This window comes from Aristolochia californica, unplaced genomic scaffold, assembly GCF_029961685.1.
Source record: "Aristolochia californica isolate CCGP_79_NKW_82.1479 unplaced genomic scaffold, dmAriCali1.0.hap1 SCAF_11, whole genome shotgun sequence".
NCBI classification, from domain to species: Eukaryota; Viridiplantae; Streptophyta; class Magnoliopsida; order Piperales; family Aristolochiaceae; genus Aristolochia; species Aristolochia californica.
Window position 1 is genome coordinate 33,566,337 of NW_027181782.1, and position 53,197 is coordinate 33,619,533.

Sequence of the window (53,197 nt, forward strand, 5' to 3'; positions counted from 1 at the left end):
ATTTAATCGAATATGTTGAATTTATTGAAAAGAGAAAAACTCGATTGATTTAATGTAATATGAATACGTGAACCCTATTTAGAATAAATGAAAGTAGTAGATTCCGATAAGAATTAAATTATGATTATCTTAATTACACCGAAACTCTACCACTTAAAGATAAATCTTAGCATAATTAAATAAATCAACATAAATAGAAGGCTAACCTAACTAAAACACTTTTAAACTGAAACTCTTCTGTAAGACTTCCTTTTATAATAATTTTGACTCTGTAAGACATCTTATTATGAGAGTTATGTACGACTCTTCCATATTTGCTTTTGAACAGAATATGTTCAGGGCATTGTTGCAATGTTCACAAAACATCCCACTTCACCTTCCCTAGAGCAAAGAAAAATGAAGTTGGGTCAAGGCTCATCCCAAAATGACTAGCCTTACATACCCAATGCGATCATACTAGTACTAATGCATCGGATCCCATAAAAACTCCAAATTAAGAAACCCAATTTGACATGTTATAAGAGTAGGGGGCTTTCACCAAAATTATCCATGTGTGAGTACAATCTTAAGTATTGTTTGATAATAGAGAACCATTGAGAGAGAAGAAAAAAAAAAGAGAAAATCACTTTCTCTCTTAGTTAACAAATTTTCTCTCACACAATGATGGAATTTGAGAAGAAAATAAAAGAAATAGAAACTTGAGAGAAAATTTTAATTATCAAAAGTTTAAAATATTACTAATTTTCTTTTCTTTTTTATTTTCTAATTGTATCAAAATAAGAGAAACTATATTTCTTTTCCATTTTCTTTCTCATTTTCCCTGGACATCCAAACAGACAACATGTGATCGCCCTCGTTCAGTTGCCCCTAGTTGGAAGCCTACTAACGTTAGCTTCTGGGAAAACTAATAATGCCTACTTGAATGAACGCACTCCAACAGACAACATTCATGTGCGGCATTTAATCGAATATGTTGAATTTATTGAAAAGAGAAAAACTCGATTGATTTAATGTAATATGAATACGTGAACCCTATTTAGAATAAATGAAAGTAGTAGATTCCGATAACAATTAAACTACAATTGTCTTAATTACACCCAAACTCTAACACTTAAAGATAAATCCTAGCATAATTAAATAAATCAACATAAATAGAAGATTAACCTAACTAAAACACTTTTAAATTGAAACTCTTCTGTGAGACTTCCTTCCATAATAATTTTGGCTCTGTAAGACATCTTATTATGAGAGTTATGTAAGACTCTTCCATATTTGCTCTTGAACATAACATGTTCTGGGCATCATTGCAATGTTCACAAAACATCCCACCTCACCTTCCCTAGAGCAAGAAAAAATAAAGTTGGGTTAAGGCTTATCCCAAAATGACTAGCCTTACATACCAAATGCGATCATACCAGTACTAATACATCAGATCCGATTAAAACTCCAAAGTTAAGAAACCCAATTTGACATGTTATAAGAGCAGGGGGTTTTCACCAAAATTTTCCATGTGTGAGTACAATCTTAAGTGTTGTTTGATAATAGAGAACCATTGAGAGAGAAGAAAAAAAAATCATTTTCTCTCTTAGTTAACGAATTTTCTCTCACAAAATGATGGAATTTGAGAAGAAAAGAAAAACAAAAGAAACTTGAGAGAAAATTTAAATTATCAAAATTTTAAAATATTATTAATTTTATTTTCTTTTTTCTTTTCTAATTGTATCAAAATAAGAGAAATTATATTTCTTTTCCATTTTCTTTCTCATTTTCCATGGACATCCAAACAGACAGCACGTGATCGCCCTCGTTCAGTTGCCCCTAGTTGGAAGCCTACTAACATTAGCTTTTGGGAAAACTAATAACGCCTACTTCAATGAATGCACTCCAACAGATAGCATTTATGTGTGGCATTTAATCGAATATGTTGAATTTATGGAAAAGAGAAAAATTCTATTGATTTAATGTAATATGAATACGGGAACCCTATTTAGAATAAATGAAAGTAGTAGATTCCGATAACAATTAAACTATGATTGTCTTAATTACAGCCAAACTCTAGCACTTAAAGATAAATCCTAGCATAATTAAATAAATCAACATAAATAAAAGATTAACCTAACTAAAACACTTTTAAACTGAAACTCTTCTTTGAGACATCTTATTATGAGAGTTATGTACGACTCTTCCATATTTGCTCTTGAACAGAACATGTTCAGGGCATCATTGCAATGTTCACAAAACATCCCACCTCACCTTTCCTAGAGCAAGAAAAAATGAAATTAGGTCAAAGCTTATCCCAAAATAACTAGTCTTACATACCCAATTCAATCATACCAGTACTAATGCATCGGATCCGATTAAAACTCCAAAGTTAAGAAACCCAATTTGACATGTTATAAGAGTAGGGATCTCTCACCAAAATTTTCCACTTGTGAGTACAATCTTGAATTTATTAGACAGGAAAAATTATTATAATGGAGCAGAAGCGTTACGCTCCAGATTGGAGTTGAGGCAGGAAGGTACTTCCCGTGGGCCCAGAATCTGCGCAAATAAGCGGATAAGTTTACCTTTTTGTGAGACCCACAGTTTCGTTCTGGATACTGAAGCGGATAGAAAGTAATGAGCCCTAAGCTGTCAGCCGCAAGCGTAAGCCGTTAGCGGCTTTCCGTTTCCTTTTCCAAGTGGAAGTAATATTTCTAAATTAATAAATCCTCACTTTTATTGTTTTCTCTCTGAAGGAGGCGAAAGGCCTATAAAAACTCACACCTAGGGCTCTCTCTTCCCAGTCAGAAATTTCTGCTTTTTTTTTGTTTTGTTGTTTTGCCTCTCCTTCTCCCTCTCTCAATCGAGATCTCCCATCCGCCGTCCGGTTTCTATCCATCAGCGGAGATGGCATCGAAGAAGGTGATTCTGAAGAGCTCCGACGGCGAGGTCTTCGAGGTGGACGAGGCGGTCGCCACGGAGTCCCAGACAATCAAGCATATGATCGAGGACAACTGTGCGGATACCGGGATTCCGCTTCCGAACGTCACTAGCAAGATCTTGTCCAAGGTGATCGAATATAGCAAGAAGCACGTCGATATGCAGAAGCAAATCGAGGATAATAAGGCCGTTGACGATGAGCTTAAGAATTGGGATGCCGACTTTGTCAAGGTTGATCAAGCTACCTTGTTTGATCTTATTCTGGTAAGATTTTTGCCCCCCTTCTTTTTTTTGTTGGTTTTAGAGTTTTTCTTTTCTGGGTTGCGTTTGATGTTTTTTTTTTTTTTCGTGTGTGTTGGTTAATATTCGGAGTTTTTTATTGCTGTTCATTGTTCTGCTTGGATGCTGGTCGGTGTGAGGGCTGCGGGCGTTGTTTTGGTTGATTGTTGACTGCACGATTTACTGATGTTGCTGTAGTTGGGGTAATAAATATATTAGGGTTTGGAGGTGCCTTGTTAATGGCGATGTTACTTGATTAGGGTATAATTGCTTGCATGTCGTTGGGTTTTGATTTTGTGCCTTGATCAGAAATTGTTTCGTTGTTCTTTTACTGCTTTTTCTGTATCTTTGTTTTTATTATATTTAAATACATTGCTGGGATCTTGACATAATTTGTTCCTACGGTTGCGTGTTTGCTTGCGGGATGTTTTGATAGAATACTAAATTTAAGATGATATTGTCCTGATAACGTTTGATTATAATTTTATGTGTGATTCTAATTTGTATGTCTGCTTTCCATGCATATCACGTACATGTGATTAAGCAAGCCTTAATTTCTTCTTTGCTCAAGTTTCAATGTACCTCATGTGATACCATGTATAATTGTTAGCTAATAATTGTTTAAAGTCTTGTTGTTTATGACTCTGACGCCATGCCAAGGGCCTTATGCATGATATTTTTCTCTCTGATGATGATTAATAAGGCTTTGATTAGATTTGGAAAAAAAAAAAATCGGTTTAATGTACTTGGATTCTGTGCATTTCCTTAGGTTGAATCCAACCTTAAGTAGTGTCGTTTATGCTTTTAACATACAGTGTTAAGATTATTTTTTCGCAGACAAAGTTAAGGTTTTTTGTCGGTTAATTGTTTCTTTAATACACATGTTTTATGGTGTTAAGTGAGTTGGCTGTGCCTGTGCTTTAACTTCACTTTAGGTATTGTTGTTTGAGGGTGATTTGCTTCATCTAAGCCTGTGTATATGTGTATGAGGAAATATGAAGATTTTTTTGGTATGTTACAATTTTTAATAATTTAGCCACCATTGTGATTATCTTGTAATATCTTTACCTCCTAAGCATGCTAGATAACTTATTCACAATGATCTGTGCATGGTGGTTTAATGATGTTTACTGCGTACAACAGAATTGAATAGGTAAGTGGAGTAGCTGGTTTTTTTTTTTTTTTTTGCTTTTAGAGAGGGGGGTGGCACGATTCGAACTCGCAACCTGACGCACCTATTGTAAGAAGAATACCACTAGACCAAACGGAGCAAACGGCCATCGGTTAAGTGGAGTATCTGTTGAAATGCACAATTCGTCACTTCCCATGTGTGATTTATATTTGAAACAACAGATACATGTTTCACAGGAAATTAGACATGCTGATTATGCACTTGTGATGTTATTTGATGTTGGTAGTACCATGTCAATTGCCTGTTAATTGGTTTACATCCTTTACTGTAGATACATGAAAGAGCATGATGAGATAGACATTGAAAACGCACTCATTAGGTTTTTATTTTTTCTTCTTATGACAGTCGGGAATTAATCTTCTTCTGTTCTGCTTTTGGTAATATCTTTAAACAATGTAGTTGTCTTCATGTAGAAATAAATGCATAGACAGTATTCTATGATTAAGTGACCTCATTATACAAGCATCTTTTTATGGAATTATTATGATTATTCTTTCTTTGACTTTTCCTCTTATGTACGAGTTTTTTTGTAGAAAAATTGTTGAAGCACGTAATTAACATGCTATTCTCTGTTTTATTCTTCTTCTTTTTCCTGTTGGAAATGCAGGCTGCTAACTATTTGAACATCAAGAGTTTGCTGGATTTGACGTGTCAAACAGTGGCTGACATGATCAAAGGAAAGACCCCAGAGGAGATCCGCAAGACCTTCAACATAAAAAATGACTTCAGCCCAGAGGAAGAGGAAGAGGTCAAACGGGAGAATCAGTGGGCCTTCGAGTAATTTGATAAGGGGCATCAGTAGTGTTCAGTCCGTTGTTGACGGTTCCTGGTACCTTTGTTTTTAGTTTAGTTAGATATACTCTATGTATGTTATATAATGAATGTTTGACGATTGTTCGTGGTTCCTGTATGTGTGATATGGTAGCCCTTTTAATCTTTAGTCTCCTTCACTGTAATGGTGATACTGGAATTTTCGTTGTTGCATGAGATGCATGATGTGGTGGATGAAATGGCTTTGGATTCACTTACCGGCCCTAGTGCAGCGTGGTCAGTTACACAAGGGGCATGGTCCTTGCTTTCAGCAAGGTCTATCCACCCCTTGAGTTGCTTTGGCTAAGCACGTTGCAATCTCATAACTCTGCTAGAAAGTATTGCTTTGGCTGTTGCCTTGTGAAACAAAAATAAAAACAGCATGAAGTTGGTGCTCTTAACAGGTCGAAAGAAGGGCCTTGTTTTCTGCATCAATCATCCATAAACTATTACTGATGATGTTCAATCATCCGTAATTCACTTTTTTAAGTTATGTTGATAAGTATTGATTACTCATTTATGTTGCAAATGCAGTGATTTACTCATGATAGTTCATATGTTTAACAGTTGACATTTTATATGCTTGATCTTGTTATAGATTGGATAACAAATAAATGGTTCCACTCCTATTGAGGCATGTCTATATAGGCGATTTGTATCTACAGGGGGGAGGGGCATCCAATATCTGTTTCCTGGTTGGAATGTTGGAGGCATCCATTGGAACTTTTTCCTTGGTGCTTCATTTACTACTGGCTTTATTGGCCTTTGAGAGCCATAATTTTCTATGAACAGGAGAATAAAAGCATGCAAATACAGAGAGAAGCAAAAACTTCATTGAAGTATATGAAGAAATAACTAATATAGCAGAAGCAAGCAAGGAAAAAAACCTTACCTAGACTAAGAGATCAAGTTTGAGAGAATCAGATACCTGAATAGAAAAAGTAAAGAAATGAAAGAAAACAGGAATGCAGAAGTGTGGTACATGAAGAAGACTCTGGCCAATTTATTGATATCTTGATTTCATGGCTGAGACATAGGAGAGCTGAACTAAGGCTTCTAGCCACACCACTCTGAACTAGGTAGAGAGAATCCATAGTCGAACTTGCAAAGAAAACTCATGGTTTCTCTGGTTATTGAACAATTTACAAAAGAACATGCTTAACCCTTCACTTATCCATTTTTCGTCGGTTTTTGTAGACCTCACTGTCTCTGTCTGAAAGTGAAATTTAACAAGAGAGAAAGAAGATAGAAGTTGTAGTGAATGGAGGAGAAAAGAAAAAAAAAACACGAAGAATCCTTATTATCTGTCTATATGGATCATTCCCTCTTCACTGTACAGAGATAGGTAACATTCCCCCCTCCATGAATGAGACATTACAACTCTAGTAAAAATATATTTCTGGTTAAAGAGAAACTCTACAGGGTGATGAATTTTCTTTGATTCTTGTAAAGAGGCAATAAATCAAAGATTGGTTTTCCCCGATCTGAGACGATACACTGAACTCGAATGCCGACTCCGGAATCCGATCACATCCCATCTCAGCTCCTCCTTTCATTTACTTCAAAATTAAAGCAAATAGTGGCCTGAGCCTTTCTACCATGCCTCTCTTCCCCCCTTCCCTTTCATTGTTGTCTTGAACAAAGCAACTTGCAGAAGATGCCCAAGGAGGAGGCAAGGCAATCGCCTCAACAGGTTGGATGATCCTTTTAAAAACTTCTGGATTAAGCCAATAATCCCAAGCGGAGGAAAATCGCTAAGCCCTCGAAAACAAGTCGGAGGTACTAAGAGTCAGCATTAAGCCACCTCAATGCCAAGAAAATATGATGCTCTTCTCTAACCCTTGCCCCTTCTTTAGAAGATTGGAATTTTTTATGCTTTTCCTTAGAGAGTAATTTTTTTCCTAATTTTCCTTGGTCCTTTGTACGAATCAAATTAGACTCAGTATCAAATTTAAATATAGACCCATGAATTTTCCATACATAGTAAACAAAAGTATCTAGAATTAGACCTCCATTTCAATAAACGTATACTTGCTATATTTGATAAAGGAGAAAATACCTGAAACAATACATACTTAACTAAATGATTGTAAAAATCTTATTGATCGAATAAAAATAATATAACTTTAAAATATTATCTTGTTCTGATGACTTTTATAGTCACTAATACACTTTTTTTTATATGTTAATCACAAAAGCACACGCACCCTTTTTTTTGTCTCAATATCTTCATTTGAGATAATTTTGATGATAACAAACATTTAAGTTACTAATAATATGTATTAAGTATGTTGTATAATTAAATTAGCCCATAAAAGAAATTTCTTATAGCAGATTCATTGGACGCGCAAAAAAACTGTATTGACAACCCTTATAACATAAAGCGACAAACAACTCATGTCAGAAAGCACACTATATGAAGGCCTGACAATTGTTTTACCCAAATAAACCAGAGCAAGAGAACTATCGTGTGCAAACTACAAAATACAAGAAATTTCCTTTATGACCCCAAGCAGAAGAGTCGATTGCATTACATGAAGAAGTCAACCCCATTCAAAAAAAAATTACAAGGATTTGACCTTGAGAACTAGAAAAAAAATTAATTAAAAGAGACCATATATGAAGTAGAGAAGTAGGAATCCACCCCATGGAAGGAATTGACTACAAGTGTCTACTGAAACAAGCCAGGTATAAAAAGGAAATCAAGTCCCAATGTAGGAGTTGAATCCTTATGTAATACCTCCAAAAATTGTAAGTGCCATACCATTGTGTTCACAAATAATAATAATATTAAATATATTTTTTTAATTTTGGACATATCTTTGGTCTAGTTTTCCCATATGTCAAAAGATCATTTTCAAAACTTGCCCTAACCATTGAGTTATGTTGAATAGCAAATATTAAAGAGTCTTACATGACTATCATAGAAAGTAGTCTCACGGGAAGAAACTTCAAAGGAGGAAGAATGTTAGTATTATTAGACTTCTATTTATAGTAGAATTGTTTAATTGTTTTAGGACTTATCTTTTAAAGTTATACTTTGGGTGTAACTAAGATATGGGTAGCTTAATTTAACTCAGATTTTACGTATTCTCACTAATAAATAGAGATTTAGTGTGTTAAATTTAGAACATAGTCAATGAATTATTTTTTTCTCCTAACATTTCAACATGGTATTAGAGTTGGTTGCGTAAGTATGTGGGTTTTTTTTTTGTACCCATTTTTCCATTGCCATCAAACTTCGGAGATAAGTCTAGGTTCAATTGAATCCATTTCAACCTGTCAATCTGGTCTAAATCTAATTACAATATATAAAAATCTCTTCATAGGGTGGTTTGTCCTCCTTCACATGAATAAATAACCCTAATATTGGGTTATGGTGAGAAATAATTGAACAAACCCCAAGTCGTTTTTCCTCTAGCTTGAAGTTGCATAACATTACACATGAAATGTACAATTTAATATAGGGCACTCAACTTATTTAGAAATATTTAATTTTATTTTAATAATAAGATTTTACTTATAATAATCAAGATATTTTAAAATATGATCAATTATATTTTATTATCAATTATATTATAGGAATAAGAATTAATTTAAAAAAAGGGAAAAAAAAAGAATGCTACCTTTCAAATCCTGCTTAATGTCACAAGATAAAACACTCAGTAAAAGTAGTTCACTTTCCATGTAGGGTAGGAAAATAAAGGAGGGCCCTATCATCATTGTAAAAGAGGGAGGAAGCTACTGACTTGTTTGATTAGGAAGAAAGAGAATAAGAATCTCAAGGTACAAACACTTCTCTCTGCCTTTATCCTACTTACAAATAACTTAATTTGTATATAATTCTTTTACACATAATTTATTCCATATACCATTTTATCTAATTATTTATATGTTTTTTGTTACCGTTTATTTACCTATTTATTGAACAGTAAAATAGGTAATTAGGTAAATAAATAGTATAATAACCTTTTAAACTTGTAAAAGTGATAAAAATATTAACTTACATAATCATGTACACTATGCCTAAGAATAATTCTACACTAATGTATGATACATCTTTAAAAAATATTTTGAAATTCTTAAAAAAGGTAACTATAATCATCTAATACCTCTAACATCCCTACATTCAAACAAAACATTCTTGATTTACCCTTACATATAATTAAGCCTGACAATCAGCCAAGATTTGATTGATTCGAATCCTTTTTGCTAGTCTTGAACATGATCCCTTGTTTGAAAGGGACATAAATTTGAATTCAGACTTGTTGAAAATTTATCTGGGCATAAGGGGGTCTGACCTAGTTAATCCCCATGAGATTTCAAGTTTAATGTGGATGATAAATAATTACATATATTTTAGTTTTATCTCATTTTTAAAACCAATATTTTAAAATTTTCCATTTAATGTCAAACAAAGTTTTTTAATGATTTAAATACTTGTATTAATTATAAAATTAGTATACAATTACTTTAGCTATAATTTTATGTAATTTCACTAAAACATTAACAAGCAAAATATCATATATAGTTATGTCCTTGTATGTTTTATACAATATTATAATATTTTTATCATATTTTTATATAATCTTATAATAAAATTTTAGTAGTCAAATATAGTTATGTCTTTGGTATGTTTTGATGTATTTAATCATAAATACATAAAATGATTATTTTCTTTAAAAAAATTAATTCTAATGCAAAAAAAAAAAAAAGGAAACAATTAGGTCAAACCATTCAAGCCCTTGTTTCGATTGAACCGTGTTCCATCTGCTTGGATAGGTGAACTCCTTGCATTCAATTGTGATCAAACAAGAAATTTCTTTTATAAAGGGTTTCTTAAAATTTCTTTGAAGATGTTCAAAACACAACTTCAGTGCCAATAGTAGCCAAAGTGTTTTTCTTTGGCCTTGTGCTGACTAGCATCTTGCCTCTGATTACTACAGCAAGCCGTTATCAGTTGTCTCAAGCTTGGCTACTCGACGGGGATTTGGTGCCCCATCACGACCACCATTTACAAGCTTCTACCATTTCACTTCACGAAACATCCTTAATATTCACAAAAAATCGAAGTTTAAAGTGGTTGCAGCACCCACCGCTGCTACTTACAAATCCCCATCTTCATCTTCTTCGATCCCACCATTTCTGCAGTGTACCCCTCTTTGTCCCCCGCCGGCTCTCCGCTATGAAACTACTGAACGTCACCTGCTTCGTCGTGTTAATAGCAATTATCGCCTCGGGGACCACCCTCCATGCAGCTTTAACAGCCAAAGACCTGGAGGAAGCTGCCATTGATAGTATTCTCCATCGAGAAGACCAATGGCCGTCGTCGTCTCTCGCCGCAGGCCGGCGTTCGGTGTCTGGTTACCCTATGAGCTTGAACGCCACCTGCAAGAAGGACCCCAGCAACAAGGAGGGAAGCCCGGGGCCATACTGCTGCCTCAAGCAATGCGTGGACGTGAAGACTGACCATGGCAATTGTGGATCTTGCCACCACAAGTGCAAGAACAAGGAGGCCTGCAGTAAGGGACGATGCGTTCGGCTTCCTCCTTTTGCCGACTGCGAACAGCCTGGTCGTCTTCGGTGATTCAGGGCCATTAATCCTCTCGTTTCAAACTTCTTTCCTCGTAATTTCTTTTCTTTTTTTATAAAAAACTTATTGTAAATTAAGTCATTAGAAGTATCTCATACATTGCTGTGATTAATAATTTGAGCAAGGTAGTAGGGTTTGGAGATACCATGCTGTAACTACCTACACTATATGATCTATAAAATGTTGATTTGTACATGAACTCCACCTCCTTCTCAAGCAAGGTACTTAATTTAGAAATCAAAATGACTAGCCAATTTAGGAAACCTCTTTTTCAACTAATAAACTCAATATCTTTGTACTTATTAATCCATGTGGGATTATTCCTTAACACTCCCCCTCACGTGTAGGCCCTCTTTTGTGGCTCTGTGTAGATAATTTGGGTGCAAGCCCACATATGAGTACTTGCTCTGATACAATGTGAAGTTGAGTCCAAGGCTCATCCTAAAATGACTAGCCAACTTAAGAAGTCTATTTACCAACTATTAAACTTAAGATCTTTGTACTCACTAATCCATGTGGGACTATTCCTTAACAGGAAGTACTCTCACCTTTACAACTTTGAGGTTCAGAGCTCTCCAATTTACTAAAAACTCACACGACCAGCTCTACCCTGAATAGAAGAGTTTGAGCTTTGTCTCACCCTCCACTTAATGGTGGTGAAGTACACAATGAAGCAGTTGAACCAACCACTAATGGTCCTTGGATCCAACTTCTTCTCTTATGGATTATAAATTCTCACTTCAGATGGGCATCCCCAAACGTGCATATGTCGCAAACTCGGTTTCCAACCTTTCCATAATTCAAATGGCATTTTTGGAACAGCCTTGGTTGGAACTTGGTTTAATATATACACTGCCGTCTTAAGTACTTCAGGCCACAAGGATCTAGGAAGATTGGAGTTGCTAAGCATACTTCGCACCATGCCTAATAATGTTCGGTTTCTTCTTTCTACTACACCATTTTGGTCTGGAGAACCAGGCACGGTATATTGGGTAACAATCCATGTTCTTGAAGAAACTTTGCAAATGGCCCAGGTGCTTGTCCATTCTCTGTGTATCTACAATAGTATTCTCCACCTCTATCTGATCTCACGATCTTAATTTGCTTACCGCATTGTGTCTCTACTTCAGCCTTAAAGATCTTAAAGGCATCTAATACTTCATTCTTGTTATAAAGCATGTAGAGATACATGTATCGTGAGGAATCATCTATAAAAGAGATGAAATATTTCTGACCATGTGAGTCCATGTATGGACTACATATGTCAGTATGTATGATCTCTAATATGGTTGAACTCTTATTGACACATTTCTTTGACTTGTTAGTTTGCTTTCCCTTAATGCAGTCTACACAAGTCTCAAAATCAGTAAAATCCAGAGTATTAAATACTCCTTCATTCCCTAATCTTTTAATTCTATCTATAGATATATGACCTAATCTTTGGTGCCATAATGTAGAACAATCCTCATTAATAACACCTCTTTTATTACCAGTGTGAACATGCATTGAATCGTAAGTGGCATTGTTTTGTAAATTAATGTTATAAAGACCATCAGACAATGTATCATTCCCAATACAATTAGACTTATAATATAAACTGAAAGATGAGTCTGAAATGTTAAAAGAATATCCATAAGGTACAAGCCTTGAAACTGAAATCAAGTTTCTGGAGAAACTTGGAACATAAAAGGTCTTTTCTATTTTTAAAACAAAGCCAATACTTAAAGTTAAATAGCAAGTTCTTATAGCTTCCACATATGAGCTCATCTGATCTCCTGAGAAAATGTGATGCTCACTTTCCACTGGTTTCCTTAGGTTTTGCAAACCCTGCAAGGAATTCGAGATGTGGATTGTTGATCCAAAATCAATCCACCAAGTGTAATTATTGACATTAACCATATTAGATTTATAACAAACAAATGTGGTTGGTGTACCTTTGCCAGCAAGCCATTTTTGAAACTTGGTGCATTCCTTCTTCATGTGTCCCTTCTTTTTACAAAAGAAACACTTGGAATCTTTCTTAATACCAGCTTGGGGGGGGGGGAGTATTTTACCCTTCCCTTTTTGTTTGGTTTGATACTTGCCCTTTCCATGTGTTGCCCGCATGACACTTTCTCCTAGCTCCATCACCAATCTCCCTTCCTCTTCAACACACATGGTCAAAAGTTCATTAACTGACCATTTATCTTTATGTGTGTTGTACGAGATTTTGAAGGGTCCATATTGGTGCGAAAGGGAATTCAGGATGTAATGCACCATGAAAGATTCTAACATATCAACCTCGAGATTTTTTAATTGAGCCGCTATATCCCTCATTTGCATGATGTGCTCACGTACACCTCTCATACTGGTGTGCTTTAGGGATGAGAACTTCATGATTAGGATACTTGCTAATGCCTTATATGAAGTGACAAATTGAGCATCAATGGCTTTCAGCAAGTCTTTGACATTTTCATACTGCTCAACAGAACCATGAAGACCAGCAGCAATTTTAGTCTTAATGAACATTACACTGAGGCGATTAGATTGGTCCCATCGTTCATAAAGTGTAATTTCAACTGCAGTGTTGGTATCAGTAATTACTGGTGGTTCGTCTTTCCTAATAGTATAATCTATGTCCATCCACCCTAAATGAAGAAGTATTCAATCTTTTCAGACCTTATAGTTAGAACCCTTAAGATCAGGGATATCACAACGAATATCAGAAAAATGTGCAGGTTGTACAACTGCATAAAATTACAAATTATATGCTGATGTTAAAACTGAGGCTTGAATAAAATATCATGCTTAAAAATCAAATCAATTGACATAAAAAACATTGCCTGTGGGCTAAATATTTTTTAATTCAAGCAGATTCAATATTCTTTATGAGTAAACTTGATGATAAAACTATCAAATTATTTATGAATTCATAATTCCTATGGGTAAATTATGAATAATTTGATATTTTATCCTAATTAATATACTCAAATATAATAAAATTTCTTGTGGGATAAAATTTATTATATTAAGTATAATTAATTATAATTAATTTCTACTTTTTTTTATGATAAAACTATCAAATTATTTATGAATTCATAATCCTTGTGGGTAAATTATGAATAACTTGATATTTTATCCTAACTAATAAACTCAAATATAATAAAAATTCATATGGGATAAAAATTTATTATATCAAGTAAAATTAGTTTCAATTAATGTTTAATATTCTTTATGTGATCCTAATCATAATATATAATTTTTATTAAGTTAAATATGTTGTGGTTACTCTCTAATTAATAAAAATTATATGGATCACTAGACATTAAATCTCATAAATGTATGAGAATAGCATGAATTGCATAATTGTAACTTACACTAACATGTTATCATTATGCATAAAATATTCTCATAAAATATGCATAATTAAAAACAATAATATTATGCATAACTTTAATTTCATGCATTTACATATATGCCAAAAAATGCATAAAAACTGTGACAAGAAATAAATCTAAACATTCCAATATACATAACAGCTGACGGCCAGTGGCCTAATGGTCACTAGCGCAACTTATTTTCCCAGCGTGTGGGTTCGAATCCCGCTGACGCAAAACCAATTTTCAGTACCGAATCGGCTCGGTCTAGGAACAGCGAGCCAAATCAACTCGTCCGAGTTGACTCAACGGTTTTTTTCCCCGAGTCAACCCGACCTAAGTCGCGGTTGCCGAGTTGGAACGGTGAGTCTCAGAAGACTCGTCCCGAGCCAACTCGTCTGGTATTTACAAAAATACCTTATGATTTTAATTAACATGATTTTGTGCGCTGGAGGTCGTCTTCAACCTCCAGCCGCGCACAGAAAGAAAGTTCGTCGGTGTTCCGTCGGCAAACCTGTCGGAATAGTCACCGGCGTCGGCGCTGCGGTTCCGATGCTCTAAGGCGTCGCGAGAGAGCCGCCGCGGTGAGCTTACAGAGAGCGGAATGGTCGCCGTCGCCAGTGTCGGCATCATGCTCGGCGCTGGTTGTCGCCGAAGCTAGAGCCCCAGCTCCCGCAAATGGGGAGCATACAAAGACCGCACAAAATTTGTTTAAAAAATAAAAACACAGCTGAAAACAAAGCTTTTAAATTTAAGCTCAAATGGAACCGAAACGCTGGATCAGAGGTTTGCTCTGATACCAACTGTAAGCCTTAAACATGAATTTCTAATAACAACATGTAATTCATCATATAAATTAAACGGAACCTAAATCATACCTCCTTCCATACGCTTCAAATTCCGTTCTCTTTTCGGCGCTTCCGATCTCTGAGCACTCACGGTGATGGCTCAACTGAAGGGGCTTGAGTGACGAGACAGGGGACCGAACAACCAACTAAAGCCAACCTTCCATCAAGGTTATTCATGACTTTGTGTTACCGAGGGAATTGCAACTTCTGAAAGTTGCAACTGCCAAAAGTTTTAGACCACGTTAATGAGAAAATTGTTTCTCAAAAAAACGGTTAACAAGTATCTCATACATTGCTGTGATTGATAATCTGAGCAAGGTAGTAGGGTTTGGAGATACCATGTTGTAACTACCTACACTATATGATCTATAAAATGGTGATTTGTACATGAACTCCACCTCCTTCTCGAGTAAGGTACTTAATTTAGAAATCAAAATGACTAGCCAATTTAGGAAACCTCTTTTCTAACTAATAAACTCAATATCTTTGTATTTATTAATCCATGTGGGACTATTCCTTAACACTCCCCCTCACGTGTAGGCCCTTTTTTGTGGCTCTATGTGTAGATAATTTAGGTGCAAACCCACATATGAGTACTTGCTATGATACAATGTGAAGTTGAGTCCAAGGCTTATCCCAAAATGACTAACCAACGTAAGAAGTCTCTTTACCAACTAATAAACTCAAGATCTTTGTACTCAATAATCCATGTGGGACTATTCCTTAACAGGAAGTACTCTCACCTATATAACTTTGAGGTTTAAAGTTCTCCAATTTACTAAAAACTCACACGACCGGCTCTACCCTAAATAGAAGAGTTTGAGCTTTGTCTCACCCTCCGCTTAATGGTGGTGAAGTACACAATGAAGCAGTTGAACCAACCATTGGGTCTCCACATTAATTTTGTCCTTACATGAATAATATTTGCAGATAGTGTTATGCATTATATCTAATTCAAAAATTGGATGGTTAACAATGTTATTATCTGTAATTGCTTCCTCTTGTACCATGTCCACTATGAATGAACATAAACTATAAAATTGGCCTTATAATTTGAATAAATTGAAAGAACAAGTTTACATACATGAAAATTAAGGAAAATAAATAAAAATTGAGAGCAAAGGTTAACAAACCTATGTAGCCCTCCCCCTCCTTCCTCTAGGTTTATTCTTCATCGGACCTGATATCATCTAGGTGTATAAGCCAAAAAGATAGCCCACACTTGACGGAGAATATTAAAGAATAGTTCCATATATATCAATGAGTAAAAATTGTGGGGATAGTTAGTTGGTAAAGAGACTTATTGACTAATCATTTTGGGATAGGTCTTGAACCCAAATTATACTGAAGATCGGAACACCGTGTCTTTGATAGGATATTTTACCTATTAGACTTAGTTTGTGCTCCGTTTGAGTATAGGTCGTGTGTACACATATTATCAACATCTCAATATTGTGTGTTGAATAGTAATATACATAGGTGAAAAAGACCAAGGGTATGCAATGTAATTTAAACCATTTTGATTGTATGCTGACCCAGTAACTTCCCATGAAGCTTCACAGTATTGCATCTCAATCACAGATGTCATTACTTGTCGATATGGATGAGATAAAAAAGATATGAAACTTCCCATGAAGCTTCACAGTATAGCATCTCAATCACAAATGTCCATTACCTGTCGACCTGACCCACTTCAGATAGCCATTCGTTCTAGTGGAGCCGCTTGATGAATGGTTCTGGATTCTTCCTAGAAACAGTATAGTGGATCCCACAGAGTTCATCCTCATTTTCATCCTTACCAACCTCACCTCCTCTCCCCTTCTATAAAAGGAAGACCCAATTGTCTTCCTCTGCATCTTTACATTCTGATAGAAAAGGCCAAACCCATAAGAGTCATCACTCTATCTTGGTCACCATGAAGCAGCCAGTCAAGAAAATTCTCTCCATCATGTTGGTGACTTTTTTGGCCTTCTTCGTAGCTCATGCGGCAGCAGCAACCATGGATGAAAACGAGGATGCTCCAACCGTAGTAGCAGAAGCAGAACAAGAGGTGGATGAAGAAGAAGGAATGCTGGACTTTATCTCTCTGCGTGGGGTAAACAGCCATAAGATGACCTGCGCGCAAGACCCCTCCATCTGCCTCGTCAGGGGTTCTCCTGGGAAGGATTGCTGCAAGAAGGCGTGCGTCGATACCAACACTGATAACCGCAACTGTGGAGGATGTAAGGTCAAGTGCAAGAACAGCTATGAGTGTTGCCAAGGCCTCTGCGTTCCTCCTACCGCCATGACCTGTAACCCTTCGCGTTTGGCCTTGCGGGAGGAAGTTTAAGATCTCGACTGTCACTTTTTTAATTCGCTGTCCTCCATGATTTCATGATGTAACTTAAGTTGATGTTTGGTAATAAACTTGAATAATAGCTTGTGGCAGAATCAGGAAGTCGTATTTACTCTTCTCTGCAGCTCAAATCTAGTTTGTTATTCTTATCATTGTCCTTCACGTATGCTCGGCTCCTTCACCAAAAATAAAATTTTGATCCAAACCATGGTTTATAAGTAGTTCCTATATGGGACCCAAAACTGTAGTTGGACTAATAATTCACAAGCCGAAAAAAATAACGGAAAGCTGTGTTACGAAGCAATTTACAGATAAAGAACAAAACCTATCTCTGTCCCAGAGGACATTTGATGTTCTAGAAACAGATTTGCATCCATTGCCTTCTTCCTAGAAACATTTTATAACTAAGTTGTTCTCTGTTTTGCTACTTTCTAGTCTTTTCCAGAAGCAGTAGGAAATGGAGAATTGGACCAAACTTTGCAGAAGTATATGTTATTTACTTCCAGAGATCAGTTTTCCACATATGCAGGAGGAGAGAGAACACATGGAACCGCTTTGAAGTATATCTCTCTTATCAGAATTAGTAGCTCCAATGAGGGAGAGAGATCAAACTTATCAGAATTAATTTTCAAGGGAGCTTTTTTTTTAAGATTAGCTTCAGCTTAAGCAATATATAACTTGGGTTAAAAAATTTAGAATAGACCTCAAATCAAATTTAACATGGTATTAGGATTTTTTTTCTTCTGAATATTGGGTTCGGTTTGTGCCCTGTTTATTTTGTACCTAATTTGTGTAGTTCATATCTGGGATCTTAAAATTGAAAAACCATGAAAGCATCCATCAGAGTTACAGGTCCCTCGTGAATGGATCTTGACTTTAGGTGATTCAATAGTCTCCATCGCTATGTCCCTGTGATTAACGAAGCTTCCTCTGAAGCTTCGTCTGGGAACATCTGAATCCTGTATGCTAGCTCTCCGGAATGAAACTAGGCCACTTCAACCAGCTAGACTTACACCGAAGGTTTCCACAGGATGAAAAGGTGGGATTGTATGTAAAAGCTGTCAAAAGTACTATAATCTCTGTATTCTCTCCTGTCGATCATCAATTTGCCTCCTACATAAGCTCATCTTTCTTCCCACCATTGATTCTCTCTGGTGCTCTCTCAGTCTAGCTAGCCACCATGAACCCATCAAAGAAAGCTTTCATTGCACTGGCAATGACCTTGGCACTACTCATGGCTCGTGCCACTACTAGAACTACTGAAGACAACAGAGAAGAAAACGAAGAAGAAGACGAGGCCATGGCGGAGGGAGGATACACCAGTCTGCGTGGAGTCACAACCTTTCGTCTTGCAGACCATAAGATCACTTGCCAGACGGATCCCTCCATTTGCTACATGAAAGGCTCGCCAGGGCCCTCCTGTTGCAGGCAGCTCTGCGTGGACACCACGACTGACCCACGCAACTGCGGCGAATGCAAGCTCAAGTGCAAGAGCAAAGACATCTGTTGCAGGAGCCGGTGCATTGCAGCTTATATTGGGTGTAGCAACTCGCCTGCTTCGGCTTTGCTGGCATGAATCTTCCCCTACTCTAGGATCTTGCTTCTGTTGTTCTCATGGGAGTGTCTTTCTGCAGCATGTCTTCTGTTCCAGTTTCTGCATGCATTATGTGATCTATGTTATTCTTTCTGCGTGGAAGCCTCGTTATGGTGAAATTTCTCCAGACTCCAGATGCCTGGGGACTGGGTGTGATGTGATTATGTGGTACTCGGCCATTGATGTATAACCATTTTCTCAATAAATATATCTAAATCATAGTAATGTGAATTGCAGAAATTGACATTGATTCAACGAGGTCATCGCCTCCGGTTGAACCTACATAAATTAGGTTTTTTTGCTATTTATGATGACATTTTTCTAATGTTATGAAGGCTGATCCAATATTAAAAACCATTTGTTGCAAAACATGATCAACGGCAATCTCAACCATGCGATCATTATCGAACAGGTGAGATAATTGTTTCACATGTTTCTCGCACCAAATGGTTTTTCGAGGGAGTAACGTGGAGCCTATCCTGAAACCCCTCTACCTCCAACAATGTTGAAAGAGAGAGGAAAATGGTAGTTACCTCTATCCTACTTTCTAGCCCAAGGGAAATGAATTTGGGTGTTTTTTCCCACCTCAGACTAAAGACACCTGCAACATTCATTTTGTGAAAATTTAGATTGTATGAAGCTTAGCCAAAAACACAGCTGCATTTGCTTCAACTTTGTTAACGTCTTCCTCGATGGGCATGAGAAATACAAGCTAACGGCCTTTCAGTCTTCGTTCCAGTTATCGAATCTACAGGTGGTAGTCCTCCATTAAAATTACACTTCACATTGGTTTCCAGCATGTGAAATAGTTGAAAAGTGAAACTTCCAAGAAGCTTCCTGTGTTCTCAATTAAGTGCCCTTTATTTCTTTTTGCAGTTCTAAGACTCTTTCGATTCCCGAATGCATTCCCTCTCTTCCCAGTGATCACTTCGTTTGCAGCTTCTTCGCTGTTTCTCTGCTTCCATTTCTGTGGATCTGGCTCGCACACATGGCTACTCCATGAAAGGCGGGCCAACCCTCATTCCTGATGTAAGAACTGAGTTTGTGAACGTGACTGGACTTGTCTTCATTTTTCTGTTATGTCCTTGGACCCCACAGCCTTTAATCTGGTTGCAGTATACATTCCACTGAACCAACCCAATCAGTCACCTTCACTTACAAAGTCCTGTCTCTGTTCCTGTCTCATTCCCCATCTTCAAACCACTTCCCACTTCTCAGTTTCTCCACTATTTTTACTGCAGCTGCTGTGTCACCATGAACCCATCAAAGAAAACCTTCCTCACACTGGTAATTGCTTTAAGCTTACTCATGGCTCACGCCATTGCAGCTACTGGAGACAAGGAAAAAGAAGAGGAGGAGGAAGAAGAAGAAGAAAAGAAGATGATAGGGCTGGATTCCTCTTCTTTCCGGGGGTTAAGCAGCTTTCTCCCACAAAACAAGCATACATGTAAAAGGGATCCTTCCATTTGCACTGTCAAGGGTTCTCCTGGGCCTTTCTGCTGCAAGAAGATATGTGTTGATATCAAGATAGATCGGCGGAATTGCGGCGGATGTAAGAACAAAAGTAAGAAGAAAGAAATCTGTTGCAGTGGTAGATGCGTTTTTGCTTATAGGGGATGTGACGCTGCGAGTTTGGCCTTGCTGGCATGAATTTTGAGGAGATCCTGTTTCCGGGCTGTTCCTAGGCAAAGATTTATTTTTCTGTTTGTAATCTTTGTATATTGGGTATGATTGTGATGGGTTCTCAAATAAAGCTGCCTTTAATGTAATTATATTCCATCTCTTTCTGGTCGCATCCAGTCATTTTACTTGACCTTCCTTTAGTGGTAGCAGAAAATGGTAACCGAGAAGAACTTTCAGGCGTACTATGGACGAAAACTGGTAAAGGGTGAGTCCCCTTCATGATTTCTTATTTGTGTTTACATTGGAGCAGCTTCAGTTACAACAACAGCAATTGGTATAACCTACTAGATCACTGATCTGTCACTTATAACAACAAATGGAGTTCTGACTTTGTACTTGCCATTAGCCCAGGTTATTGATCCAAAAAGATCACCTTCCACAGACGATTTCGATGAAAAAACCACTCGAAAACTTAATTTCTTAGTGTTCTTCGTGAACTCAAGTTTCCCCGGCATCACCTTCACATCCAGGCCCTGAGGAGATTGTATGCTTGCCACATATATGGTTTCATCATCTTGTCCAACATTTGTTACTGTTCTATTCACCTGCTTGCTACCTTTCCCATTGAATTTGGATACAGCAATTGAAGGGTAATTGAAATTTGAAATCATGTCCTTACTGGAATTCTTAGGGCAATCAAATCCATCAGGAAGAGATGAGATGAGCTTGATAGTAGATGCATCATAACCATAATTGCAGAGGAAAAGAAGGTAATCCTCTTTCTCTGTTTCATACACTAAACCTGGTTGCAGAGACCCTGAAGGGCTTACTTCTCCTGCTCCATAGTCATATGGTGTAGCTGCAGTGCCTGCTTCTTTTGTGAGAGGGGCCTTCTCATTGTTTGTTAGGCTTGCTGCATATTGTGAAGCAACAAACACTAATTAAACACAAGAGTGGCTGAAGGAACAATACCAATAATAAATAACAATGCTATAATCCCTTCCCCAGGTAACAGACACTAGATGTAGGATCCAGCAAGTCAACTTGATATTTCATTTGTTGATAACCCAAAGCTTAATTATTAGGTTTTTATTAGGTGAACTGGAATGGCATATTTACTCCTATCTTGCTGCCCATTTTCATGCCACTGAGCAACTACTTTTCTACAATCCCTGTCATATCAGGTTTCTGGAAATGCTTCATTCACAAGGTGTCTCCGAGAGGAAACTTGAGTTTACCTTTATGAACAAACTCAATAGGGCTATGCTAGTATGTTCAATATTGTTGGCTTTCTAAAAAAAGCACTAACCAGTAGTCATGATAGCCGATCTGATGGCAGAGGGACTCCATGTTGGATTCCTAGATTTGATCGAGGCAGCAATGCCTGAAACATGCGGGCAAGCCATAGAAGTTCCTGAAACCAAATTGTACAGGGTGGGTTGTTGGCCTGGAGGAACTTCAGAAGCAGAAGCATCGTCATTTGGTATCCATCCGGCAAGAATGTTCACCCCAGGTGCAGAAATATCCGGCTGCATTCAAGTAAAAAAACTCTTAATGTCCATTGAGTATGTTAAAAACTATTACAAGGAGAGGAATAAAAGATGAATTCTCATGAGAAGCTTGCCTTGAGAATGTTCTTTGTTAGAAAAGAAGGCCCTCGAGCCGAGAAGTAGGCCACCCCAGGTGCTGGCTTATACTGATTTACACTCACTGTTGGTAGAATGGTTGCAACTGGTTTTCTTTACATGTTTATACAATTCATTAGTATCAAGTAGATTAGAAACTAGACAATTGAAAGCATCGATCCAAAAAAAGAAAACAAAAAAAGAGTGGAAGCAAACAGGGTTCAGAAGCATTAACACATATACAGAGTGACAATGCAACATGATTGATCATAAATCAAGTTAGCAATAAAGCATCAGGAGAAAAGAGTGAAGCAGGGATTTAAAATTTTACCTGGTGGAATTGATGTAGGAAAGGATCTCCTCAGCTTCTTTTGAAGTTACTACTGTGAGAGGAGAAGGTCCATAAGGGAAAGCAACAGGCTTTTCTATATCGTCAACAAGAATAACCCCAAGCCCCCCTAAACTTTTCACTTCTGCCATCTTTTGCCTTTTAGAGTATGAACCATCAGCATGCTGGCAAAGGACAATCTTCCCCTTGATCTTATCCCCATCCAATGCATCAGGGTTACAGTTACTGAATAATCCACGTCGAAGACAAATCAGAATCAATCTAAACAATGCCAGTTCTCACAATTAAGAAAAAGAATAGGAAACAACCGATTACCTCGCATCATCATCAGTGCTTGAATTTGATTTAGCTGATTGAGCATATATTAATGGATAAACAGGGGACTTCGTCAAATTAGAGAAATTGATCGACTCTCCCTGAAATCAGGAAAAAATCAATCTTACAGAAGTATCATGAATTTGCTGCACTGCTCGTGAAGAATTGCTCGGCGAAATGAAATAGAAAAAAATGCATTACCTTGATCACCTTGTTCCCACCTAGAAGAACGTCAGACTCGAAAGATCGATCAATGGTTGTTGCACCAGCGGTCAAAATCCAAGGAGCTGCATTCACCACTGTTCCTGCATCTGGCCCATCGTTCCCTGCCGAGCAGACGACTATGATACCATTCGCAACAGCGTGGAAGGCTCCAATTGCAATTGGATCTGTTGAAAAATCTGTCCTACTAAAAGAAGAAGCGCCCAACGACAGTGAAAGAACATCTACATGATCAGAAATTGCATCATCAAATGCAGCTAAGATGGCTGAGCCTGCACAGCCTCCTGATGAGCACACTTTGTAACTTGCTATTCTTGATGAAGGAGAGCCACCTTTGGCCGTCCCTGCAGCTAGGCCATAATAAGAAGCGTTGGCCACAAGGCTGCCAGCCGCAGTGGTGGCAGTGTGGGTGCCATGACCAAGGGAGTCCCTGGGACTCTCATCATGAGGGCGTGCAGAGGAAACGTCATTGGAGATTTTGTAGTATCTTGCTCCAATAAGCTTCCTGTCCAGTAACAGCATTTTGAGGAGAAATGAATGAAGAAATCGGTGTTAGAACCCGGGCTCCAGTTGAATTAGTGAACAAAAAAAGTCTTTGATCTCTTGCTAATTCATGATATATTTTTGGATTTGAGTAGTTGCAGAGTTAAATCATCAAATAGATAGTCTGTATCAGAAGTTGATAAGAAAAATGATCAGGGTCTTCATAGTGATTTAGTCTATCTCCTTTTTTCTTTCTTTTCAGTCTCTGTTATTTTACCTGTTGCAGTTAGAAGCAGTGAAATTTTCTCCTTCCATGCACACACCTTTCCAAGTTTTTGGAATTTCACCCATCCCTCTATCGCTGAAACTCTCAGACTCAGGCCAGACGCCTAAAGAAAACATCGAGTAAGAACTTCAGACAGGAAAACAATAACAACCCAGAAAACAGAAACTACCAGCCGACTCACCTGTATCCAGAAGCCCGATGACAGTATCCGACACACGAGAAGAATCGACATCGGAACCCAGCTTGGAGTCAGTCACCAGGTCCGTTTGGTAGAGTAAGAAATCCCATGATCGAGTAGTGTGGAGCTGCAAAATGGGGTCCGCGAACACAGAGACAACTCCGGGTCTTTTAGCAATCTCCTTTGCTTCATCCTTAGACAAATGAGCTGCAAATCCGGAGAAGCCACGCCCGTAGCTGTGCACCAGTTTCTTCTCCGCGTGCTCTTCTTCCCTGCAATTCCAGTAGTATTTCGAGTTTAGTGAAGGGAAAGAAAGAAACTAACGTAGTAGTTTATGACAGTAGAGGGAAAGGAATTTCTACTGTATTTTTTAAGTTTCAAGATTCTTAACTTGGAAAATCCCAAACAAGTGATTTGCATTTTGATTAAGTGCTAATGGGCGAGATGGTAACCCAAAGCAACAACTTTGAGTACAGCCATGTAGCAACTTGGTGCTGCATGGACCAAGCAGCTTGGTGACGAGTACTCATACTGCTCGAAAACTTCTTGATGAGGTCTGCCAGAATGAAGAACTAGAAGAAAAAAACTTGAAGAAAGACCTTTTGAGCACAGACGCGAGGAACTGGATATGTTCATCAGTAGGAGACTTCCCAGAAGAAGAACGAGCAGCCCCCATGTACACTACATACACACTCTCTTCCTTCCCTCCTGCAGCCACAAGCACAAGCGAAAGAAACAAGTAAACAAGATTTTGAATCGTCGCCATCTTCGTCCTTCGGTGAACAATTTCGATAATAGGAAGAGAGACTCACCCCTGCAGGCCTTTATAAAGATCTCGCTCGGAGTCACCCCTCTTCCGAAGCACCTCTTCTGGTGGGCTTGCTGATGATCCCACTGTGCTTCCACCAACGGCATCAGTCATGCGACCCTTCGAGCTCCACCCAAAGTGCGCCATCATCTTCCTCACTAAAGTCCATTACATAGACAGGACTCGACGCTTCGTTTATCGGTTCATTAATCCAGATTTTTTTAGCAAAACCGCGTTATCACTATTCGTTAAAATTTTGAGCAACTGAAACCGGATGGAAAGGCAACGCGTGGTGGTTCCCCTGAAATGGGTATGATCTTTCGGTGACGAAGCAAAGGAAATCTCTTAGAAGAAATAAATTAAAGGGAATAATATCCACCAAGTCGGCGGGTATGCTAGGTAGTGGGGAAGAGCTGGGGAGACCGATGCTGATAAAGTGCGGAAGAGACCCCGTCGACAAGAAAACATCATTGCTGGTGGAGTCTGACATGAGATCACTTAGAGAAGTTTATCCTGGTATTGCTGTCTCCACGTTTCTGTAATTTTGATGGTCGTAGAGAGAAATGGGGGGAGCGGGTGAAGTACTTAAAAAGTATTATATCAGCGGTAAGGAAACCAAAACCATAGTGGTCCTGTCAAAATTTTCCAATCAGGGACCCAATCGTTGTAATCGTTCTGAATGAGTTTCATTTCCGAAATCATTTTCAGAAAAATTGAACCAATTGATCGTAAATCTCCACTCCCACCAATTGAACGAACAAATCCAGCCTAAACAATCTGACCTATTTTCAGATCTTACAGTATTTCAACCTAGTGGAAAGATCGAATCCAGTTCAACCGATCAATCTATAAGGTTTCATAACACTGCTTTAATTATAAAAATCTTAGAGCTCTTTAACTAAATGAGGGTGAGTTGCAATCGCCAGAAAACTCAGGAATTACCTCTCAGTCAAATGCAGTAAGATCTAGGTTGCCAAATACTTGCTAGTGGCAATTGCTTGTCGGATGGCGAGACCATACATGACGTGTACAAACTTGAGTATGATAAGGGTTTCGAGGACAACTTTCCAGGAACAATCAAACTCAAAAACTCTGATAAAGGTTTTGAGTGCAACTTTTCAAGAACAACAGATTTAGAATGGAGGCCCTCCAGGTGCAATAGTAATTTCAATAAGAAACACGTGACCAAATTTATCCAACAAGGTAATGCAAAACATGAATCTAAACCCATATAGAACTTAAATGGTTTTTTCCATAGTAACATGACTTTGAAGTTCAGTTGTAAGGTTATACGGTTTCATGTCACAGTTGGAAAGTCGACGAGATTTGCATACTTGACAATTACTATGAGAAATTGCCACTTGACCGGGGTTCAAGCCTTCCAAGATTCAGTAACAACTTGCCTGTCATGACCAATGATGGGAAGTTTGGATATGGACCAGAAACTTCAACCCTTTCTAATAAACCCTGATTTGTGAAACAAATTCCAGAAAGAGAAACTGATCATTTCCGTTTTTTGGATCTTCCTGGAGGTTGTTCTGTTTCTTCACTCTCATCTTCAGAAGTGCCATCAAGAGGTTCATCCAGAACATCATTTGGAGCATTATGCTTGGTGATGTAATTCTTCAAAATCGCCATACTCTCTTCCTTCATGGTGACCAATTGTTCGGAAAGACAACCCTTTGTAGAAGTAACAGAGAATACCTCTGAACCAAGGCGGAATGTGACTTTAACCCTCGACTCAGCAGGGGCAGCTTCATCAACTTGATTCTTCATTCCCAAGGAAAGATCCTGCAAGAAACTAATGAGAAACATCGGAAACAATCCAAATAGGGAGATTTCAGGTACAAACTAACATATGAGTTCTGCAGTTAGACTTGTGAGATGCTAAAGTCTGCATTCTAATGCACATATATTAGCTAGCATGTTTATCTTGCATGTCAATGTTTCATAAAGAATAGCCGCCACGCATAATAAGAAAGATCGTTAATTCTTTACCAAAATTTGGTGATTATTCTGCAAGAGACGAAAAACAAAGAGACCTGTAAGGAAAGAAAGAGAAGACCAGAAATGGAAGACATCAAGGAGGTTAATGGCTAGTAAAAATTGGCAGACTTCTCTCAATAGCAAGCAAAGTTTTTTATTTTTTTATTTCAACAGATAAGAAGAGGAAACGCTTGTTCAAATCAATTCCAAACAAAGCTAGGTAAACCAGAAATGCATGTAAATAGCCAAAGTTTAGCAAATCCAAATTTCTATCAAGAATCTAAAATGATCCTGTCAAGAAGGATTCCCGACATTGAAGTAAGAGAGCACCGTCCTCTTCGCCGAGAGTCCAAAGAGCACGACGCTCTCTGTCTGGACTGTTCCGTCAGTCCCGTGAGGTGGTTGTGGTTCCATCCACCGCCATAAGAGCTGAGAGCTCTCACTGTACCGTCAGCCTCTGTCCGACGAACGTCGTTTTCGCTCCCGAGAAACCAAAGCGTGAACTCTGGCCATCGCCACTCTGTGATCTTGCTTCACCGTTGGGAATTCTTCTTGACATGGTATCAGAGCTTGCTCCGTCCGAAGAGTGAGCAAATCACCTCTGTCGGACAGAGGTTCAAGTGTCATAGCCTGTTTCTAGCTAGAAGGAATGGAAATAGAAGACAAAGTAGCTGCAAGAGATACAGGGGAGGGGAAATCATACCTGATAGGAGGATAAGAACGACGCGTGGATCTGCAAAGAGTGATGGGAGCAGGAGCAAAGGGAGGATCAAGAGCAAGTGCCAGGTCAGGATGGGAAGGGGGCAGCGATGCAGTGGGGTGAGGCTCATCAAAGCTCAGCAGGTTAGACAGAGATGCAAAAGGCAATGTAACTTGAGAGGGAAATAAATATTGATTTTCAAAGTAGACCACATTCCAAAAAACACGGACTCGACGTGCCTGGGGATCATAGCAAACATAGCCCTTTTGAGAAACGGCATACCCAAGAAATGCACACATAACTTATTGGACTTTAAGTTTATATCGTTCATGATCAAATAGATGCACAAAACAAACACAACCGAACATCTGAAGATCAGTGTAGGACGAAGAATATCCAAATAATTTAACAAATGGAGAGACATGATGCAAGGTAGGCGAGGGCAGGCCGTTGATTAAATGAACGGAGGTAGAGAGAGTTTCATATCAAAATCAAGGAGGAAAAGATGATTCAATGAGAAGGGTGCGGACCATATCAAGAAGGTGACGATTTTTCCGCTCAGCAACGCCATTTTGCTGTGGTGTCGAGGGACACGAACGCTGAGAGATAATACCTTTGCTTTGAATAAATTCCTGGAATTCAGCCGACATGTACTCCCCTCCAAAGTCAGAGCGTAGTACTTTAATGTGAGCAGAAAATTGTGTTTCAATGAGTGCAAAAAACCTCTTAAAAACGACAAAAACTTCAGACTTAGCCCGTAAAAAGTAAACCCAGGTAAACAGACTAAAATCATCAATAACATTGACAAAGTACTTATTTTGTGCATGCAAGACGACAGAAGTAATTCCCCAAACATCACTATGAATAAGGTCAAAGCAATAGGAGGCATGATGAGAAAATAGTAGAACTTTATTTTTGCCCAAGTTTGCATGATGAACAATCAAAATAAGTATCAAGAAAAGTGCAGTTTTGATTGCCTAATAAACCTGATTTAAACAATTACGAAGGACATTGTTTGGGTGGCCTAGACGTCTATGCCACATCTTAGTGCCAGAGCTAACAACATTACATGCAAAAGAAAGTACAGGAGAACGTGAAATAAAGGTGGATAGAAAGACTTTAATTGGAAATAGTCTGCCCACTTTAGGCCCCTTCGCAATCACCTTCCCCGACGCTTGATCCTGCACAACATAGCCAGAGCGAGAAAACTGAACATTACAATTTTTATCAACCATTTGACCAACAAACATAAGGTTTGTCGATAGGTCAGAGGACACAAAGACATCAGCTAAAGAAGGAGAGAGATCACCAACTGCACTGATAGGCAGAGTGTTGCCATCAGCAGTCTTGATGTGTAGGTTGCCATCATACTTTCTAACATTAGAAAGAGACACTACATTGTTGGTCATGTGATTAGAGGCACCGGAATCAAAATACCATGGCTGAGAAGAAAATTTTTGCTTACCTGAGATACCAAAAGTAGAAAAAGCAGATATGATTATCTGTTGTACCATTTCAGGAGTGAGAGTGGTCGAACTTGCAGGTGCTGGAGAAACCGGAAGTGCAGTGGCGGGGATGGCAGTCGGCAATGCTGCAGAACTAGAAGTACCAATGCAGGCATGATAAGTTGTATTCTTCTTCTTTTCAGGGCGAGTAGGGCAAGCTGCAATGAGATGACCCGGCTTCTTGCAGTAGTTACAGGATTCTTGGGACATTCCCGAGCAAAGTGACCATATGCCTTGCAATGGAAGCACTGAACAGAACTCATGTCCCGATCCTTATTTTTCCCTTGTGCTATATAAGCCACTGGAACCAAGATATCAGTCTGGACTCTACGTTCCATCCCGGCCTGAGTAGCAAGGCGCTGCTCTTCCCTCAGAAGTTCACTCAAACAAGCATCCAGTGACGGCACTGGATGACGATTCATCAGATGTAATCGAGCAATCTCAAATTCTGGACGTAGCTTCATCAAGAATTGGTCCCGTTTACTAGTTTCATGCATGTCTTGTATTGCAGATAGAGCAACAACCGGGACATTCTCATAAACAATATCAGTGTAATCTGCCCATAGATTTTGGAAGCCTGAGAAATATTCTTCAATGGAACGTCCTCCTTGTGTGAAATTTGCCATTTCATATTCGACTTGAAATAGACGCATCGTGCTGGTTTGGAGATAAACCTTGTGGAGGTAGTTCCACATATCCGTTGCCGTTTTGTATGGCCTTAGATTAAGGATTAGATGAGGCTCAAAGGATCCAAGTATCCAGGTCACGACTCTAGCATCCATGGTAGTCCAATTTGACAACGCTTCAGCATCGCAAGGTGCCCGATCACTCCTATCAATATGACCCCATAAGTCTTTTTCCATGACAAATAGCCGGAATTGAAATTCCCAAGCACTGTAGTTCTTACCCGTAAACCAAATAGGAATGAAATCTAACTTGTCTGTTGACATGTTAAGACTGAAATTTTGATGAGAGTTTCAGAAATACCACCCCACGGCCAACAAATTCCAGGTCTACCCCCACAATTTCAAAAATTCCAAATCTGCCCCCACGTTTTCAAAATTTCCAAATCTACCCCCACACTTTCAGAATTACCAGATCTGCCCCACGCTTTCAAAAATTGCAAATCTGCCCCCACAGTTTCAAAAATTCCTAATCTGCCCCCACAGTTTCTGAAAATTACAGAAACTACCTTATGTAAATAATTGCATTCCAAACTTAGGAAAAAAATTGCCAGTCGATGTCGAAAAAAAAAAACTAACCTCCGTTCTCCTTTTCCGGCAAGGGACACTCCTTGGAGCTCGAACAGAGATTCTGACCACTCCTCGGAGCTCGAACAGAGATTCCAACCACTCCTCCAAGCTCGGATGCTGTTTTCCGACCACCCCCGAGAGCTCTACCGAACTCTGAGTTGTCAGACAGCAGCTGACGGTACAGCGAGAGCTCTCAGCTCTTACGGCCGTGGACAGAACCACCACCACCTCACGGGATTGACGGAACAGTCCAAACGGAGAGCGTCGCACTCTCTGGACTCTTGGCGAAGAGGACAACGCTGGAGAATATGAACAGTCTAAAAAAATGCTCTCTTGCCTTTCTCTCCCTTCCTTAGCTATTTAAGCTTAGGTTTAAGAGGTTATTACAAACTGGCCCATGGGTCCAATACAATGCCTACACTAAATACCCTATTTACATAATCCAAATTGTACAACAATTATAATCATAAATTCTATCTAAATTACCATACAAGATATCGTAACAAATCCATATAGAGATGAACTCCAATGAAATCTTTACGATGAATATCTGATATCAATGTAGCATCATCTCTAATAAAGAATATGTTTTTGAAGGAGAGTTAAGCACATATGCTACATCTTTAATTATAAACATAGAGGAAGTAGCCAGCTTTCAAAGCAATTCATTGTTTGCACGAAAGATGGATAGACAATATGTTGGGGAGGAACTGAGAAAGTCAAAGGGCAATATGGGGTACTTCCAAAGTCAAAAGTGAAACAGGTAGAAAAGGAAGTAGCATATATTGTTTTCTTTTCTTAATAAACTGTTTGACTTGGAAGCCAAATACCTTATGTAACAAAGGTAAACTGGGTATGAGATAACCACAAGATAACTCTAAAAAGTTGAAATTCCTAAATCTAACAGATACAGTTACTACATAACAATTATAAGAGTCAACTGCTATACTAGATGACAGATACAGAAAAGACAACATTGTTACTGAATCAGAAACAAAAATTCAATATATACCAGTTGTCAAAAAATTTAAATGGAAATGTCTAAAACAAAGAAAAGAAAAGAAGGGAAGAGAAAAAGTGAGAAAAGGGTCGAGAACAGATTGAAAATGTCCTGTTGCATAGCAAACCCAGCCAGAGTTTACCTATGAGGAAACTAAAAATTTAATGTCCTGCATCCCTATAAATGGAAATGGCATCTTCAGTAATCTTATTCCTAACAGCCAGATTCAGCTCAAGAGAACAGATACAAATTCCATATAATCTGGGCAGCAGACTGAGAGAAGAAGGAACAAAGCAACATAAAGTTCTGAAAGGTAACCTTCTACCCAGAGGTGGGCATCTCGGTTTTCCAAGACAACTAGCGCATGCCAAAAATCTGAGACATCTCAGATGTAATACTTTTATAGAGAAGCCCAGACACCCACCTATGTTATTTTAAAAGATGAGACTTGGATATCCTAAAACCCATATGGTCTTCCATTACTGCATCCTGAAGGTGAACTCAACAAAATCACAGAATGCAATTTTCCTTGACTTCTCAAAACGCTAGTAATTGTTAAATTAGCAGATACGTAGCAAGATTCTAAACATTTTTGAAGCAACAAAGAATACGCGACGATACCAACAAGTACCAGTTAACTTACGAAACGCAGGGTAACTAAAGTGATAACAAATCACAAGCCCTTTTTCATTCTTAGCCATTACCACAGTGGCACTATACTAAGATCCCATTCAGCGCATCTTTAGACTCTGGACAAGAACCTGTACTATCTAGATTCTCATAATTCCCATCCAATTTTTTTTTTCTTTTTTTTTTTACTAATGATAGCCCTTCCGAAAAATGAGCAAAGGGCAAGCTTACTATTCATGAAAAGCTACATAAACCTAAGCACATGAACAAGGATCCCACGGTAAGACATTCTCCTAATATTTGTCCAGTGTTTCTTACGCTTTTAATAATCTCCGTCTGTTTCCAGATCATAGGCAGAGACTACTTAGTGATACCAAAGCACCTCCGAACTAAAGCTTCTCAAGACTGATGTTGGGGCTTACAATATTCTTTAACTCCAACCATTACCCAAAAAAGAGACATGTTCGGCAACCAGACGAAAGTAAGGAAGACGAAGTAACCTAGCGAGAAATACCAAGACGCTTACCGACGGAGTGACGATAAAGATGAAGAGTCGAAGTAGTATCACTGTTTTCCTTGTGGATAGAGTTGAGAAACCAAATGTTTCTAGCGAGAACAGAGCAGAGGCAAGTTCTTCTGGTAGGGTTCTCAGTCTGCTTCCCTGCTTGTTTCCCACTGCAAATTGCTACCTCGAATGTTGGGCTGGGTCGACCTGGTTGGCCAAGTAAAATGGATTTGATAAGTCAACTACAAGGACACCTTCCTAACTTTTAAATATTAGTTTATTTAATTAAAATTAAGTAAATTAATGTTAGAGATATATTTTATATTAATTTAAACTATCTCTAATGAATAAATAATATTAAATAATATATATTTCACCCCGAGTTAAAAAAAATAATATATTTTATATTTTTTAAATATTTAAATTAGTGTAGTCTCATAATATAATACTTCTATTATTCTAATTTTTCCATTTAAAATTCTAACACTCCCCTTGGGCCCACGCAGAGTTTGGCAGGCAGAAGTTTTGATCCTGAAGGCATCACGCATTGGACTAACGAGAAGGCGAGATGCGTCTGAGTCTCCAAAAAGTCACTCTCACACGGCAGTAGTCGACTCTGACGAGTGACGAGTACTACATCTGCCAACGCCGGTTCCGTTAAACAGCGTGGTCCCACAGTGGTAGCCAATCACAGAGCGTGTAGTTTGCGTGTATATTATTCCAGCTGTCCCTGCTTCACGCGTTAGTCGCCCTCGACTTCTTATAAATACAGCCCCGAAGGGTAGGAGGGCCGACGTTAAGTAAATCTTGTTAGGAGGTGCGAAACCCTGGCGCTAATAAATTTCTGCTTGGGTGGCGGGTGCCTCTTGATATGAGACTATTGATCTCGAGTGACGGATTGTTAGGATTTCTGAGAAGCTTTGGTGAATTTTACGGTTTTGTTGACGGATTGAAGTCTTTTTGGAGGTTCTTTGACCGGTTTTGATCTGCAGCCAATATAATGTCTCGCTGCATCCCGTATCCGCCGCCAGGGTACGAGGCTAGGAAAGTCGACAAGAGCCTGATCGAATCGATTAAGGTTTGTTCGAGCAATCTGTGTTTTGTTCCTAATTTATTATTGATTGGGTTTCGAGTCATAATTTTCATGTTCTTGGCGCTCTTTGTAGTGATGAAACATTTAGGAGGAGCAAATGATTAATCCTTCTGTGGATTAACCGAACCCTTATTTAAGTTTGTGGGAGTATCGGTGTTTGGGAGGAGATAAGTTTGGATGGGATCAAGAATGTTCCGTCTAGGTGGAGCGTTTCTGGTTTCTTTTTATGTGTTCATGTTCCTAGCTTCTACTCCGTTGGCTTCATGTCCAATCTGAAATTTGCTCGGTTTATCTGTGACAAAGATGAGCAGTACCATTTTAGTATAAAAGAACTAGTTAGGAAAACATAGCGGGCAAGCAGCTGTTCATCTGTGTTCGGATTTGTTTATTATCAATTTTATAGAATGTTATCAGAATCTCAAGAAACGCACGTTTACCTGGCAACTGCTTGTTCTTGCAATCCTAAAGATTTGGGTGGACTTGCTAGCATTGTAATGTGACATGTAAAGAGTGGAATGAACAGCTCGATTAACTAGTTTGACTCCTTACAAGATTCTGATTATCAATTTCTTGTGACTTTGCATGAGCCTTATTGTCAGGAGAAAGTAAACTGCATAGAAATTCAGGGTTTTAGTCTTCATACCAGGAAACCATTACACTGTCAAATAATGCTGTTCCCTTGGTGTGCTATTAACAACTTAGGGATCTTTCTTGATCTGGTTGTCCAGGAGAACTTTGTTTCTCTGTCTTCGTGATTCAGTAGCTGAGTAACCTACAAGAGGTCAAGAATCTTTCTTGTTCTTAGTGTTTTTTTCCAGCATGCATTATATTTTGAAAAATATGTGATTTGGGGAGAAAATAGAAGAGGAAAAAGAGTTCTGGAAGAGGGGCAGTTTTGTTGCCTTGGAATCCGAGCAGGGTTTAAGTGAAAATTTACAAAAAGACAAAAAATACCCATCAATACTTAAAATTACATCTCTCCTAAAATACATTTCTAAATTGAATGAAAATTTAACTAGAGATAAAATAAGAGATTCTCTACCTAATAGCCATACTATAGAAAAATGTAATGTGAAAACTATAATAAATGACCAAAATACCCTTGGACTTGTATTTTAACACTCCCCCTCAAGCTAGAGAGTAGGTATCAAACAATTTCAGCTTTCACTAAAGGATACATGTTCATGTCTCCTCAAAGGCTTGGTAAATATATCTCCCAACTGATTTGCACACATTACATAAAGAGTTACCACCTTCCTTTGCATAACTGCATCTTTAATGAAGTGGCAGTCAACCTCTATATGTTTTGTTCTTTCCTGGAATATAGGGTTGTTGGCAATAAAAAGGGCTGCCAAGATATCACAATTCATAATCATAGGGTCAAGTTACGTAAAACCTAACTCAAGAAGCACAAACTTAATCCACATAAGTTCATTAAATGTATGGGTCATTGTTCGATACTCAGCCTCTGCACTTGACCTAGCCACAACTGTTTGTTTCTTACTTTTCCTGCATACCAGGTTGCCTCCAACAAAACAATAGTAGCCTGATGTAGAACGTCTATCTATATTGCACTCAGCATAATCGCCATCAGAATACCCAAGTACATCAACTTTTCCATTCTGAGTATACAAAAGACCTTTTCCAGGTGCACCCTGCAAGTACTTCAAAATCTTTTGAACAACTTCTAAATGGACTTTTTGAAGATTTTTCATGAACTGGTTCACAACTCCCTCAACAAATGAGATATCCGGCGTGGTAATTGTTGCATAGATCAGTTTACCTACTAACCGTCGGTATTGAGTTTTATCCTTGAGTTTATGACCTTGTGTGTCATGTAGATTATGATTAACTTTCATAGGGGTATCTATGGGTTTAGCACCTAATAAACCATTCTCCTATAACATATCCAATATATATTTTCTCTGAGAAAGAACAATACCTCATTTTCTATGAGCGACTTCAATGCCAAGGAAGTACGTGAGAGAGCCCAAGTCCTTTGTCTGAAAATGTGTGGCCAGATATTGTTTAACTTCTATAATACCATCAAGATCATCACCAGATATCACAATGTCATCTACATAGACAAGCATACCAGTCTTCGTTTTTAAGTAGGAACATAAAATTATCACAATGGATCCTATAGAACCCAAACTGTAGTACCATATCTCTAAACTTTTCAAACCAAACTCATGGACTCTGTTTAAGTAATTAGTCTTCTGCAGCTTACTCATCTTTCTTGTCTCCCCCCTGAGCAACATACCTAAGAGGTTGCTTCATATACACTTCCTCATGTAGATCACCATATAGAAAGGCATGCTTCACATCGAGCAAAAGGAGAGACCAACCCTTGTTAACAGCTACAGATATTAAGATACATACTGAAGTAAGTAAGTCGGACCATAGGAGAGAATGTCTCAAAGACGTCAACTTCAAAAGTCTATATATACCCCTTCGTTACCAGCCGAGCTTTGTACCGTTTAATAGAGTCATCAACATTATATTTGATAGTATAAACCCAACGACAATCTACAATAGCTACTCCTGCTGGTGGATCATGTTCCCCGAGACGCCAAAACACTCAATCTCATCATCCATAGCTTGTTTCCATATTAGAGAGCACAAGGCTTCCTGCGCTGAACGAGGTATATGGGAAATAGACAATGACACAGCAAAGGATGGGGACAAAAAATCAAGAGACACATATTTGCATATCAGATGAGAAGTACAAGATTGTTTACCTTTATGTGATGGTGTGCTACGGTGCTTGTGTTTCTCCTTACTTTTGAATTTTCTTCTTTTCTTGTCCTTCATCGAAAATGCTCATAGGCTATTAGCTAGTTATGCATGATTCTATGAGTATTTCAGCTTGACCTAAACCGAAAGTGGGTTTTGCTGCATTTATTTGTCAGATGCAATTTCAAAGAGCTCCTTCTGATTTCTTAATGCAGAGCTTGAACAATTTGAGGGAAGCTTCAGCTGTTGTTATGCTTTTAATTAATATACATATATATTTTACCAAATCATTTTCACTAACTATCATTTGCTTCGCTGATTTGTCTTCAACAAATCACAATCTTGTGCACAATGATTTTGTGGTCTTAATGGACATGGTTTTAATGTTTCCATCTCAGATAGAGTGCAGGAAAGGGGTTTCATAGAATTTGAACTAGGATAAACCTGAAAAATCTTGCTTTTGTACAATTTACTTCCTTTTGGTACATCAAAAAGTTTTTGTAGATCAGTTTCCTGTATCTTTAAGAGACATATTTGCATATCAGATGAGAAGTACAAGATTGTTTACCTTTATGTGATGGTGTGCCATGGTGCTTGTGTTTCTCCTTACTTTTGAATTTTCTTCTTTTCTTGTCCTTCAGCGAAAATGCTCATAGGCTATTAGCTAGTTATGCATGATTCTATGAGTATTTCAGCTTGACCTAAACCGAAAGTGGATTTTGCTGCATTTATTTGTCAGATGCAATTTCAAAGAGCACCTGATTTCTTAATGCAGAGCTTGAACAATTTGAGGGAAGCTTCAGCTGTTATTATGCTTTTAATTAATATACATATATATTTTACCAAATCATTTTCACTAACCATCATTTGCTTCGCTGATTTGTCTTCAACAAATCACAATCTTGTGCACACTGATTTTGTGGTCTTAATGGACATGGTTTTAATGTTTCCATCTCAGATAGAGTGCAGGAAAGGGGTTTCATAGAATTTGAACTAGGATAAACCTGAAAAATCTTGCTTTTGTACAATTTACTTCCTTTTGGTACATCAAAAAGTTTTTGTAGATCAGTTTCCTGTATCTTTAACCTGTTATGGTTGGAATAAAATTGTGAAGCTGAGTAATTTTTCCTTCTTTTGAGCATGGATGAGTTTCATTTATGTTACTGTCGTTCACTTATTGAATTCTGGAATTGACAAACGTTCTGGTGCTATGCAGCTGCAGAGAGAAACTGAGAAGGCCAAGAAAGAAAAGAGGAAAGAAAAAAAGAGGGAGAAGAAAGAAAAGAAGGAGAAATCCAGGGAAGATGGTGTTAAGGCTGACAAAAACCGCAGTAGCCTGAAGAGGCACAAGGAGGAGAGGAAGCAGTTGAAGAACTATCCAGATAAAAAATATGAAGTAGTTGAGCAGCTTGAGAAAAGCAGCCTAACAGTAGAGTATGGGCAGCCAGCCAATGTGGGTCGAAGGCTTGGTTCCTCAGACTCTGACAGCACTCAGAACAGCAGTTGTAAGAGGAAGCGGGCTGATCCTCTTTGCAGCCAAGGTGAGTTATTGGTTCTAAATAATTCTCTTTATGGATATGGCTCGTCCCTCTTCTGATCGCAACCAATTCAATTTTCACTTCTAAATGAAAGTAGGTAGTGGGCTTCGCATCCGTTTGTCACTTCTCAAGAACAGGGATCTAAATTCATTTAACAGTGGAATACAGAGTCCAACTGTTTCTTATGGAACTCCTGATGTAGTGATTGTACCTCCTGTCAAAGATGGTACTCTGCTTCCTAAGGAAAGTAAATATCAGAGTCAGGAGAACAAAACATCAGGGTCTAGGATCTCTTTGCTTGATGTTTCAGCTTTTGAGCTGTCTCACGAATCAAATGATATCATTCGGAGCGAGGACCATAAACTACTACTATGTCGTCAGCCCTCTGGTAGAATGTCCGAGTTTTTTCCCTCACTTAGTTCGAAGCATCACAAGGAAACTACTTATAGAGATATAAGTAGAGAAAATAAGATATCAGAGCATTGTTGTTCAACTTCTGCCAGGCCTATTGAGCCTTTACCTGTGCCAACAGCAGATGGTCTGGAGCTCCACCCAAAGGAAAAGAAGCACAAGCACAGGAGCAGAGGGCAGATGATGGATGCCAAGTTCAGGCAGTTGTTTGTAGGTTGGTGCCCCCCACCTTCGGAGAAGACCCTCCCAGATTGTGATGATGAGGATTGGCTATCCCAGAGGAAGCGAGCATGTATACAGGAAGCTAAGAGAAGCAGGGTGGGCGATGATGAGTTGTGGAGGGCAGGTCCGGGCGGTCCTCGGGCATGCTTCATGGTGGAGGCTAATTTTTATGCACTGCCATATATGCTTCCGTTTTAGAACTTGCGATTATGGCGGGTTAAAAAAATTCATGGAGCAGGAGCAGTGAAAGGGTGTTCATAACTGTTAATATTTCTTTATGGTTAGAGAGGGAGATTGGGGGGGCTTACTGTGTTTACACTGTTGGCATCTTGGCGTATATACGATGTAAAATTTTCATTCTTTACAGTGACACAAAAGTCACAATTAAGGCATTTAATGCGAAAAAAGTAGGGATATAAAATTGGCTAGCTAGCAAGTATCCATGTGGTTGATGTATATGGAAACAGAAAAAGAAAATAAAATTAAAATTTTTTATAGTTTTAATAATTAAAGTTGTATACGTCTAAGAATTAAGATATCCATAAGTATTAATTATTGTTGGTTTATATATTTATAAAATTTTCTTGCTTAATTCTTTTATTTTTTCAAATATTATGTTGTTTTTACTGAAAGTTCATAAACTAAGAGAAAAAAAAAAGTTTTTTATATATTTTTTTCTCTTGTAGAATCTAATGCCATTTGGAAAGATTTTATCTTTTTCTTCTCTCTCTATTATTTTCAGATATAGCCCAAGGATAGTGTGTTTAAATTAATTTTTTGTATTAGTGTATACTGAAAGGTATAATGGAAAATAAATAAGAAATTTATTAATAAAATATTTTAATACATTTAATTTTTATAAAATATTTTTATTTAACTTTTCTATTAATAATTTAAGATAGATTTTAACTAGTCTAAATTCATAAATAATATAAAATTTAATTAATTTTATTTATTTATATATATATATATATAAATAAATAGTTGAATAAAATATACTTTTATAATATCCAAATGTTTAATTAAATTTTTACTTGTTAATATCTAAATTCTCACTCTTAAAGTATGAATTAAATATAATATTAAAAATTACTATACAAAATTACTTTTATAAATTTAATTTTATAAGAGTTTGATTTAACTAAACAAAAATATTTTTAAATTATTTTTAAATTGTAAATAAATTAAAATTATTTATTTCTTTAAATATTTAAAAATAAAATAATTAAACAAATCCTTACTTTAATAATATCCGAATGTTAATCAAATTGTTATTTTACAATATCTAAATTCTCACTCTTAAAATAGTTATTAAATATAATATTAAAAATAAGGAATATATAAATAAAAAACATCTTTTTATTATATAAAATTATTTTATATACTTTTATTTGACTAAAATAAAATAAATTTTAACTTGTTATTTAATAAATAACTTTAATATAAAATTAAATATTTGATTATTGGGGTATTTTAGTACTTTACAATACTTTTATATTTTTATATTTAATTAAATATTAAACCTTAATTTAACTTTTTATTATTTATTAAGTTAAGAAATCTAATATATTACAATTAAAGTATTTTATACTATACTTTCTAATAAGCTTATTAACATAAAAAGAATATTTTATAGGAAAAATAGATTAACATAATGAGCTTAATAAATTTGCTTATGCTTATGCTCTGCTATCTTTGAGGAAACTAATCCAATACGAATCAGCATAAGACGTGTGAAACATACGAAATTTGATCCCAAATCGTTAAATCAGCGTATTTGATTCCCAATTTTATTTCCCTAACTTACAATTTCGTAGTCGCTTCGCTTCCACCAGCTCGACCGACCCAAAGGACGAACAATTTCCTCTCCGTCAGCCGAAGATCCCCTCAATCGGCGCCCTCGTTGCCGTTGCCGCCGCCGCCGCTGATACCGAAATAGTTCCGTTCCAGTTATGTATCGTACATTACACCCCTAGTCTTTTCAAGTGTTCCCAAACAATTTATTTCTTCCATAACTTTTTTTTATTCACAAAGAATTTACATGTTCCACTTTTAATAACCATTGGAGCAGTTTCTATTTGCCCTTTTTTTTTTCTTTTTTTTTTAATGTGTTTTGTTGCAGGTCATGGCTTCTGATTTAGATTCGCTTGAAGATCTTTTTCTTCAGCCGGCCAACAGTTCAGGTACATATTTTCACCTAGTAGGCTTTCTTATCCTTCTTCATTGCAGCTTTTGCATTTAATAATTTTGAGTTTGACAGTCCGAGCAGTCGGTAAATTCCGACCCAAGGCAAAGTTGCGGTCAAAAATTGACCATCTGAATCAGTTGTCATCTATTCCTTCCGATTCTGGTTGTGCAAAACAAACTTCTACGGGATTCACATCATCTGATTTGTCTAGCAGTGGACCATGTTCCACCACACATACAGATTATTCCACTGGAATCGAAATGCAAGAATTAACAATTTACAGGTCTGCTGACCATCCAGTCTCTCTTGGCAACAGAGATTTACCGCACGTAGAGGTACATTCTTGTAACACTCCTAACTGTCTAATTTTACTTTAAAATGAATAAACATGTGTTTGACTGCATTATTATATACTTGTTCGTCTACATATTTATGATTTATATATATGTGTATATATATTTTCCAGGAGTCAATATCGGTTTCTCCAAGTGCTGTTCCGGAGTCTGTGAGTGCCTCTGATGATCCTCTGTGTGATGTTGCAATGCTAACTGGCGTTGGACATTTGGAGCCTGATGATGGAAGATCAACTAAAGAGGTGAAACTTGTGGGGTGCTCATCTAGTTGCTGATGATTTGACTAGTATCTAAAGATTTTAATGGTTTTATTTTTTCCAGGCTACGGAATTTTTTACCGGCTTTGAGTCTCTTGATGATCTTCTAATACATGCAAGTTCCTCTACTGGTAAGGAGTGAGCTAGGTCTTCTTTTTTATGATTTCTTGGACTGAGTTGTGTGGTTGTTTGCAGTGTATGTACCCCTTCCCCCCTCCCAAAAATAAATAATGTGAAAGAAAAATAAACCTTTTATAAAAGTTGAAAAGAGAAAAATGATTAAGAAAAGGAATGAGAGGGGTGGTGTAAAGGAATGAATACTCACCTTTCTATGTACTCCTCTGAAGGTGTGGAGTTGGTGTCTCCTCTAGTTGGTTCTCAGGTTGCCCCACTGAATCATGCTGATTTGCCACAAATATCTTCGATGGAGTTCTCAACAGTTGCTCCTGGTAGTTCAGCACCAGAAAATTCATCTGTAAAACTTTCAGAAACCACATTTTTTTATGAAAATAAAGATTTAGAAGTGGATCATGGAAGTAAGGTAAAGTGTTGTAACTTCTATGTTTCTTTCCACTTTTCCTTTTCACAACTAAAGTGGACGTATTACTTGTTTTCAGGAAGCAACTGGATATTCAGGCTTGGAATCTCTTGATGATATCTTTCTTGAGACAATTCCCTCTTCGGGTACAATGCGCTATTCTTCTGGTTAAAATAAGTTCTTTAACTCTTTTTTCATTTTCTTTTCTGTGGCCTGTGTTATTTGCAGTTAAGGGAAAGGGAAATTTCCGACCCAAGCCAAAAACCATAACTGTAGCAGAGCAACTCATCCATCCTTCAAGTCATACTGATGCTGGGGAGTCAAACTCTTTGCCACTGGAAGCTGAATTTCATCCTACAGAAAAAGGCTGCACTAAAGAAGGTTCCACTCCTTTGCAAGATGCTTCAGCTGATTTCTCAAGGATAATACCTTGTGTAAATGCAGATCTTGAGTTTCCTCATATGAAGAACAGGAAAAGAAAAACTTCAAATGCATCTGAAGAGATTGGTGAGGAGGCCCAATTACAAGAGCTACAACAAGTTGCTCCCTCTTCAGAAGAACTTGATGGTGGCAAATCGTCAAGGAAATTGAGGAAGAGGATTATCAATGAAAGTCCTGTTAATGAAACAGATGCTGAGACTGATGAAACCTCAAATACTTCGATATTGGCTGAAGACTACAATGATGACGATGAGTATAGGGGGGAAAAAGAAATGCCTGAGAAGAACACAGCCCCCAGTAAACCAAGAGGCCCCACTGCCACAAATGGTAATCAAGTTAATTTCTGTGGAGGAGAATCTGAGTTACCTGATTCAGCAAACAAGAAACCGCCTAAGAAGAAATTTAGTCATTCAACTCGGAGGAACAGAAGATTAGGTACTTATCCTCTACTTACTGCGTCTGCTGGGTTAAACTGGTTTGATTTTTCTGAATCAGTAATCGATGATATGTTTCTGTTACTAATGATACTCACTCTTTGGTTGGGTTTTTTCTAGTAAACAAAGAGTTGCTTGACACACCAGAAGATGAAATTGACCCTACAAAGTTGATCTTGAAAGATCTAATCTTGCTTGCAGAAATCAAGGAACGGAAAATGGTAGGCTCTAGACGTACTGTGAAACATTTGGACTGCCATGTTTTTGTTGATTTCATTCATTTTCTGACCACGGCTAATATCATCTCTACAGATTAAAGAAGCAGCAGCTTTGAAGAAGTCTTTTCCCAATCCAAGGTTGGGGTTTTCACCTAGGTTCATCAAACAATAGAATTAATAGTGTTGGGTTAAGCCCGGTTCATCCCAAAATGACTAGCTCCTTAAGAGGCCTATTGCCCAACTTTATAACCCTATATCAATATATTAACACTTATCAATGTGAGACTTTTTTCCACTCAACACACCCCTCATGTTTTGGCTTACACATAATGGACCTAAGACATAGACACAAACTCTCAATAGAATACACACTTGATCACACAAACTCTTACTAAATGGAACACGCATCACATGAATAACATGGGGACAACAACCTAGACCTTGGCCGACGCACACGTATTGCTTTGGTACCATTGTTGGGTTGAACCCAGTTTCATCCCAAAATGACAAGCCACTTAAAAGGCATATTACTCTACTTTATAACACAATATTATTTCTTAACACTTATCAATGTGAGACTTTTTTTCCACTCACTGTTGGATTGAGCCTAGGTCCATCTCAAAATGACTAGCCACTTGGGAGGTTTATTCCTCAACTTTATAACCCATTAAAATATTTTTAATATTTTTCAGTGTGGAATTTTTTCCCACTTAACAATTACCATTTGCCAGCAAAAATGGGATCTTCTCTTCACTTACAGTTTGGTCTGATTAATAGGTTATTATGAATGCTATTGAATTGCTTCCATATATGGTCACTTAGGCTTTGACTTCAGGATCGGAAGTTAGTCAGAAAGAAATGGGAATCTACTTTAGCGCACAAGTTTGTCTTTTCCAACAAGTGATTTATATCAATGCCTTGCATTCAAACAAAAGGATCAGAAGACCTTGTCATTTGTATGTTGAAGGAATTGCCATATTTAGGTGGTTTAGCTTGTTCAATGCTGCAACCCGGTAATTCATAAGTTTACTGCTAGATGATGTCCAGGTTTGGGGTGAATAGAGTGCGAACTTGTTCTAGTTTTAGAAGCACCATGCAGTATATTTCTATTGTTGTTCCCTTTTACTAAATGGGTTCCATCAATTATGCTCATAATTGATATACTTATATGCTAAATGGAGAGCACTATATATACTTATATGTCCATGATGAGGTGCTTCCATAATTAGGCTGCCTCAGTTTCTGAAATATTTGTGTTTGTCATATGGTTTATTACATTCTGTCACAAAGTCGTCTACATGTGTGCCAAACACATGGCTTGTATTCGTGGTAATTTTTGCAGTTGTCTATGCACTACATGATTAACAGAAGATCATTTTGCTATCTGTTCATGGCTTTTAAACTAGGCAGACCTTGTATTCATCTTCTCCTTGGGAAAGCAAGCAGGTCATTTGTGAGCTCTGTCCAATGTAGTTTTGCTTGCAAGGAAGGAGTTTATTTATGAGCTTCATTTATTTGCTTCAAAAGTTGTAGTGCAGGTCTCCCTCGTAATCTCTTCTCCTGCTGAGACTGAGCCAAGATCTTTTTCTACTTACTTGTCCCCTTTTTAGCTGTTCTAGAGGCACCCTCTCTCATTCCTTTTACCACTGATAACTATTGCCAGATTAGCAGTAGTTAACCAAATAAGCTGCCCCCCATCTGTACTACCTTCCAGATGTTGGTTATATTTGGACCTACTTATCTAATTCCTGTACAGAATTATTATTTAGAAATACCTTACAAATGTCTCTTTTTTCTGCCATTTGATGTCTGAATACCTAAAATTATGCAAAAAAAAATCCAAACAGAATTTTGGGTTATTGATAAGAATTTGCCATCTAGTAATACCATGTAGTAACCTGAATTGCTGGTTTATTTTCTCAATAAAGTTTAGGTGGTCATATGAAAATTACCCGTTTACTGGATTACCTAATATCTGAAGGGTGTTGATATAGTTAGATGTGTAGTATTTTAAAAAAAAAGAATAATATGTGCTTGATTTTTATATTTGGATTGCCTGTATTTTTGTGTAAATTTTACTCTTTTCCTTATATTATTTGTGAGAAATACTTATTTCTATTTTTCATGAAAATTTACAGTGGATTAATTTATTTAGCAGTTGTACTAGCAAAATTATTTTGAATGACCAAAATAGTTTGTTTACCCGAATTTATTCAATTTTGAGTTTTACATAGATATCAGATGACGATATTCAAATTTGGTGATGAAATTGACTTGGTTATATCCCTGTTGAAAACATTTGACTGCAGTTTGTTAGAATCTCTTAGGTCTTTGAATTTAACACTCATATCACATACTAACAAGTTTTAGTCATATAAGGCAATAAAGGAAGAGGCAAATTGAGCTAAATGAGGTTCACCTAAACCCATATTGAAGTAAGAGGAAAAAACCAGAATAAAGTTTGATGTAACATCATATTAGCTACAAGAAAAATGATATATTAGTTTAACTTTTAGTCCGAAAGATATTGACACAAATATGAATGAAGTAAAGAAACATATTTTTCTAGTTGTAGAAGTTCTTAATACTATGGATTGAAATCAGTTTGAATATTTACTCAAAACCATTCAAAAAACAAATTGAATATTTATCTGCAATTGAAGGTAAATTTGTAGGAATTTGTGGTTTCAATTGCTTCAAAGATCAAATTTTGCTCATCAATTTGGATGTGTGGTACTGATTTTGGGAGGCTATTGGATTAAAGATTTTTACATTTCTTACTACTTAAGATCCACACCTTGGAATGCCTCGGATCTCTTGAAAGCATTAATTTAAAGTTAGCTATAAAAATATATGCTTGTTATGAGAACTCATACAGAAGTTCATCTTGGTCCCACCAGACTTTTTTCCTGGCAATTCTGACATAAATTTTAGTTAGTTGGATTATTTCGCATGAGAAAAATTATAGAATCAATATGTTCACCACTGTAAAAGTGGAACTGCTGAACCAGGTTTTTTTGCACTGGCAAGATGACTGATTCACTTTTCCTAGACTGGTTCTGGTGCTTTGGGTAACTCTTATTGCATGAGTCACTTCAAGATTTATGTATCACCTAATATTTGTTATGTGTGGCACTACAGTACACCTTGATGGATTTTTTATACTTTTAATCATCCTTTTAAAACAGTAAATTTTATGTTTGGAAAGTAACACTGCAATATTTCAATTGACTACTGCACCTATTTCAATTAGCTATTCCTTTGATTTCATTCTTTTATTACTCTGATTCTTCTGTCATTTTTGCAGCAATAATGATCCTTCTCATCAGAACATCACTGAGGAAGATGATCCCTTAGATTCTCACAGGATTGAGCCCAGTAGCTTTAAATTGAATTATCACTCATTCATGGTCAAAACACCCAAGGAAAGATGGTCACCATCAGACACAAAACTATTTTATGAGGTATTTTAATTGATTATCTCTCTCTCTCTCTACATATATATATATTATAATATAATATAATATAAGCTCAGATGACCAAATGATAAGCCCAGATGACTATAAACAATAAATGGAGACGTTATATGGCGGTTTGCTGGTAATAGTAACTAATGTATGCACAAGTTGTATATCTATTACTCTAAGCCCTTCTTCCATGTGGCTATTTACTGTGAAAGCCCTGCTGTCGTAGACCATGCCATCACTTATTAGTGAATTTGATGGAACTTGTACCAATACATTGTTGGTCTGTGCTTTCTTTGACAGTTAAAAGGCCCGTGCCTCCAACAATAACGAGTGGATCCTTCTAGGATTAACAGTTGTTTTCTAACCAGTATTCCCTTTTTGTGTATTTTTATATATTAATAAAATCTGTCATAGGTATAATATGCATTCTCAGTTTGTCAAGTGTCCAGGCTATTCGGCAATTTGGTTCAGATTTTGCTATGATACAACAACTCTTTCCTGGTAGAACACGACATCAGATTAAGTTGAAGTTTAAGGCAGAAGAACGGAAACGCCCTATGCAGGTTGCTGATGCCTTATTGCATCGTTCAAAAGGTCCTTTCTCACCTCCTAGTGCTATTTTATTTTCAGTCCCTTAAACAGATGTTTGTGCTTCATAGCCTATTCGATGCTTTTTTGTGAATTTTGACTTTCCACTTTCATCGGCTTTGTTAGGAAGATCGGCAGGCACTTTGACACACTGTAAATTTTCTGCTGTTACACCCTTACCATATATTTGTGTCTTATTTTTGAAATTGACAAATTCATCACTCCAGTGCTGATGAGCAAGAAGATCAATACATTGAACTGTTGCCATTTTGATTTGTATATGAAGGCTTGAAAACACTTCCCTTCTTTGTTTCTTTGCTTCTTTTTTTATCTGTTTTTCTGGTAAGGGTATTCTTACTGATAGATGCTATATGGACAAAGAATATACACCAGAGTTGAACTGGAGAAAACCAGGAAGGCAATAATCTGAAGAGCAACAACCTCGTTAGTTCTTTATTTATCTGCTGTAATTAGTCTGATTAGCTTTTGTGTTTCTTAAAGTTATTCAGGCAACCTTGTTAAATTCCTGATGGTAGGGCTCCAGGTGCGTCTAGTATTCACAATATTTTTCCGAATAAAATGAGTCTGTACACTAGTGAATAGGCTATAGAGGAAATCTCTTCTTTGCTAACTTTCATGGATCCATGTGAAGATGTATTAGTTCCCTGTTCTTCTGTGAAGTAGACTGAAATCCAATATGAAATGCTATGGTACAAAATAATTAATTTTCTGTTTGAGGAAGTGAGGAAGCAGATTTACATTCAGAATTTTGTGTTATTGTATATGAGTTTCAGAATACATATCGTCTGAGGGCCATCTCTTCATACTATAGCCGTTTAACCAATAAAAGTGATCATTTACCAAGTGAAGAACACATGTTTTAGATGCTTTCTTGTATATCCTCTTGTAAAATTCTCTACAATGAGCTGGACTGAATTCTCTACTGTAATTCCGGTATCCTTACAGATCATTCCCACTTTCAAATGGTAATCGAGCGGCTACAAGCTCAGGCAGAACATGATTCTAACAGAGGATCTCAATCTCCCAGTCCGATGGGTGTAAATGAGGTAATTCTACAGAAACCCATATCTGTAATTGCTATTTGCGTTTCCTGTTCCCATCTTGCAAAAACACTTGTTTTATGTTTATTTTGTGTGCAGGACGAAGTATCTTGTGAGCAGGACGAGGCAGCCAGAGACAAGTCTGTAGAGAAAAAACAATATGGGAAGGAGGAAGCAGCAAAAACTGAGGAAGATGCTGCTCAAGATAGGTCAACTGAGGTTCAGAGCCCTAACATATCAGAAGAAATTGAAGATGTGTATGATTGGGATAATTACAAAAGTGCGGATGCTTATTCCCCAGGAGAAACTGAAAAAGTTGATTGCAGTTTATTGTAAATTTAAAGGCAGCCAAGCATGTTAACGTGATATTGCAAAAATTTTGTCGTAGGTTGTAAGTTTTTCTATGATTCAATTAAGTACGTTGTGAGCTATGCCTTATATTTTCTCACATTAGGGCAAAATGAGCTTGAGGCCCCCAGTTCTGAGCTCAAGCAGGTAGACAAGTTTGTGTTCGGTGTAATTGCTTCGTCGGCATAAAATAGCGATGAACTGCACCATCCAGATTACTGAGTCTTTGCATTGCTGTGGTAATCTCTCTTCTTCTTATATCTTGTTGAACTTCTAGAAATGAGCTTAGACCCCTTGTTCTGATAAGTTTTATGCATACTTGTGTACATTACTTGGGTGTTTGTGCTAGTTGAAATTTCATTCTTTTAGTATTTGAACTCTACTCCTTCGGAACTTGTAGAGATGAGCTTATTCTCCCTTTTCTCTTTGAACGATTTCTGAATGCACCATGAAAGAAAAAGAGCTTCCACTGTATCGTGTGCAACTTTGCTCTACTGTGGATAAATGCTGAGAAATCAAGTTGCAGTATACACAGCTATGGACGTTAATCGAAACTAGATGATCGACCACATCGTCTTTGCAAATAGTATTCAAAGGTATGGTGACTCGTCTGTTCAATGCTGCTATGTGATATAATATCATCATCCTCTTCTAGAAAGGAGAGGTTCAGACGAGAATTTGATCCCGGGTTCGGAAACGCTTCCTCTTCTTCATCCTGTTCATCTGCTTGTCCAGGAGAAGCAGCTTTAGACTCCAACCAGTCTTTCAAATCCATTTCTCCTTCCAGTAGTCTCAGTACCTGCAAGTCAGAAGATATGCTATTAGAGACGAAGGTGGACAGAATTCTTAGACCATCTCCTGTCTCAGCAATCAAGATGATGATAGATTTTGTTACCTCACACATTGAGGGACGAAGATTGGCTCTTCTTCTGAGGCAGAGAGAGGCGACAGCTATCATCCTCTGTATTTGGTCTTTGTCCAAGTCTTTGCCCAGATTTGGGTCTAGCAGATTCTGAACATCTCCTTTCTCTAGTATCGGCATAGCCTTCTCAAGGTGAAAACGAAGAATGAGAAACAAGAAACGGTTGTGTAGGAAAGCTAGTCATGCTTGCTGATTTATGTTCCTGGTTCTTACCCACATTACGAGGCTTTCTTTGCCTTTGGGTGACTCAGTGCTGATGGGTCTTCTTCCTGATAGAAGTTCAAGGAGGACAACTCCGAAGGAGTAGACATCGATCTTGTCACTGACTTTTCCATACATGAAATACTCAGGAGCAAGGTACCTGTTCAAGTATTACAGCTTCATCAAGAAAAAATGGAGGAGAAAACAAAGACGCCCAGTAGCTTAAATGGAAAAACAATCTACCCGAAAGTGCCCAGAACGTCACAGTGAGTTGCAGCAATTGAAGTTATCGGAGCCCATAAAGCAAGCCCAAAATCAGATAACTGCCACAGAGAGAAATAAAAAAAATTATATACAGGAAAAAGATTCCAGGGCTGAAAATATGATAATGTCCCGAAGGTGGGTTGTACCAGCGGCTCAAAATTATCAGAGAAGAGAATATTTGAGGATTTAACGTCTCTGTGAATAACTGGCCGAGAACATCCGCCATGGAGGTAGCTAAGTGCCCTGGAAATTCCTACAGCCGCTTTGAATCTTACATCCCATGGGAGCACAGATTTTTCTCCTTGACCTGCTCCAGAAAAGAAAATAAGGTTTCTAGTAGTAAAAAAAAGTGGCCAGTTTGAGATGAGCAATAGCTATGCAGCTGAATCTTACAGTGAAGGTTTTCTTCCAGAGTTCTTCTGGACATGAAACTGTAAACAGAGATGGGATCACAGTCTTTGACGCAAACACCAATAAGGGAGACAATGTTTTCATGCTGCAAGCTTGTGATAATATCCATTTCCAGAAGGAAATCCTTCCAGGCTTGTTTAGATGATTTTGATATCTTCACTGCTATCGGTTTCCCATTCTGGAGTAACCCTTTGTAAACCCGGCTGCATCCTCCCATCCCAATCAAACTTTCTGTTCAAGTGGATTTGGAAATAAGAAATCCAGTTTAAAAACGTCAAGAACAAGGGACATGATTTAGTAGACTGAGAAAGTTTCAAATACCTGAAGAAAACTGTGCAGTGCAACTCTGGAGCTCTGTATAGGAGAACCATCTGCAATCGGATTTGTTGCTTTCAAGAATTGTTTCCAACTCTTTGATTTGCTCAACCAAAGAAAAATTTCTGTAAACACCGTCATCTGACTTGAAAAAGCGCCTATTTTTGGAATTTTTCAGTTTATTAGGATGGGTAGGCGATTGAGGGGTCGTGGGCACGGACCTGTTTGGGAGATTCATCGCCCATTGGACTACTGATAAATTTCTACCTTCTGAGTCTCCGAAAGCTTCGACTGCCGCAGAGGAGGCTTTCCGGAGAAGAGGCCAACCGGGTATTGTTGTTTCCGGTAGCTTTCTCGGAAGGGAACTAAAATATGAAGAAGCTTTTGTAGTTTGCTGACGAGAATGGTGGAATGGGTCTGCATTAGCAACCTCTGATGGTTCAAATTCACAGATGTTCAGTGATGTGCATGAAGACAGCGTCTCTATGTCATCTTCACTTGATTTTTTCACATGAACTTTCTCTTCCTGGGCAGAATTCCTAAATTCACAAGCGCACTCATTTTCCGTTGGAGATCCCTCCGGTACTCGTCGATCAGGCTTTCCTTTCTGATTGCTGTTGATTCTTTTCATAAGCAATAAACTATAAAATCCAGATTTCGAGTCGCTTTCCAGACCTGCGGAACAGAATCCCATTGAAGAAACCACTCAAATGTTTCCAAAAATTCTAGAACAGAGCAGAGAATCAATCAAAATAGGGGCTCGCCTGTACCATTGCTTCTGAAGCGCACCTTCCCATTTTGAATTCCGAGTAAAGTAGTCGATTGGGGTAATTTCCTGGCACACTGTTTAACGAGAGAATTGGTAACCCTGAAAGACGTTGCTGCTCAGAGGAATCAGAGAGGATCGCCACATTGTCGGTAAGATTAGAAGCAGAGTTGTGAAACTTACCCAAGAGAATTATTCCTGTTGAATCCTACAACAACAGTAGTGGCTGCACAAGCTTTTGCTTTGAGAATTATGGCTCTTCGAATGGAGTTCCCTCGAGAGACCTCACCAACCAGGTCCACCTGTCCGGACCCAGAAATTCAATGAGGAAATTAGCACTTTGATTTTGCAGAGAAAATCGGAAAAGCTTGTGTTGATCGGGAGATCGGGTTCGGCAGAAACGTCCCGGTTTCTGAAATTAACTGTTCGTACCTTTTTTAACGTGCAGAATCCATCGTACACAGCCAGATACCCATCAAGAGCTTTTTCCGTCGAGAGGTCAGGAGGGTCCTCTCTCGAACAACCGTCTGCAAGGAAAAATAACCGCAGATTAGAAGAAATGAATGGAGTTCAAGAATAACAACGAAAGCAACGGTTCCTACTTTACCTGGAGTTCGAACAACATGAACAGCCAGAACACGATCGCCAGGCAATGCAACTTTCACAAGTGCCCAGTTAAGCAACTCATGCCCGCTATTATCCATACGAATCGCAACCAACACGGATTTTCCTTCATCATTCTTCTCCGAGGCTCCGTTCTCTGCTGTCATTTCCGTTTGTTTTCCAAAACTAATCTCCTCAGGTCAGATGCTAACAAGAACCTGGTTCCCGTAGAGCCCCAAATTCCATCAAACCTGAGAGGATTTGAAGAACTCCATGATGGAGTCCCAGCCAGGTCTGTTACCCTCAGCGGAGACGATTCTCAACCATGATGACACACAGCAACAGAGCCCCTCTTTCCCGGGATTCTACAAACACCCAAAAAGGTAGCTCCTGTTAAGAAAATCTCAGAAAACCGCCGTATATCCCAAACCACAGTATCTCCCTCGTTAAAAAAACCCACCTCGTGGACTCTTCAAACCTGCTGATGCTAAAATATAAATCACCCTGCCCCCCGCCCCATCTCCATCAACCGGGCTACCAAAATGAAAAGATAGTCCCAACCAGCATCCTCCGCAACCGAATCCAACCTCTCCACGAACGAACGGAAAGCCTCCCTAATCCTTTTTCAATTACAAAATGCAACCCCCCCACCACAACAAAACAAAAAAAAAACAAAAAAACAAAAAAAACCGAAAATACAAACCCCCCTGGAACAGAAGCCCACCTAAACGGTCATTCTCCCCTCTTCCGTTCAAACTCTCCTCATCTTTTAAAATCACATTGCCGCCAAAGACGCATCACGCCCACCTACTGCAACTAAATTCTAGATAAAAAAACGTTTAAAAATTCAACAAGGCGATCAACGCAAAATCTAGTGACGATTTGTTTTAGTCAAGCAGAAGAGCCGTCTACAAGATGGGTGACGGGAAAGAGACGATAGGATGAAACTGGAAACCGGAGAGAGGGGAAAAAATTCCCGCGGAAGAAGGAGAGGCAGCCAGGTACGAAAACGGCGACCGGAACTGGTGAGGAAGACGAGTGCTGACGGCCGCTTTTTTAGCGGGAAACCCAAGGTATCCGGTCATCCTTTTGTCTTATATCGACGGATCCGAATTTCTTTACCGGCTATTAACGGATCCGAATTTGTTCGTTCAAAGAGATGGAGCACGTCTGACCGTTGAATTTATAGATTGCGAGATGGAGCACATCTGACCATTGAGTCCAAGATTAAAGGACAAAATGGGTACGATTTTAAGGTACGTATATTAAATTATTTATCACCTTAGGTACAACTTTATTTATGTCTCTTTATTCTTGAAATTAATTTTAATAATATTTTAGGTTCAATAAAACAATCTTCATGACCCTACATGGAATTTTCTAAGGGATGTTATTCTAATTAATCTTCTTTTGGAATTTTTCTTA

At 37.9% G+C, this 53,197-nt stretch overlaps 8 protein-coding genes across 13 annotated transcripts; 5 read left to right on the forward strand and 3 right to left on the reverse strand.

The window, feature by feature from the left end:
• Positions 1-2,748: 2,748 nt before the first annotated feature.
• LOC137944898 (SKP1-like protein 1A) lies at positions 2,749-5,363 on the forward strand. Its single transcript, XM_068790696.1, has 2 exons — positions 2,749-3,186; positions 5,001-5,363. Exons 1-2 carry the CDS (start codon positions 2,890-2,892, stop codon positions 5,172-5,174), a joined length of 471 nt encoding a protein of 156 aa, XP_068646797.1. The 5' UTR covers positions 2,749-2,889; the 3' UTR covers positions 5,175-5,363.
• A 5,025-nt stretch (positions 5,364-10,388) lies between these two features.
• LOC137943817 (stigma-specific STIG1-like protein 2) lies at positions 10,389-10,790 on the forward strand. Its single transcript, XM_068789251.1, has one exon. The coding sequence runs from the start codon at positions 10,389-10,391 to the stop codon at positions 10,788-10,790; it is 402 nt and encodes a 133-aa protein (XP_068645352.1).
• Positions 10,791-16,915: 6,125 nt separating this feature from the next.
• On the forward strand, positions 16,916-17,329 carry LOC137943818 (stigma-specific STIG1-like protein 3). The gene has a single exon (XM_068789252.1). It carries the CDS (start codon positions 16,916-16,918, stop codon positions 17,327-17,329), a length of 414 nt encoding a protein of 137 aa, XP_068645353.1.
• A 3,426-nt stretch (positions 17,330-20,755) lies between these two features.
• LOC137944010 (CO(2)-response secreted protease-like) lies at positions 20,756-24,779 on the reverse strand. The gene is made up of 9 exons (XM_068789500.1): positions 24,610-24,779; positions 24,014-24,282; positions 23,824-23,935; positions 23,043-23,568; positions 22,842-22,942; positions 22,509-22,751; positions 22,177-22,291; positions 21,862-22,081; positions 20,756-21,465 (listed from the first exon to the last, which is right to left on the reverse strand). The coding sequence occupies exons 1-9, from the start codon at positions 24,774-24,776 to the stop codon at positions 20,897-20,899; spliced, it is 2,322 nt and encodes a 773-aa protein (XP_068645601.1). The 5' UTR covers positions 24,777-24,779; the 3' UTR covers positions 20,756-20,896.
• A 1,171-nt stretch (positions 24,780-25,950) lies between these two features.
• LOC137944378 (uncharacterized) lies at positions 25,951-32,593 on the reverse strand. Of its 2 annotated transcripts, none has more exons than XM_068790042.1 (2): positions 32,419-32,593; positions 25,951-26,609 (listed from the first exon to the last, which is right to left on the reverse strand). In XM_068790042.1, exon 2 carries the CDS (start codon positions 26,592-26,594, stop codon positions 26,322-26,324), a length of 273 nt encoding a protein of 90 aa, XP_068646143.1. In that variant the 5' UTR covers positions 26,595-26,609; positions 32,419-32,593; the 3' UTR covers positions 25,951-26,321. The 2 variants fall into 2 exon arrangements, with proteins under 2 accessions (XP_068646143.1, XP_068646144.1); XM_068790043.1 differs by having other exon boundaries at positions 25,951-26,619.
• Positions 32,594-33,209: 616 nt separating this feature from the next.
• On the forward strand, positions 33,210-38,802 carry LOC137944421 (uncharacterized). 2 transcript variants are annotated; one of them, XM_068790101.1, is made up of 3 exons: positions 33,210-33,475; positions 37,443-37,767; positions 37,862-38,802. In XM_068790101.1, the coding sequence occupies exons 1-3, from the start codon at positions 33,398-33,400 to the stop codon at positions 38,593-38,595; spliced, it is 1,137 nt and encodes a 378-aa protein (XP_068646202.1). In that variant the 5' UTR covers positions 33,210-33,397; the 3' UTR covers positions 38,596-38,802. The 2 variants fall into 2 exon arrangements, with proteins under 2 accessions (XP_068646202.1, XP_068646203.1); XM_068790102.1 differs by having other exon boundaries at positions 38,300-38,802.
• Positions 38,803-40,170: 1,368 nt separating this feature from the next.
• Positions 40,171-48,380, forward strand: LOC137944011 (uncharacterized). Of its 3 annotated transcripts, XM_068789501.1 has the most exons (14): positions 40,171-40,346; positions 40,520-40,580; positions 40,658-40,920; positions 41,052-41,180; positions 41,260-41,326; positions 41,543-41,736; positions 41,813-41,879; positions 41,962-42,609; positions 42,729-42,829; positions 42,921-42,964; positions 46,134-46,290; positions 46,743-46,887; positions 47,848-47,948; positions 48,042-48,380. In XM_068789501.1, exons 2-14 carry the CDS (start codon positions 40,523-40,525, stop codon positions 48,276-48,278), a joined length of 2,211 nt encoding a protein of 736 aa, XP_068645602.1. In that variant the 5' UTR covers positions 40,171-40,346; positions 40,520-40,522; the 3' UTR covers positions 48,279-48,380. The 3 variants fall into 3 exon arrangements, with proteins under 3 accessions (XP_068645602.1, XP_068645603.1, XP_068645604.1); XM_068789502.1 differs by lacking the exons at positions 47,848-47,948; positions 48,042-48,380 and having other exon boundaries at positions 46,727-46,880; XM_068789503.1 differs by lacking the exons at positions 46,743-46,887; positions 47,848-47,948; positions 48,042-48,380 and adding an exon at positions 46,594-46,676.
• A 361-nt stretch (positions 48,381-48,741) lies between these two features.
• LOC137944900 (protein kinase STUNTED-like) lies at positions 48,742-52,897 on the reverse strand. Of its 2 annotated transcripts, XM_068790698.1 has the most exons (12): positions 52,233-52,897; positions 51,777-52,137; positions 51,602-51,696; positions 51,353-51,471; positions 51,168-51,271; positions 50,410-51,078; positions 50,071-50,319; positions 49,824-49,984; positions 49,657-49,736; positions 49,426-49,573; positions 49,186-49,335; positions 48,742-49,089 (listed from the first exon to the last, which is right to left on the reverse strand). In XM_068790698.1, exons 2-12 carry the CDS (start codon positions 51,937-51,939, stop codon positions 48,835-48,837), a joined length of 2,193 nt encoding a protein of 730 aa, XP_068646799.1. In that variant the 5' UTR covers positions 51,940-52,137; positions 52,233-52,897; the 3' UTR covers positions 48,742-48,834. The 2 variants fall into 2 exon arrangements, with proteins under 2 accessions (XP_068646799.1, XP_068646800.1); XM_068790699.1 differs by having other exon boundaries at positions 51,174-51,271; positions 51,777-52,897.
• Positions 52,898-53,197: the final 300 nt, after the last annotated feature.

Bases quoted from the DNA above. Each gene is read 5' to 3' on its own strand.
- LOC137944011 (XM_068789501.1), top strand. From the start codon at position 40,523: ATGGCTTCTGATTTAGATTCGCTTGAAGATCTTTTTCTTCAGCCGGCC. The intron at 42,965-46,133 runs GTTGGGGTTTTC...TCATTTTTGCAG, and splicing joins AAGTCTTTTCCCAATCCAAG to CAATAATGATCCTTCTCATC. The intron at 47,949-48,041 runs GTAATTCTACAG...TTTTGTGTGCAG, and splicing joins GTCCGATGGGTGTAAATGAG to GACGAAGTATCTTGTGAGCA.
- LOC137944900 (XM_068790698.1), bottom strand. From the start codon at position 51,939: ATGACAGCAGAGAACGGAGCCTCGGAGAAGAATGATGAAGGAAAATCC. The intron at 50,320-50,409 runs GTATTTGAAACT...CCACTTGAACAG, and splicing joins CACTGCACAGTTTTCTTCAG to AAAGTTTGATTGGGATGGGA. The intron at 49,090-49,185 runs GTAACAAAATCT...TCTGACTTGCAG, and splicing joins TTCGTCCCTCAATGTGTGAG to GTACTGAGACTACTGGAAGG.
- LOC137944898 (XM_068790696.1), top strand. From the start codon at position 2,890: ATGGCATCGAAGAAGGTGATTCTGAAGAGCTCCGACGGCGAGGTCTTC. The intron at 3,187-5,000 runs GTAAGATTTTTG...TTGGAAATGCAG, and splicing joins CCTTGTTTGATCTTATTCTG to GCTGCTAACTATTTGAACAT.
- LOC137944378 (XM_068790042.1), bottom strand. From the start codon at position 26,594: ATGAAGAATCAAGTTGATGAAGCTGCCCCTGCTGAGTCGAGGGTTAAA.
- LOC137944421 (XM_068790101.1), top strand. From the start codon at position 33,398: ATGTCTCGCTGCATCCCGTATCCGCCGCCAGGGTACGAGGCTAGGAAA. The intron at 33,476-37,442 runs GTTTGTTCGAGC...GGTGCTATGCAG, and splicing joins GCCTGATCGAATCGATTAAG to CTGCAGAGAGAAACTGAGAA. The intron at 37,768-37,861 runs GTGAGTTATTGG...AAATGAAAGTAG, and splicing joins TGATCCTCTTTGCAGCCAAG to GTAGTGGGCTTCGCATCCGT.
- LOC137944010 (XM_068789500.1), bottom strand. From the start codon at position 24,776: ATGGCGACGATTCAAAATCTTGTTTACTTGTTTCTTTCGCTTGTGCTT. The intron at 24,283-24,609 runs GTCTTTCTTCAA...CTGGAATTGCAG, and splicing joins CTCGCGTCTGTGCTCAAAAG to GGAAGAAGAGCACGCGGAGA. The intron at 21,466-21,861 runs GTTAGTGCTTTT...CACAATATGCAG, and splicing joins ATCGGCTATCATGACTACTG to CAAGCCTAACAAACAATGAG.
- LOC137943817 (XM_068789251.1), top strand. From the start codon at position 10,389: ATGAAACTACTGAACGTCACCTGCTTCGTCGTGTTAATAGCAATTATC.
- LOC137943818 (XM_068789252.1), top strand. From the start codon at position 16,916: ATGAAGCAGCCAGTCAAGAAAATTCTCTCCATCATGTTGGTGACTTTT.